We start from the raw sequence: 72,089 nt of genomic DNA, 5'->3' as shown, positions 1-72,089 counted from the left end.
GTTATTTTTTTGAGACGGAGTCTCGCTCTGTCGCCCAGGCTGGAGTGCAGTGGCCGAATCTCGGCTCACTGCAAGCTCCGCCTCACGGGTTCACACCATTCTCCTGCCTCAGCCTCCCGAGTAGGTGGGACTACAGGCGCCCGCCACCTCGCCCGGCTAGTTTTTTTGTATTTTTTAGTAGAGACAGGGTTTCACCGTGTTAGCCAGGATGGTCTCGATCTCCTGACCTCGTGATCCGCCCCTCTCGGCCTCCCAAAGTGCTGGGATTACAGGCTTGAGCCACCGCACCCGGCCAAGACTGATGTTTTCTACCTGTATTTTAGTTACCCTGTAAAATGATGCTGACTGGGTCCTTCTTTTGTCTTAAAACCAGCAAAAGGAAATCATCCATGCTCCCATTCAGTTTCTGGATGCTTTTGGCCACTTCAGGAAAGTGTATGTATGTGTGTAAGTATATATTTATGTATTTGTTGTGGTAAGAGCATGTAACGTGATAATATGAGATGTACTGTCTTAACACATTTTTAAGCATGCAATACAGCATCGTTAACTATGAGCACTGTGTTATACAACAGATATCTAGAAGATGTTAATCTTTTCTAATCGAAACTTTTATATTTGTTGAATAGCAACTCTTCATTTCCATCTACCTCCCACCCAGCCCCTGGAAACCATCATTCTATTTTCTGCTTCTGTGAATTTCGTTATTTTAGATAATTGATATAAGTGTAAACCTACAGTATTTGTCTTGCAGTGACTAGTTTATTTTACTTAGCATAGTGTTATCAAGGTTCATCCATGTTACTGCATATGGCAGGATTTCCTTTTTTTTTTTTTTTGAGATTGAGTCTCACTCTTGTTGTCCAGGCTGGAGTGCAATGGCATGATCTTGGCTCACTGCAACCTTTGCCTCCCAGGTTCAAGTGATTCTCCCACCTCAGCCTCCAGAGTGGCTGGGGTTACAGGCACCTGCCACCACACCTAGCTAATTTTTGTGTTTTTAGTAGAGACAGGGTTTCACCATGTTGGCCAGGTGGATTTCCTTCTTTTTAAAGGCTGAATAGTATTCCATTATATATGTAAAATGGAATATATATATATCTTTATATATATGGAATATCTCTCTCTCTTACTATGTGTATATATATCTATCTATCTCATATGTACACATGTTTTCTTTATCCAGACATCTGTTGCTGGACATTTAGGTTGTTTCCATATTTAGACTATTGTGAACAATGCTGAATAACATTGGCATAAAATATCTTTTGAAGATCCTGATTTCAGGAAGTTTCTTTTTCCCTGTAAAGTAAAAAAAAACATTTTTACCTATATTATTACCTATAATAGTCTAGGTGTTTATTGGGGAAACAAAATTAACAAGATACTATTCTTGTTTTAGGGATATCATCAGTCTAGTGAAGAAATGAATGTATCTTTATATAAATGTCACCCTTCGAAAGTATAGAGGCCAGGTGTGGTGGCTCACACCTGTAATCCCAGCACTTTGGGAGGCGGAGGCAGGCGGATCATGAGGTCAGGAGTTGGAGACCAACATGGTGAAGCCCTATCTCTACTAAAGATACAAAGAATTAGCTGGGCGTGGTCCACATGCCTGTAATTCCAGCTACTTGGGAGGCTGAGGCAGAATTGCCTGAACCCAGGAGGCAGAGGTTGCAGTGAGCTAAGATCATGCCACTGCCCTCCAGCCTGGGGGACAGAACAAGACTCCGCCTCAAAAAAAAAAAAAAAGAAAAGAAAAAGCATATATTCAGTTATTTCAATGAAAGCTTTATGAGTGCAAGGACTTAAAAAACATTCTGTTGAGGTACAATTGACATAACAAAAAGTTACACATATTTAATGTATGCAATTTAATGAGTTTGAAGATAAGCATACACCCAGGAAACCATTACCACGATCTATGCCATAAACAATCCATTGCCTCCAAAAGTTTTCTATTGCACTCTTTATCTACTATTATTCTTATTGCTCTTTGTGAAAAGAACAGTTCCCCGAGGTGAGCAGCAACTGAAATAATCACCTCCAATGAGAAATTAAAAAAATATTTTTCCTAGGGTGTACAGTTGTTATCTGCAGGGGAGTTGGTCCAAATGCTATTATTGGAAAATTCCATTATATATTTTATGTATTTTTCCACATCTATGTTATAAATGAAATAAGCCAAAAAGTTTTATCTGCTTGTACTGTTCTTATCTGAATATGAAATAAAAATAAATGGATCAGGCAGCTTTCTCAATTTTTTTTTTTTTTTTTGCTAAATAACTTGAATAAGATGATGACTGTTCCTTGACAATTTAGTGAACTCATAAGTAAAACTGTCTGGCAGCAGGAACTATTAAGGTTCAATTGAGGTTAATGAAAATAAAGATATCCTTTTTTTTCCCATCCAAGTTACTAGGCCCCTTGAATTCTATTCATAGGCATCCTTTGGGATCAAGAGCCACTGCTCTAGATAATATACCAAGGAGATGATTTTCTGGGTCAGTCTATATACACATTCATCTTTCTTGTAATTTCTGTTTATTTTAAAAACTTTTTTGTTCATTTGTTTCCTTTGTTTGATTTTGGGTTATATATTCATCTTTGCTAAGTTTCCAAATTTGTACCCTAAATAGAAATATATGAGGCTTTGCTTTGCATGATATTCTTGCCAATGCTCAGTACTGACCAACTTTTAAGTTATTACCAATCTAGTCTGGTCAATTTGGAATAGCATCTTTTTAAGACTCATGAGACAATAGGTATTGTTTGAAGAGTGGTGAAAAAATTATATGACGTGGACACAGGAAACACTCTGCCTGAGATATTTCTACTTGGTTGTGTCACGAGGTTAGGTTCATGCAAATCTTCAGAAAGAAGCAGGATGGGTGGAGCCAATGTGGGCCCAACAGTTAGTGAGGGCAGTAACTGCATGTATACTGTATATGTTTGTGAGTTTTTGGTTCATCCTTAAGTAGGTACTTTCAGGACTCCTTTGTAAACGCTGCTGAAGGAATCACAACTTCTGTTATATCCTAAGGCCACTAGATGGCGGCATAGACTAGCTTTTTCTTCCTCATTTCTTTTGCCCCATACTTGTAGTTGGAATTGTGGGATCAACTTGACCTGATCTTATTTGCTCTTCAAAATATTAATTCTTATGTTCACTGGCAATGAATCGAATTTGATTTCTACATATTCTTGTCAATACTTACGATGCTATAATTTAGTATCTGACTATTTTGAAAGTATGTAATGTCTCATATTGTTATGAATGCATGTTGAATCTTATTAAATTTTCTGCATTTAGTAAAATAGACATGCTTTTTTCTCCTTTAATTGATATTCTTATAAATTAAATTAACATATTTTCTAATGTTAACGTTTTCTTGCATCCTTGATATATATTTTACTTGGACATTAGGTATTATTATTTTATGCATTGCTGGATTATGTTTGTTAGTATTTTATTTAAGATTTTTGTATCTATGTAGTAGAGTGGCTTATTTTTTCCCTTTTTTAATTGTCCAGTTTTTGTTTCACATAATGCCTGCTTCAAAAGATTGGTTCCAGAAGGTCTTCCTCTCTTTCTATTTTCTGCAACAAATTAGATAGAGATATTTTATGCCCTTGAAAATTTATTATAATTTTCTAGGGAAACTGTTTGGGCCTGGCAATTTTTTAAACAACTCGTTCAAAATTCCTTGTCTTTGGGCTTTTTCCATTCTTTCTTTCTTTATTTTTTTCTAGAGCTTGAATTGGATGCTAAGTGCATGAACTTTCAACTTTTGTTTAAGCCTATAAACTTTCTTCTAAACAGTTAAACTGAATCAACTGTTTTTGATGGTAATTTTATTGTCCTAAAGTTGTAAATGTTTTATAATTTCCATTATTATTTTTTACTAATCAATGATTTACGTAGGAATGTGTTTCAAAATTTCCAATTATAAAATATATTTTGAGTTTTTAAAATTGATTTCTAATTGTATTTCATTGTGATAAGAAAATGTGGTTGAGTGCTATTAATTGTTCAATATGTATTAAATCTTGCTTTCTGACCCAAGGAGTCAGTTTTATAAGTATATATTCCCTAGTTGTTTGAATATAAAACTTGATAGATACTACATATTATATATTTTATTATCTTCTTCAGATGACTTTTATTCACTGTAGAATTTAAATTTTTTATTTTCACATTTTTAACCCATTAGAGAGTATACATTAAAATCACTCACTTTTATTTTATTTTAAAAATATCATTAAATTTCTTTTTTAATTATGAATTTTTATGAGTACAGTAAGTGTATATATTTATAGGGCACATGAGATATTTGGATGCAAGCATACAATGTGTAGTAATCACATTAGGACAAATGAGGTATCCTTCACCTGAAGTATTTATCTTTTCTTTTGTTGCAAACAGTTCAATTATACCCTTTTAGTTATTTGAAAATGTACAATAAATTACTGTTGATTGTGGTCACCCTGTTGTGCTATCAGATGCTAGATTTTATTTATTCTATCTAACTGTATTTTTGTGCAGATCAACCATCCTTAGTTCTCCCTCACTTTATGCTTCCTACCCTCTGGTAACCATCATTCTACTCTCTACCTCCATGAGTTCAATTGCTTTAATTTTTAGCTCCCACAAATAAGTGAGAACATGTAGTTTGTCTTTCTGTGTCTAACTTATTTCACTTAACATAGTAACCTCCAATTCCATCCATGTTGTGCAAGTGACAGGATCTCATTCTTTTTTATGGCTGAATAGTACTCCTTTGTGCATACGTGCCACATTTTCTTTATCCGTTTATCTTTAGTGAACATTTAGGTTGCTTCAAAATTTTAGCTATTGTGAATAGAGTTGCAATAAACATGGGAGTGCAGATATCTCTTCAATATACTGCTTTCCGTTCTTTTGGGTATACACCTAGCAGTGGGACTGCTAGATCACATGGTAGCTCTATTTTTAGTTTTTTGAGGAACTTCCAAACTGTTCTCTATAGTGGTTGTACTAATTTACATTCCCACCAGTATTGTATGAAGGTTCTTCTTTCTCCGTATCCTCGCTAGCATTTGTTATGGCTTGTTTTAGATATAAGTCATTTTAATTGGGGTAAGGGGATATTGTAGTTTTGATTTGCATTTCTCTGATGATCAGTGAGTCTTCTTTTGAGAAATATCTACTCAGATTTTTTGCTCAATTTTAAATTGGATCACTAGACTTTTTTCTATAGAGTTGTTTGAGCTCCTTGTATATCTGGTTATTAATCCCTTGTCAGATGGGTTGTTTGCAAATATTTTCTCCCATTCTGTGGGTTGTCTCTTTGCGTTGTTGATTGTTTCCTCTGCTGTGCAGAAGCTTTTAAACTTGATGTGATCTCATTTGTTCGTTTTTGCTTTGGTTGTCTGTGGTTGTGGGGTATTACTCAATAAATCTTTGCCAAATGCTACGCCCTAGAGAGTTTCCCCAATGTTTTCTTGTAGTAGTTTCGTAGCATGATATCTTAGATTTAAGTCTTTAATTCATTTTGATACGATTTTTGTGTATGATGAGAGATAGGGTTCTAGGTACATTCTTCTGCGTATGGCTATCCAGTTTTCCTAGCACCATTTATTTAAGAGGCTGTCCTTTCTCCACTGTTGTTCTTGGCACCTTTGTTGGAAATGAGTTATGAGTTCCCTTTAGATGTATAAATTTGTTTCTGGGTTCTCTAGAATGTTCCATTGGTCTATGTGTCTGTTTTTATGCCGGCACTATGCTGTTTTGGTTACTACAGCTCTGTATTATAATTTGAAGTCAGGTAATGTGATTCTTCCAGTTTTTTTCCTTTTTCTCGGGATAGCTTTGGCTATTCTGGGTATTTTGTGGTTCCATATAAATTTTAGGATTACTTTTTCTATTTTTTTTGAAGAATGTCATTAGTATTTTGATAAGGATTGCATTGAATCTGTAGATTGCTTTGGGTAGTATGAACATTTTAGTAGTATTGATTCTTCCAATCTATAAACATGGAATATCTTTCCATTTTTTTGTGTGTATGTCCTCTTTAATTTCTTTTATCAATATTTTATCGTTTTCACATTTTCATTGTAGATATCCTTCACTTCTTTGGTTAAATTTATTCCTAAGTATTTTATTTTATATGTAGCTGTTGTAAATGGGATTACTTTCTCGATTTCTTTTTCAGATTGTTTGCTGCTGGCATATAGAAATGCTACTAATATTTGTGTGTTGATTTTGTATCCTGCAACTTACTGAATTTACTTCTCAGTTTTAATAGTTTTTTTTCTGGAGTCTTTAGGTTTTCCAAATATAAAATCATATCATCTCTAAGGATAATTTGACTTTTCATTTCCAGTTTGAATGCCCTTTATTTCTTCCTGTTGTCTGATTGCTCTAGCTAGGATTTCCAGTACTATGTTAAATAACAGTGGTGAAAGTGGGCATTGTTGTCATGTTCCAGATATAATAGGAAAGGCTTTCAGTTTTTTTCCATTCAGTAAGATACCATCTGTGGGTCTGTTGTATCTGGTTTTTGTTATGTCGAGGTATGTTCCTTCCATACCCAGTTTTTGAGGGTTTGTATCATGAAGAGACGTTGAATTTTATAAAATGCTTTTTTAGCATCAGTTGAAATTATCCTATGGTTTTTGCCCTTCATTTTGTTGATATGATGTATCATATTGATTGATTTGCATATGTTGAACCATCTTTGCATCTCTAGAATAAATCTCACTTGGTCATAATAAATGTTTTAATGTGTTGTTAACTTTAGTTTGCTAGGATTTTGTTGAGGATTTTTGCATCAATGTTTATCAGGGATATTGTCCTGTAGTTTTCTTTTTCTTTTTTTTTTTTCATGTGTCTTTATTTGGTTCTGGTATCATGGTAACACTGGGTTTATAGAATCAGTTTGGAAGCTTTTCTCTTTAATAGTTTGAGTGGGATTGGCATTAGTTCTTCTCTAAATGTTTGGTAAAAGTCAGCAGTGAAGACATTGGATCCTGGGATTTTCGTTGCTGGGAAAGAAAAAATTATTATTATTTTGGCTTCAGTCTCATTACTTGTTAGAGATCTGTTGAAATTTTGGATTTCTTTATGGTTTAATCTTGGTAGGTTGTATATGTCTAGGAATTTATCAATTTCTTCTAGGTTTTTCAATTTATTGGCATATCATTGTTCATAGTAGCTTCTAGTGATTTAATGATCATTACGGGTTCATGAAGGAGCCATGTTATCAAAGATTCAGGGCTATATTTTCTACTCTCTTCCTTGCCTCTTTCAGTGATATGAAGTTACAACCAGGTGTTATGATTGCTAAGCTGTTTTGGTTCTTATGAATGTGCTTATTATTGTGTGGATAGTTGTGCAATTTGGTGTACCTGCAGGGAAGACAATTGGTGGAGGCTTCTAGTTGGCCATATTGCCTGCCTCCTCTCACTTTTATTTTATTTATTTTTTTGAGACAGAGTCTCACCCTGTCACCCTGGCTGGAGTGCAGTGGCATGATCATGGATTACTGTAGCCTTGATCAACTGAATCATTATTATAATTTAGTTACTATTAGTTTAGATAGCCTCTAATTAATAGTGTTGCATAATTTAATCACTGTTCTTTTAATCTCACATCTGTGTAAGGACATGAATAACATAGAGAAAGAAGTAATTATTTCTTTCATCCAGGTTATAATTTAGTTTCTTTGGGTTGAACTTCAGTTGTTTAGTTTTTATTAAAGTTACATATTAAAATAGATCATGAGAGATGTGAATACTAATGTAACTTAGTGGTTTTAAGAAACAGTGATGCTATATGATAATATAGGCTGTTATCATGTAGATGCAGAGAAATAACATTATCAAAGGTATCTTTGTGATGTAATGAATATTGAATGTGAAATTAATTCCTACAGAATAAATGCTGTAGGAATAACTAAGGTTCTTTTGCTAAGGTTTATACAATCTGACATGCCCTGGGGAATCTAGTTCCCTCAGAAGTAACTAAAAACAGACAAACTTTACCTGAAAACATATCATGTGAAAGAAGTTTGTTAATGACTTTCTCCTTATTACTTAGAGTTTAAATTTAGTAAATCTTCTGATACTTTTCTTTCCTTCCCATCCCCCAGGAATAGCAACTGAAATCCAGATAAGCATTCAGTATAGAAAACTAAGTTTCCAAGGGACCATTACATTTTATTTTGCATTGCTCCCTTGTTGGAGTTGTAAGCAACCTATTAAAATGTTTTTGTTTTTAAATAAAACTTTTTTCCTAAAGAAGGTTTAAATTTATAATGACACATTTGTTTTTATCCACTTACTAGTCTTGCCTGCATTAGAGTCTATCTTGCATCATACATTCAACTTGACAAGTTTTCTGTCAATGTAAATATGTACCTATATATTTTAATATTGGAAAGATCTCTTTCAGGGAACCCTGCAAAGACTGCTTTAATAAAGAATAACCTCTTGGTGATGATGTGAAAAAAAATTATTCTCCTTTTGTCATTTTTTAAAAATTTTATAAATTTAGATATTTGAACTTTCTAATCAGTGTCACATAAAATGCTACAATTGGGTGCAGCACACCAACATGGCACAGGTATACATATGTAACAAACCTGCACATTGTGCACATGTACCCTAGAACTTAAAGTATTATAATAATAATAATAAAATAAATAAAAGAGCACATGTACTTTAAATTAAACAAAATGTTACCCAGAAGGAATATTCTGATTATTTAGAACAAATGTACTTGACAAACATCAATTTCTGATTGTCTTATAAGTGCCTGAAATTATTAAAGCACCAGTTTCAAATAATAATATTCATGTTCACAAAACAGTATTGCTGACTTCTCTTGGTGAGTTCTACAGGACATTAGATTTCCTTCTTTTTTAATTAAAAAGAAATATTTTGCTTTGTGTGCTGAAAAAAATTAATTAATTGTTCTCTGCTTGCACTCCTATCAAAAAATAAAAATAAAAAAACCGTTAATGAATTGAAAAGGGATAAAATCCGAAAGAAAATTTCCTCTTAATGGCCTGTGGAGTTAAAGTGGATGGGGTATATTACTGATAGCATCAAAAAATTTCTTTCGTGAATCAGGTTACTGCAAGAGTATCCCTTCCTCTTAGCTGTTAAAGTTGGCAGGATATGTTCTTAAACAGGTACTAAAGATTCTGAGGGTGACTGCATATGCTTTACATAAGACGTCTAGTTGAAAGAATTTGCAGATAGTATGGAGATAGCATATTAGAAAAAAACCTTAAATATATGGCATTTATTCCATTTTATCTCATTGACATGTCTCTTAATCCATAAGTTTATTCCAAGTCTCAATCCAGATGTGTTTTCTCTCTCAAATTTTTCTGAAATTATTTTAAAAGTTTTTATTCATATACCTGGATATATGCTCATTTTCTCAAAAGAAGAAAACACAAACTAGCTTCTTCCTCAATGACATATTTGTCTGTTCTCATTTACATGCCTGTGAGAGTTACCCAATCACCTAATTGTGTTGGTATTTCAAAGTCTAAGTATTGTTTACTTATTTTTTTTATAATTATAAGATATTTAAACTGTTTTTTGTTTGTTTGTTTGTTTGTTTGTCTGTTTGTTTGTTTTGAGACGGAGTCTTGCCCTGTCACCCAGGCTGGAATGCAGTGGTACAATCTCGGCTCACTGCAACCTCTGCCTCCCGGGTTCAGGTGATTCTCCTGTCTCAGCCTCCTGAGTAGCTGCAACTACAGGTGCACACCACCATGCCTGGAAAATTTTTTGTATTTTTAGCAGAGATGGGGTTTTGCCACATTGACCAGGCTGATCTCAAACTCCTGACCTCAAGCAATTTCCCCTCCTCTGCCTCTCAAAGTGCTGGGATTACAGGTGTGAGCCACTGCGCCTGGCCTAAAAGGTTTCTTATATAGAGTTTAACCTTTATAACAATTTTGTCAGAAATAGTTGTAGTTACAAGTCAAGAATTTTTGCCAGTATGTTATATTTAAAGTGTCTTGCTTGAATCCCCTGGGAAAATCTTGCCACTAGACAGTATGGTAAAATGGTTTTAACTTTGTGTTTTGCAAGTATGGTGTGTCATTTCATCAGTTATTACATTAGTAAATAAATGTGCACCTGAATTTTAGAAAGAATGTCAAATGATGTAACACAGAACATAGTATGTCAGTGTGAAGTTAGAAACTGATTTTCAGCTTGTACTCCAATTGAGATGTGACTCTTTCTAGCAGTAAATATTATTACCCTCCCTATCACCAAAAACAGACAAACAAAAAAACCTATGAATTACTGCGAGTGCACTGACAGGAGTCCAAGCATTTAGATTTGAGGGATAAAAAGAGCTTTACTGCAGTGGGGAGAGAGAGAGAGCAAGAGTGAGAGAGCACTGAGTAATAAGTAGCCAGCATTTTGCAAGACATTCTAAACTTACCTTTAAAGTGAAATAAATCAGAGCTGTAAAACCAGGAGTAGCCAAGTCCAGCACATACAAAATGTAACAAGCAGCTCATATAAAAGGAGAAAGATCAGTGCAACCTGGAGGAAAGGTAAGTAGACTAAAAATGCATAAAGAGTAGTCCTTTAATTACTAACTTAGGGTTCCTATCAGTAATCAAATCAGAAAAAAAAAAAACTTAGAAACTTATAGTGAATGCCAAAATATGTGTGTGTGTGTGTGTATATATATATACACACACACACACACATATTTTGCAATGCTTTATTCCAAAGTGTACAGGTTATAGGGCTGTCCTGCAATGTGTGTGTTCAGTCATTCACCAACAAATATTTATAGAGTACATAATATTTGTTTAACATTGCTTAACAATAACTAATAAGAAAAAGTTTGCTGGGCATGGGGGCTCACACCTGAAATCTCAGCACTTTGGGAGGCTGAGGTAAAAAAATCGAGACCATCCTGGCCAACATGGTGAAACCCTGTCTCTACTAAAAATACAAAATTTAGCTGGGCGTGGTGGCACACGCCTGTAGTCCCAGCTACTTGGGAGGCTGAGGCAGGAGAATCACTTGAACCTGGGAGGTGGAGGTTGCAGTGAGCTGAGATCATGCCACTGCACTCCAGCCTGGGCGACAGAGCAAGACTCCGTCTCAAAAAAAAAAAAAAAAAAAAAGAAAAGAAATAGTCCTCACCCTTGTGGAGCTTACATTCCTGTGGAGCGGTCAGAAAATAAACTAATAAAACAATATATAATGCAATTTTGGGAAATATGAGTGCTATGAAGGAAAACAAAGTATGATCAGTTCTTGACCAAGACTTGAGTTAAATGAGAGAGAAACTTGGGGGACCAGGAAAGACTATGCCAGGTAGAGGCAACAGCAAAGGCAAAGGCTTGGGTATGTCTGAGAAACAGCAAGAAGACAACAGATGTGGACTCAAGTAAGCATGGGAAGGAGGTAGGAGATGACACTGGGGAAGTAGGTTGGGTCAGATTATGCAGACTCTTGTAGGCCACAGTAGGGAGTGGATTTTATTCGAAATAGAATGGTAATATTAAGATGGTTTTTAGTAAATGCCTGACATCATATGGTTTACATTTTTAAAATAACATGGCCAGGCATGGTGGCTCACGCCTGTCATCCCAGCACTTTGGGAGGCCGAGGCTGGTGGATCATGAGGTCAGGAGTTCAAGACCAGCCTGGTCATCATAGTGAAACCCAGTCTCTACTAAAAATACAAAAACAATTAGCCAGGCGTGATGGTGGGTGCCTGTAATCCTAGCTACCTGGGAGGCTGAGGCAAGAAGAATCGCTTGAACCTGGGAGGTGGAGGTTGCAGTGAGCCGAGTTTGTACCACTGCACTCCAGCCCGGGCAACAGTGTGAGACTCTGTCTCAAAACAAAACAAAACAAACAAAAACCACCCTAGCTACTGGAGAATGACTTGTAGCAGAACAAGAATGAAAGTGGGGAGATGACTTTGAAAGCCGTTTCAGTAGTGTAGATGTGATAACAATAGCTCGGACTAGAGTGGTAGCAACTGAAGTGTTCAGGTTCAGTATAAAATCTAAGTCAAACTAACAGAATTTTCTGGTGCATTGGATTTGTATAAATGGTTTTAAATTTCCTGAGGTAGGGAAATGAAACCAAATGAAGATAGAATCAACAGTTCTGTATTGAACTCATTATGTTGATACACTTATTAATAATCTAAGTGGAAATGTATAGTAGGAAATTGGATATATGAATCTAGATGTTAGGGAAGTCAGGAAGGGAGATACATATGTAGGAATTCCTGGTTTATAGATTATTTCTTCTTGTTAAATAATGACCTTAAGAAACTAGCTCTGGGATTATTATCTGTGTTTTAATTCAATTAGATAGACTCTGCCTGATCTATTATAGTCATGGTTGTTACACCCAGGTGAGACAAAACAAGGTAAACAACACTGAAACTCTTTTTTTTTTTTTTTTTTTAGATTGACAAGAGTCTCGTTCTGTCACCCAGGCTGGAATGCAGTAGGCAATATTGGCTCACTGCAACCTCCACCTCCTGGGTTCAGCGATTCTTATGCTTCAGCCTGCCTAGTAGCTGGGACTACAGGCACACGCCACCCCGCCCAGCTAATTTTTGTGTGTGTGTTTTTTGTTTGTTTGTTTGTTTGAGACCGAGTTTTGCTCTGTCACCAGGCTGGAGTGCAGTAGCGCGATCTCGGCTCACTGCAACCTCCGACTCCCAGGTTCAAGTGATTCTCCTGCTTCAGCCTCCCAAGTAGCTGGGACTACAGACACCCACCACCATGCCCAGTCAATATTTTTATTTTCAGTAGAGACAGGGTTTCACCATGTTGGCCAGGATGGTCTTGATCTCCTGACCTTCTGATCCACCCGCCTTGGCCTCCCAGAGTGTTAGGACCACAGGCATGAGCCACTGCACCTGGCCTTTTTTGTGTTTTTAGTAGAGATGGGGTTTTACCATGTTGGCCAGGCTGGTCTCAAACTCCTGACATCAAGTGATCAGCCTGCCTCCCAAAGTGCTGGGATTATAGTCGTGAGCTACCACACCTGGCCTGAAACACTATTGAAGAGAATGCTCTCTCAACTGGGCTTATTGCTAGTTGTGTGTGTTCCCTGTAACATCATACAAAACACAACCTTCAAAAGAAAATGCCTGTTTAAAAAATTTGAATACACATCATGAAAAAAGGCAAATTGCACTGATCCAAATTATCAATGTGTTGATTGTGGAGATTACAAAGACCAGTAACTGTTCTTCTAATGACCTTTCAATAAAGCAGGATATACAAACAACATGCAAATAGAAAATAAATCTTCATATAGTAAATATTATGAACGATTGCTAAATAAATGCAATTGAGTTAAAATGATAAGTAGGAGCTTCAAGGCAGAGGAGGCTTTTGAGGAGGGTCTTGGATTTTGACAGATTAGAGAGATTTTGATTTTAGATAGAATGGCATGAACAAAGATGCAGAGGCAACAATGATTGGCTTTTTCCAGTAATGGTAACTAAGCTTGCTTAGCTACAGTGTGTGAAAGCCAATCATGCCTTCTTTCATTCAACAAAGAACTATAATGAACATCTATTTCCTGAGGACTCCACTTTAAGTCTTTAAATTTTATGTTCCTTGTGAACTATAGAGTTGGGATTTTTATCCATCTCTTCTTGATTTCTAAAATGTTTTTTCAACTAAATCCCTCTGAATAAATAGTATACAATATGTAATACAAATGATAAAAGAGGCATAAAAAAAGCATATAGAAACACTGAAGTGGGAGAAGTGATTTTTTTCCTGGAGTGTTTAGTAAAGGCTTCACAGAAGAGGTGACATTTGAGTTTAGTAACAGTGTGACAGAAAAAATAATCCTTGATTTGGGAATATTAATATTCAACTCTTCTCAAAATTCATCTATCAAAAGAGCAGGAACTTCCAGTTATTGATCTTTAGAATCTTCAAAAGAATTAAAAATGTGAGATACAATCAATATACATCCTAGCTCACTAACATGAGCCTCAATACTTAAAGTCTGTTTTTCCCTTCTTTTAAAACTTACCATCCCCTGAACTCCTGGTCCAAGGAAGATAGATTTTATTTTACCGGATAAAAGATATTGACATCAAAAGAATACTTTAATACGTGATGAAAGCAAGAGAGAGGGAGAGAAAAAAGCAAAGTTGGAAAATGGAGAGATGCTCCAAAACAGCTGGGGGATATGATGCCAGTGGATAAAAGAAAAAGTAATTCTTATCAGTGTTACTGTGGTAATAAATATTTGGATTCCTTCCATGGTTTTTAAGAAAGTTAAGTAGAGGTTGAAAATTATTTTGATTGCTGGACTGTTTCCTTTTTGAGAATGAGCCATGTAAATTTCAGCTTTGTAAGCATGTAATAATAACACTAATAATATTGTTAATCATGAAAGACATTTACTGAAGTCTTAGGCAATGCATTGGGTTCTGTATTTGGTGGGTTCTCTGTCTAGTTATTTGTTGAAAATGCTCAAATTATAAGTGCTATAGCATGTTGAATGCTTTAATGGAACACATCTCATATCATGGAAAACAGAGAAAGTACCCCCAAAACTCCTCAGAGTTAATAGAGATATAGTATTTTAATACTACATATTGATTTTGTTTCAAATATCATGTCTTATGTATACCTTTAACCAATATTATATTGCTTGAAGTTGCACCTTCTTCATTCTCCATGTTAAATATTCCATTATTCTACTTGTGATAAACATTTATATTTTTCTAGTGTTTGTATGAGGTGTGAATAGTGCTTTTATGAAGATACTTATATGCATCTTTTGGTGTAAATTTGTATATAATCACTCTATTGAATATATAGTTTAGAAAGAATTCTGAGTTATAGGGCATGCAAATAGTTAGCTTCATACACATCTCCAGTTCTATAAAGTATTGGTACCAATTTAAACTCCCACCAACTGTATGTAAGAATTTAAGTTGCTTTACATCTTTGGAAACACTTGGTATTATCACTGTTTTTCATTTTAGCTGTTGTGGGAGTGGTAGCATATTATTTTATTTTTTTATTTCCCTGAAGTTGAGCATTTTTCAAACATTTATTTCATATATTTATTGTATATTCAAATATCTTATTTGATGAAATGTACATTCAGATTTTTTTGGTCTGTTCTAGGTTGTCTTTTTAAAATGGATTTTAAATGATTTTTCATATCTTATTTATATGAATCCTTTGTTAAAAATGTTTATTTAAAAAAATTTTTCCATTCTGTTGTGTACTTAATGATGACATTTGATGAATAGAAGTTATTAATTTAAATATAATTAGACCAATTCACAATCTTTTCTTTGTGGTTATTCTTCTATGTATTCTTCTAAAAGAATACTTCTACATATTATTCTAAAAGATGTATTGTTCCATTTTTCATATCTAAATCTGCAATCAAACTTGATTTGATTTTTGTGTATATAGTAAAGTAGGGGCCAAGATTAATTTTTTTCTTTTTAGATATTCAGTTGATCCCCTATTGGGTTGTTTAGTTGCACATTGTTATCTTAATAAAATATTCTTAACAGATTAAGAAAATCGAGGCTTAAGTAATGGGCCCAAGATCATGCAGCTTTTATTTGACAGAGGCTTACCATGATCAGATGGATTCTTTGGAAAGATAACACAGACAAAATTGTGGAGGATAGACTGTGGTGCTAGTGATGGCGTTGAAAATGAAGGTAGAAAGGCCAACTGGGAGTACCTTGCAGTAATCAAACGGAGGCATAATGAGGAAATAGTACTAAGAATAGCTGGGGGGTAGTTAACAGATGTGAAAGATGTCTAGAAGTCCAACTGTATAATATTTGATAGTTTAAACATTTGGTGGTGCCATTAATCAGTTAGGAATTGCAAGGGAAGTCAACAATATAACACTTACATTCTGAGTGGTTAAAAATATGCAGGATGTGAACAAGATGGCCGAATAGGAACAGCTCCAGCCTCCAGCTCCCAGTGCAAGTGACACAAGAGAGGTGATTTCTGCATTTTCAAGTGAGGTACCGGGTTCATCTCACTGGGGAGTGCTGGACAATTGGTGCTGGTCAGCTAGTGCAGCCCGACCAGTGAGAGCTGAAGCAGGGCGAGGCATCACCTCACCTGGGAAGTGCAAGGGGGAGGGGAATCCCTTTAGAAACTGACACACACAACACCTGGAAAATCGGGTCACTCACCCTAATACTGCGCTTTACTAAGATCTTAGCAAATGGTACACCAGGAGATTATATCCCACACCTGGCCCAGAGGGTCCCACGCCCACCGAGCCTCCCTCACTGCTAGCACAGCAGTCTGAGATCTAACTGCAAGGCGGCAGCAAGGCTGAGGGTGGGGTGCCCCCCATTGCTGAGACTTAAGTAGGTAAACAAAGCCTCTGGGAAACTCGAACTGGGTGGAGCCCATCGCAGCTCAAGGAGGCCTGCCTGTCTTTGTAGACTCCACCTCTGGGGACAGGGCATAGCAAAAAAAAAAAGCAGCAGAAACCTCTGCAGATGTAAATGTCCCTGTCTGACAGTTTTGAAGAGAGCAGTGGATCTCCCAGCATGGAGGCTGAGATCTGAGAACAGACAGTCTGCCCAAGTGGGTCCCTGACCCCTGAGTAGCCTAACTGGGGGACATCCCCCACTAGGTGCAGACCAACACCTCACACCTCACACAGTGGGGTACACCCCTGAGACAAAGCTTCCAGAGCAAGAATCAGACAGCAGCACTCGCTGTTCAGCAATATTCTATCTTCTGCAGCCTCCGCTGCTGATACCCAGGCAAACAGGGTCTGGAGTGGACCTCAAGCACACTCCAACAGACCTACAGCTAAGGGTCCTGACTGTTAGAAGGAAAACTAACAAACAGAAAGAACACCCACACCAAAACCCCATCAGTATGTCAGCAGCATCAAAGACCAAAGGCAGATAAAACCACAAAGATGGGGAAAAAGCAGGGCAGAAAAGCTGGAAATTCAAAAAATTAAAAAAATCAGAGCACATCTCCCCCTCCAAAGGAACGCAGCTCATCGCCAGCAACAGATCAAAGCTGGATGGAGAATGACTTTGACAAGTTGAGAGAAGGCGGCTTCAGTCGATCAAACTTCTCAGAGCTAAAGGAGGAACTACGTATCCAGCTCAAAGAAACTAAAAATCATGAAAAAAGAATGGAAGAATGGACAACTAGAATAATCAATGCAGAGAAGGCCATAAATGAACTGACAGAGATAAAAACCATGACACGAGAAATACGTGAAAAATGCACAAGCTTCAGTAACTGACTCGATCAACTGGAAGAAAGAGTATCAATGATTGAAGACCAAATGAATGAAATGAAGGGAGAAGAGAAGTCTAGAGAAAAAAAAGGAAAAAGAAGTGAACAAAACCTCCAAGAAATATGGGATTATGTGAAAAGACCAATTCTACATCTCATTGGTGTGCCTGAAAGTGAGGGGGAAAATGGAACCAAGTTGGAAAACACTCTTCAAGATATCATCCAGGAAAACTTCCCCAACCTAGTAAGGCAGGCCAACATTCAATTTCAGGAAATACAAAGAATGCCACAAAGATACTCCTCGAGAAGAGTAACTCCAAGACACATAATTGTCAGATTCACCAAAGTTGAAATGAAGGAAAAACTGTTAAGGGCAGCCAGAGAGAAAAATCAGGTTATCCACAAAGGGAAGCCCATCAGACTAACAGCAGATCTCTCGGCAGAAACTCTACAAGCCCGAAGAGAGTGGGGGCCAAAATTCAACATTCTTAAAGAAAGGAATTTTAAACCCAGAATTTCATATCCAGCCAAACTAAGTTTCATAAGTGAAGGAGAAATCAAATCCTTTACAGACAAGCAAATGCTGAGAGATTTTGTCACCAGCAGGCCTGCCCTACAAGAGATCCTGAAGGAAGCACTAAACATGGAAAGGAACAACTGGTACCAGCCATTGCAAAAACATGCCAAAATGTAAAGACCATCGATGCTAGGATGAAACTGCATCAACTAACGAGCAAAATAACCAGCTAATATCACAATGACAGGATCCAGTTCACACATAACAATATTAACCATAAATATAAATGGACTAAATGGTCCAATTAAAAGACACAGACTGGCAAACTGGATAAAGAGTCAAGATCCATCAGTTTGCTGTATTCAGGAGACCCATCTCACATGCAGAGACACACATAAGCTCAAAATAAGGGGATGGAGGAAGATCTACCAAGCAAATGGAGAACAAAAAAGAAGGGGTTGCAATCCTAGTCTCTGATAAAACAGACTTTAAACCATCAAAGATCAAAAGAGACAAAGAAGGCCATTACATAATGGTAAAGGGATCAATTCAACAGGAAGAGCTAACTATCCTAAATATATATATGCGCCCAATACAGGAGCACCCAGATTCATAAAGCAAGTCCATAGAGACTTACAAAGAGACTTAGACTCCCATACAATAATAATGGGAGACTTCAACACCCCACTGTCAACATTAGATAGATCAACGAGGCAGAAAGTTAACAAGGATATCCAGGAATTGAAGTCAACTCTGCACCAAGCGGACCTAATAGACATCTACAGAACTCTCCAACCCAATCAACAGAATATACATTCTTCTCAGCACCACATTGCACTTCTTAGAAAATTGACCACATAGTTGGAAGTAAAGCACTCCTCAGCAGATGTCAAAGAACAGAAATTATAACAAATTGTCTCTCTGACCACAGTGCAATCAAACTAGAACTCAGGACTAAGAAAAGCAATCAAAACTGCTCAACTACATGGAAACTGAACAACTTGTTCCTGAATGACTACTGGGTACATAACGAAATGAAAGCAGAAATAAAGATGTTCTTTGAAACCAATGAGAACAAAGATACAACATACCAGAATCTCTGGGACACATTTAAAGCGGTGTGTAGTGGGAAATCTACAGCACTAAAAGCCCACAAGAGAAAGCAGGAAAGATCTAAAATTGACACCCTAACATCACAATTAAAAGAACTAGAGAAGCAAGAGCAAACACATTCAAAAGCTAGCAGAAGGCAAGAAATAACTAAGATCAAAGCAGAACTGAAGGAGATAGAGACACAAAAAACCCTCCAAAAAATCAATGAATCCAGGAGCTGATTTTTTGAAAAGATCAACAAAATTGACAGACCGCTAGCAAGACTAATAAAGAAGAAAAGAGAGAAGAATCAAATTGACGCAATTAAAAATGATAAAGGGGATATCACCACCAACCCCACGGGAATACAAACTACCATCAGTGAATACTATAAACACCTCTATGCAAATAAACTAGAAAACCTAGAAGAAATGGATAATTTCCTGTACACTTACAATCTCCCAAGACTAAACCAGGAAGAAGTTGAATCCCTGAATAGACCAATAGCAGGCTCTGAAATTGAGGCAATAATTAATAGCCTACCAACCAAAAAAAGTCCAGGACCAGATGGATTCACAGCTGAATTCTACCGGAGGTACAAGGAGGAGCTGGTACCATTCCTTCTGAAACTATTCCAATCAACAGAAAAAGAAGGAATCCTCCCCAACTCATTTTATGAGGCCAACATCATCCTGATACCAAAGCCTGGCAGAGACACAACAAAAAAAAAGAGAATTTTAGACCAATATCCCTGATGAACATCGATGCAAAAATCCTCAATAAAATACTGGCAAACCGAATCCAGCAGCACATCAAAAAGCTTATCCACCATGATCAAGTGGGCTTCATCCCTGGGATGCAAGGCTGGTTCAGCATATGCAAATCAATAAATTACTCCAGCATATAAACAGAACCAAAGCCAAAAACCACATGATTATCTCCATAGATGCAGAAAAGGCCTTTGACAAAATTCAACAGCCCTTCATGCTAAAAACTCTCAATAAATTTGGTAATGATGGAACGTATCTCAAAATAATAAGAGCTATTTATGACAAACCCACAGCCAATATCATACTGAATGGGCAAAAACTGGAAGCATTCCCTTTGAAAACTGGCAAAAGACAGGGATGCCCTCTCTCACCGCTCCTATTCAACATAGTGTGGGAAGTTCTGGCTAGGGCAGTCAGGCAAGAGAAAGAAATCAAGGGTATTCAGTTAGGAAAAGAAGAAGTCAAATTGTCCCTGTTTGTAGATGACATGATTGTCTATTTAGAAAACCCCATCATCTCAGCCCAAAATCTCCTTAAGCTGATAAGCAACTTCAGCAAAGTCTCAGGATACAAAATCAATGTGCAAAAATCACAAGCATTCTTATACACCAGTAATACACAAACAGAGAGCCAAATCATGAATGAACTTCCATTCACAATTGCTTCAAAGAGAATAAAATACCTAGGAATCCAACTTACAAGGGATGTAAAGGACCTCTTCAAGGAGAACTACAAACCACTGCTTAGTGAAATAAAAGAGGACACAAACAAATGGAAGAACATTCCATGCTCATGGATAGGAAGAATCAATATTGTGAAAATGGTCATACTGCCCAAGGTAATTTATAGATTCAGTGCCATCCCCATTAACAAATGGAAGAACATATCATGCTCATGGATAGGAAGAATCAATATCATGAAAATGGCCATACTGCCCAAGGTAATCTATAGATTCAATGCCATCCCCATTAAGCTACCAATGACTTTCTTCACAGAATTGGAAAAAACTGCTTTAAAGTTCATATGGAACCAAAAAAGAGCCCACATCTCCAAGACAATCCTAAGTCAAAAGAACAAAGCTGGAGGCATCACGCTACCTGACTTCAAACTGTACTACAAGGCTATGGTAACCAAAATAGCATGGTACTGGTACCAAAACAGAGATATAGACCAATGGAACAGAACAGAGCCCTCAGAAATAATACCACACATCTACAGCCATCTGATCTTTGACAAACCTGAGAAAAACAAGAAATGGGGAAAGGATTCCCTATTTAATAAATGGTGCTGGGAAAATTGGCTACCCATAAGTAGAAAGCTGAAACTGGATCCTTTCCTTACTCCTTATAGGAAAATTAATTCAAGATAGATTAGAGACTTAAATGTTAGACCTAAAACCATAAAAATCCTAGAAGAAAATCTAGGAAATACCATTCAGGACATAGCCATGGGCAAGGACTTCATGTCAAAACACCAAAAGCAATGGCAACAAAAGCCATAATTGACAAATGGGATCTCATTAAACTAAAGAGCTTCTGCACAGCAAAAGAAACTACCATCAGAGTGAACAGGCAACCTACAGAATGGGAGAAAATTTTTGCAATCTACTCATATGACAAAGGGCTAATATCCAGAACCTACAAAGAACTCAAACAAATCTATGAGAAAAAAACAACCCCATCAAAAAGTGGGCAAAGGATATGAACAGACATTTCTCAAAAGCAGACATGCATATAGCCAACAGGCACATGAAAAAATGCTCATCATCACTGGCCATCAGAGAAATGCAAATCAAAACCACAATGAGATACCATCTCACGCCAGTTAGAATGGCAATCATTAAAAAGTCAGGAAACAACAGGTGCTGGAGAGGATGTGGAGAAATAGGAACACTTTTACACTGTTGGTGGGACTGTAAACTAGTTCAACCATTGTGGAAAACAGTATGGCAATTCCTCAGGGATCTAGAACTAGAAATACCATATGACCCAGCCATCCCATTACTGGGTATATACCCAAAGGATTATAAATCATGCTGCTATAAAGACACATGCACACATATGTTTATTGCGGCACTATTCACAATAGCAAAGACTGGAATCAACCCAAATGTCCATCAGTGACAGACTGGATTAAGAAAATGTGGCACACATACACCATGGAATACTGTGCAGCCATAAAAAATGATGAGTTCATGTCCTCTGTAGGGACATGGATGCAGCTGGAAACCATCATTCTCAGCAAACTATTGCAAGAACAGAAAACCAAACACCACATGTTCTCACTCATAGGTGGGAACTGAACAATGAGATCACTTGGACTTGTGAAGGGGAACATCACACCCCAGGGCCTATTATGGGAAGGGGGGAGCGGGGAGGAATGGCATTGGGAGTTATACCTGATGTAAATGATGAGTTGATGGGTGCTGACGAGTTGATGGGTGCAGCACACCAACATGGCACAAGTATACATATGTAACAAACCTGCACGTTGTGCACATGTACCCTAGAACTTAAAGTATAATTAAAAAAAAATTTTGGGGGGGTTAAAAAAAATGCCAGGTACTGGACTAAATTCTGGAATCACAGTGATTAACAAGAGAGATATGGTGCTTATTCTTAAGATGCTTGCTGTTTGGTAGGCATAATTAAACACGTGATTGCAATAATGTGTGATAAGTGCTGTATTAAGGGAGATATAGGATGTTATCAGAGCACACAGGAAGACTGCTTAACTCAGACTAGGGGTCAGGAATGACATCTTCAGGAGATTCTGGGAGAAGGATAACAGCAATTAAGCAAGAGAAGTAAGAGTTCCCTACCCTCTGCATATGCTGTGCTATTCTTTGTCCCTCAAAAATTCTCCATTTGCTCTTCCTTTTCTAGAGAGAGAGGAGGGGGGTGATAGGGGAAGATGGTATACTCTAAAAATTAAAAGAAGCTCCATTTTGTTTGAACATAGGATAAAGAACAGTTGGGAGAAGTGAAATTTTGTGAAATATGAGGCTAAAGAGTTTTTTAGGATCTAGATCTTAGACAACTTTGCAGGTTAGTTTAGGCATTTTGGAAATTATCAAAAGAGCGGGGGTAACATTTCTTTTCATAGTGGGAAAGTAGCAGGAAGACAGTGTAGTATAAGTTATCATGGTGCGTGAAAGACATGTGTTTTACTTTCTGCATTTAGATAAAATGCTACCATAACATGCCCCGGAGAGAAATCTGGGATGAGGCCTATAGATTTGGATTCACCAGTTTATTGATGATGCATTGAAACCACAGAGTGAATGGGATTACCCTAGAAGATAATCTGGACTTTTAGGTGATAGTTGTTTTGTGGGGGGACATTAGTATCAGGTCAAAGGGTTCACATCTTAGTTGGAAAGTCAAGGTAAGTTTTTGAATTGTTGGTGATGATGAACACCATGAATTAGGAAGATTAATTTGGAAAAGGTAGCAGACTCTATAGAAATTAAAAAAGTTCAGATACTGTGAAACCAAATAGATTGTAATCTCCAAGTTGAAAAGAATCTGGATAGTACCAGAAAACAAAAAATAAGAGATGGCTTTTAGAATAAAAAAGGTCTGGATTCAGATTCCATCTCAAACACGAATGCTCACGTTGTTTATCATTACCTAGAGGACTGTAGGCTCTTATATATTTGTTGAACGAATGAATGAAATGATCTTTGCTAACTGTAGGTCTACTCTAAAATACAAACTGTAGTTCTAATTTTAGTTCTAAAAATAAACTCAAGTGGTAATTGTTTCAAATAATACAACTAAAAACAAAAAGTGGAAAATATACACACAAAAGAATAGATTTTGGATTCATATAAGCAGTTTTTGACAGTTAAAACTAGATTCCCGCAGAAGAGATGAGCTTCCCATTATTAGAGGTGTGCAAGAAAGATAGATAACAACCTGTTATGGATGTTTTGGAGGATATTTAAGCATCAGGTGGTGAATTAGATGCTTTTAGTTCTGTGAGACTTGATTGTTGGGTTAATCTAGCTTTAAACATTATTTGGTATGTTAGAAACTTCTCTATCTTAGAAAAAAATGGTATTGGCATCCAGTAAATGCATGTGAAATATGACAAACAATTGGAGTCAAAATTATTATTTTTGGAGACAGTATGCTTTGGTTGATAATAGCAAGGCAGTATGCTTTGATTGATAATATGTTATGAAGGTTTGTCTAAAGAGATTTTCTTTCACCACCAAACATTTCATTGGATAGGTAAAGATGTTTCAAGGATCTTTTTCTTATGACATACCTGTTTTTCCTGAAGCGGATAACAAATACATGTGAAAAGGTGCTGAATTCTAGTATTTCTAAATCACTGGCGTGATAGAGGACCCTTGCATTTTTTTTTTTTTTTTTTTTGAGACGGAGTCTCGCTCTGCCGCCCAGGCTGGAGTGCAGTGGCCGGATCTCAGCTCACTGAAAGCTCTGCCTCCCGGGTTCACGCCATTCTCCTGCCTCAGCCTCCCGAGTAGCTGGGACTACAGGCGCCCGCCACCGCGCCCGGCTAGGTTTTTTTTTTTGTATTTTTTAGTAGAGACGGGGTTTCACCGTGTTAGCCAGGATGGTCTCGATCTCCTGACCTCGTGATCCGCCCGTCTCGGCCTCCCAAAGTGCTGGGATTACAGGCTTGAGCCACCGCGCCCGGCCGCATTTTTTTCCTTATAGTTCTAAGAGTAGAAGCTGGCATCCATTTTGAGGGTAGACTCACTCTTCTGGAAAGAACCATACTTTTAAAGAGAAATACTTTGAAGTTATGTACCCATATATTTTTACTGGGTTAAACCCAATGCTTGTAAAAGAAGGAAACAAACAGGACTCAGTAACAAGGTGGCTAGCCAGGAATTGAAGAGGGAAATGGTGTTGAGAGGCCCTTGTGAGGAAGCATGTCTAGTAGATATTAGCAGTAGTGATATTGTGATATTGAATATTAAAGTCTTTTCTTCACTGCATTGCTTTATCTTATTTTCAGGCCAAATAGTGTGTTAAAAACGACCATCCCTGCCTGGGATGTATGTAAATTTTCTTTTTTTGGGATGGAGTTTCGTTCTTGTTGCCCAGGCTGGAGTGCAATGGCACAATCTCACTGCAAACTCTGTCTCCCGGGTTCAACCGATTCTCCTGCCTCAGCCTCCTGAGTAGCTGGGATTACAGGCGCCCGCCACCATACCCAGCTAATTTTTTGTATTTTTTAGTAGAGAGGCGGTTTCACCATGTTGGCCAGGCTGCTCTTGAACTCCTGACCTCAGGTGATCCTCCCACCTCGGCCTGCCGAAGTGCTGGGATTGCTGGCGTGAGCCACTGTGCCTGGTTCGTAAATGTTTTTAAAGGTACTTGTATATACTCTTTGTGCAGCAAAATGGACTATTAAGAACTTATTAATAAATAGGATGAGAAAGTAATTATAAGATTTTCAGAGAAAAACGATGGAGAAGCACGGAGTATCAATCAGGCTGGAGAAAAAAATAACCAACAACTAGGAAAATGTAAAAAGTCCTAAGCAATATTTTGCAGGGAGTATAAGCTATGTGCATTCATGAAAAATAAAGGCTAGATTATCACAATTGGGCTACTAAATGAAGGTGTAACACCTGAATACAGGACACTTTGAGACCACTTGTGGTACTTTTTAAAAAAAAAAAAAAAATAAAAGTTTATTTCATATTAGTTGTTTTTTATAGCTCCTGAATGTCTTATTATTTTTTATGTTATTTTTATTTTTCTCTTTAAAATATTACCAATTCAGGGGTACATGTGCAGGTGTATTATGTGGGTATATTGTGTATTGTTTGGGGTTTGGGCTTCTAGTGAACCCATCACCCACATAGTGAACATAGTACCCAATAGGTAGTTTTTAAACTCTCAGCCCTTCCCATCCTCCTCCCTTTTGGAGTCCCCAGTGTCTGTTTTTTCCATCTTTATGTCCATATATACCCATTGTTTAGCTCCCACTTATAGGTGAGAACATGTGGTATTTGATTTTCTGCTTCTGAGTCATTTCACTTAGTTCAATGTTCTTCAGTTCCATCAATGTTTCTGTGAAGGACATGCTTTTATTCTTTTTTATGGCTTTCATTCTTTTCCATTGTGTATATGTAGCACATTTTCTTTATCCAATTGACTGTTAACAAACACTTGATTCCACGAATTTGCTATTGTAAATACTGCAGTGATAAACATATGAGTGCAAGTGTCTTTTTGATACAGCTGCATTGCTGAGTTGAATGGTAGCTCCATTTTTAGTTCGTTGAAAAATCTCCATCTCTTTTCTATCGGGGTTGAACTAATTTATGTTCCCTTTTCTCTGCATCCTCACCAACATCTCTTATATTTTGACCTTTTAATTATAGCCATTCTGACTGATGTGAGATCAATCTTATTGTTGTTTTAATAAGTATTTTTCTGATGATTAGTGATGTTGATTACTTTTTATTTATTTATTTAATTTTATTGTACTTTATGTTCTAGGGTACATGTGTACAACGTGCAGGTTTGTTACATATGTATACATGTGCCATGTTGGTGTGTTGTACCCATTAACTCGTCATTTACATTAGGTATTTAGCCAGAACTTCCAACACTATGTTGAATAGGAGTGGTGAGAGAGGGCATCCCTGTCTTGTGCCAGTTTTCAAAGGGAATGCTTCCAGTTTTTGCCCATTCAGTATGATATTGGCTGTGGGTTTATCATAAATAGCTCTTATTATTTTGAGATACGTTCCATCAATAGCTAGTTTATTGAGAGTTTTTAGCATGAAGGGCTGTTGAATTTTGTCAAAGGCCTTTTCTGCATCTATTGAGATAATCATGTGGTTTTTGTCTTTTGAATGTGTTTGCTCTTGCTTCTCTAGTTCTTTTAATTGTGATGTTAGCGTGTCAATTTTAGATATTTCCAGCTTTCTCTTGTGGGCATTTAGTGCTATAAATTTCCCTCTACACACTGCTTTAAATGTGTCCCAGAGATTCTGGTGTGTTGCATCTTTGTTCTTATTGGTTTCAAAGAACATCTTTATTTCTGCCTTCATTTTGTTAGGTACCCAGTAGTCATTCAGGAGCAAGTTGTTCAGTTTTCATGTAGTTGAGCGGTTTTGATTGGGTTTCTTAGTCCTAAGTTCTAGTTTGATTGCACTGTGGTCTGAGAGACAGTTTGTTATAATTTCTGTTCTTTGACATCTGCTGAGGAGTGCTTTACTTCCAACTATGTGGTCAATTTTGGAATAAGTGTGATGTGGTGCTGAGAAAAACATATATTCTGTTGATTTGGGATGGAGAGTTCTGTAGATGTCTATTAGGTCCGCTTGGTGCAGAGATGAATTCAATTCCTGGATATCCTTGTTAACTTTCTGTCTCGCTGATCTGTCTAATGTTGACAGTGGGGTGTTAAAGTCTCCCATTATTATTATGTGGGAGTCTAAGTCTCTCTGTAAGTCTCTATGGACTTGCTTTACGAATCTGGGTGCTCCTGTATTGGGTGCATATATATTTAGGATAGTTAGCTCTTCTTGTTGAATTGATCCCTTTACCATTATGTAATGGCCTTCTTTGTCTCTTTTGATCTTTGTTGGTTTAAAGTCTGTTTTATCACAGACTAGGATTGCAACCCCTGCCTTTTTTTGTTTTCCATTTGCTTGGTAGATCTTCCTCCATCCCTTTATTTTGAGTCTATGTGTGTCTCCCCATGTGAGATGGGTCTCCTGAATGCAGCAAACTGATGGGTCTTGACTCTCCGATTTGCCAGTCTGTCTTTTAATTGGACCATTTTTAATTTAGTCCATTTATATTTAAGGTTAATATTGTTATGTGTGAATTCGATCCTGTCATTATGATGTTAGCTGGTTATTTTGCTCGTTAGTTGATGCAGTTTCTTCCTAGCATCGATGGTCTTTACATTTTGGCATGTTTTTGCAATGACTAGTACCAGTTGTTCTTTCCAAGTTTAGTGCTTTCTTCAGGACCTCTTGTAGGGCAGGCCTGGTGGTGACAAAATCTCTCAGCATTTGCTTGTCTGTAAAGGATTTGATTTCTCCTTCACTTATGAAACTTAGTTTGGCTGGATATGAAATTCTGGGTTGAAAATTCTTTTCTTTAAGAATGTTGAATATTGGCCCCCACTCTCTTCTGGCTTGTAGAGTTTCTGCCGAGAGATCTGCTGTTAGTCTGATGGGCTTCCCTTTGTGGGTAACCCGACCTTTCTCTCTGGCTGCCCTTAAGATTTTTTTCTTCATTTCAACTTTGGTGAATCTGCCAATTATGTGTCTTGGAGTTGCTCTTCTTGAGGAGTATCTTTGTGGTGTTCTCTGTGTTTCTTGAATTTGAATTTGGCCTGTTTTTCTATGTTTGGGAAGTTCTCCTGGATATTATCCTGAAGAGTGTTTTCCAACTTGGTTCCATTCTCCCCGTCACTTTCAGGTACACCAATCAGACGTAGATTTGGTCTTTTCACATAATCCCATATTTCTTGGAGGCTTTGTTCATTTCTTTTTACTCTTTTTTCTCTAAACTTCTCTTCTTGCTTCATTTCATTCATTTGAGTTTCAATCATTGATACTCTTTCTTCCAGTTGATCGAGTTGGTTACTGAAGCTTATGCATTTGTCATGTAGTTCTTGTGTTATGGTTTTCATCTCTATCAGGTCGTTTACGGACTTCTCTGCATTGGTTATTCTAGTTATCCATTCATCAAATCTTTTTTCATTTCAAAGTTTTTAATTTCTTTGTGCTGGGTTTGTCATTCCTCCTTTAGCTCTGAGAAATTTCATTGACTGAACCTTCTCTCAACTCGTCAAAGTCATTCTCCGTCTAGCTTTGTTCTGTTGCTGGTGAGGAGCTGCATTCCTTTAGAGGGGGAGATGCACTCTGATTTTTTGAATTTTGAGTTTTTCTGCCCTGCTTTTCCCCCATCTTTGTGATTTTATCTACCTTTTGTCTTTGATGATGGTGACGTACAGATGGGGTTTTGGTGTGGATGTCCTTTCTGTTTGTTAGTTTTCCTTCTAACAGTCAGGACCCTCAGCTGCAGGTCTGTTGGAGTTTGCTTGAGGTCCACTCCAGTTAGGCTACTGCCAGTTAGGCTGTCCCAGTTAGGCTACTCGGGAGTCAGGGACCCACTTGAGCAGGCAGTCTGTCCGTTCTCAGATCACAACCTCCATGCTGGGAGAATCACTACTCTTTTCAAAGCTGTCAGACAGGGACATTTACATCTGCAGAGGTTTCTGCGGCTTTTTTTCTTTAGCTATGCCCTGTCCCCAGAGGTGGAGTCTACAGAGGCAGGCAGGCCTCCTTGAGCTGCTGTGGGCTCCACCCAGTTCAAGCTTCCAGGCACTTTGTTTACCTACTTAAGCCTCAGCAATGGTGGGTGCCCCTCCCTCAGCCTCACTGCCGCCTTGCAGTTAGATATCAGACTGCTGTGCTAGCAATGAGGGAGGCTCTGTGGGCGTGGGACCCTCCGAGCCAGGCATGGGATATAATCTCCTGGTGTGCTGTTTGCTAAGACCCTTGGTAAAGCACAGTATTAGGGTGGGAGTGACCTGATTTTCCAGGTGTTGTGTGTCAAGGTTTCCCTTGGCTAGGAAAGGAATTCCCTTCCCCCTTGTGCTTCCCAGGTGAGGCGATGCCTCACCCTGCTTTGGCTCTTGCTCATTGGGCTACACCCACTGTCCTGCACTGACTGACTGACACACCCCAGTGAGATGAACCCGGTACCTCAGTTGGAAATGCAGAAATCACCCATCTTCTGTGTCGCTCATGCTGGGAGCTGGAGGCTGGAGCTGTTCCTATTCAGCTATCTTGGTGCCACCCCCATTGATTACTTTTTCATGTGTTTGTTGGCCATTGTATATCTTCTTTTGAGAAATGTCTGTTCATGTTCTTTGCTCATTAAAAAAATTTTTTCTTATTGATTTGCTTAAGTTCCTTATAGATTGTAGATATTAGTTCTTTATCAAATGCATACTTTGCAAATATCTCCCATTCTGTAGGTTTTCTGTTTACTCTGTTGATTGTTTCTTTGACTGTGAAGAAGTTATTTAGTTTAATTATGCCCTATTTGTCTATTTATGTTTTTGTTGCATTTACTTTGGAGGTGCTAATCATAAATTCTTTGCCTAGGCAAATGTCCAAGAGAGTTTTTCCTAGGTTTTCTTCTAGAATTTACACAGTTTTCAGTAGTACATTTAAATTTTTAATTGATCTTGAGTTAATTTTTGTATATAGTGAGAGGTTGGGATCCAGTTTCATTCTTCGGCATATGACTAGCTAGTTTTCCCAGCACCATTTATCGAATAGGGTGTGCTTTCTCTTTTGTTTATTATTGTCAGTGTTATTGAAGATCAGTTGGTTGTAGGTGTATGACTTTATTTATGAGTTCTTTATTCTGTTCCATTGGTCTGTGTGTCTATTTTAGTATCAATACCATACTGTTTTGATTATTATAGCCTTATAGTATAGTTTAAAGTTGAATAATGTGATGTCTCCAGGTTTTCTTTTTGCTCCAGATTTTTAAGGATTGCTTTGGCTATTTGGGCTCTTTTTAGGTTCTATATGAGTTTTAGAATTGTTTTGTCTAATTCTGTGAAAAATGAGATTGGTAATTTGATAGAAATTGCATTGAATCTGTATATTGCTTTGGGCAATAGTTAATTAATGATATAGATTCTTCCTATCCATGAACATGGGATATTTTTCCATCTGTTTGTGTCATCTACAATTTCTTTCACCAGTGTTTTGTAGCTCTCCTTGTAGAGGTCTTTCACTCCTTGGTTAAATGTATTACTAGGTATTTAATTTTTTTGTGGCAATTATAAATAAAATTGAGTTTTTGATTTTGTTCTCAGCTTGAGTGTTGTTAGTGTATAAAAAGGCAATCAATTTTTTTGTGCATGGATTTTCTATCCTGAAACATTGCTGAAATTGTTTTTCATGTCTAGGAGTCTTTGGGAGGAATCTTTAGGGTTTTCTAGGTACAGTGTCATTTCATCAGTGAACGGATATCATTTGAACTTCTTCCTTCCTATTTGGATATATTTTCTTTCTTTCTTTTTTTTTTTCTTCCTCTGGATACATTTTCTTTCTTTCTCTTGCCTGATTTCTCTGGCTAGGACTTCCAGTACTATATTGAATAGGAGTGGTGAGAGTGGGCATCCTTTTTTTGTTCTAGTTCTTAGGGGCAGTCCTCACCAGAGAAATGATGTTGGCTGTGGGTTTGTCATATACGGCTCTTATTATTTTGAGGTATATTCCTTTGATGCCTAGTTTGTTGAGGGTGTTTATCATGAAGCGCTATTGAATTTTATTGAATGCTTTTTCTGCATCTATTGAGATGATTATGTGGCTTTTGTGTTTAATTCTGTTTAAATGGTGAATCACATTTATTGATTTGTGTAGGTTGCACCATCCTTGCATCTCTGAAATGAAACCCATTTGATAATGGTGAATTATCTTATTGAGGTGCTTCTGGATTCGGTTTGCTAGTATTTTGTTGAGGATTTTTGCATCTATGTTCATCAGAGATATTGGCCTATAGTTTGTTGTTGTTGTTCTGTCCTTTGCACATTTTCATATCAGGATGATACTGGATTCATGGAATGAGTCAGGGAGGTATCCGTCTCATTTTTTTTGAAAAGTTTTAGTAAAATTGGAACCAGCTCATCTTTGTACATCTGGCAGAATTTGGCTGAGAATCCATCTGGTGCTGGGCTAATTTTGGTTTGGTAGATTTTTTATTACTGATTCAGTTTCATAACTTCTTATTGGTCTGTTCAGGATTTCAGTTTCTTCCTGTTTCAATCTTTGGAGGTTGTATGTTTCCAGGAATGTATCCATTTCCTCTAAGTTTTCTAGTTTGCACACATAAAGATGTTCGTAGTAGTTTCCGAGGATCTTTTGTAATTCTGTGGTATTCATTGTAATGTCAGCTTTCTCATTTTTTATTATGCTTATTTGAATTTTGTCTCTTTTTTCTTCGGTTAACTTAGCTAGTGGCCTATCAACTTTGTTTATCCTTTCAAAGAACAAAATTTTAATTTTGTTGACCTTCTGTATGGTACTCTCAGTCACAATTTCATTTAGCTCTGCTCTGATTTTAGTGATTTCTTTTCTTCGGCTACCTTTAGGATTAGTTTGTTCTTGTTTTTCTAGTTCTTTTAGGTGCAGAGTTAGGCTGTTAATTTGAAAACTTTCCTTTTAACTCTGTTTATGCTGTATCCCAGATATTTTGGTATGTGGTGTCTCTATTTTCATTTGTTTCAAAATTTTTTTTGATTTCTGCCTTAATTAATGTTGTTGTTTACCTGAAAGTAATTCAGAAGGAAGTTGCTCAGTTTCCATATACTTGTGCAGTGTTTTTTTTTTGTTTTTTTGTTTTTTTGAGGCGGAGTTTCGTCTTTTTGCCCAGTCTAGAGCACAGTGACGTGATCTCAGCTCACTGTAGCCTCCGTCTCCCAGGTTCAGGCACTTCTCCTGCCCCAACAGTAGCTGGGATTACAGGTGCCTGCCATCATGCCCGGCTAATTTTGTATTTTTTTAGTAGAGATGGGGTTTCACCATGTTGGCCAGTCTGGTCTTGAACTCCTGACCTCAGGTGATCCGCCTACCTTGGCCTCCCAAAGTGCTGGGATTATAGGCACTAGCCACCATGCCCTGCCATACTTATGCAGTTTTGAGAGTTCCTCTTGATATTGATTTCTAATTTCATTCCACAATGGTCCAAGAAGATGCTTGATATGATTTTATTATTTCTAATAATTAATGCTTTATTTTAAAAATAATATATTTCTAGTTTATAGAGAGCAAACTAGCAAAAGATTTATTTATTGAATGATTAATTAGATTGAAAAGTTATTAAGAAAGAAACAGAACTTACACTGAAACTTGTCTTTCAGGTGAGTTAAGTTACATTGTCCATTGTTATCTTTCCCATTCCTCTGTCTCTGGTTAGCTCAACAATATTTATTAATCTATAGTTCTGTGTTTTTCTAATCACAGTCCTGGTCTTTCCACTATGTGGTTTGGGAATAAGCCACCTGAATTCTAGTTAACCGATTCCAATTTTATGTCCATGTTCTGTTTCTTATATCATGGACTAATTGGTATTTACTTGCTGCCTTTTACTATCCCTCCAATCTGGAAAAAACCCACCTATTAGGAAACAGACAGGATACAAGCAAGAAAGAGAATGATAAGGAGGCTGTGACAGAGACTCTCTTGATTGACAGAGTAAATATACTGATCATGATGTAGCTGCATTATAGCTAATATTGACTATTTTGATAAACTTTAGCTTGAGGAGATAGAGGAAGTTCTGTGCTCATTCGTTAAAAATGTAAGAAAACATTACCACTGGGCACAGTGGCTCATGCTTGTAATCTCAGCACTTCAGGAGGCCAAGTCAACACGGCAAAACCACATCTCTACAAAAAATACAAAAAATTAGCTGGGCATGGTGGCACACATCTGTAGTCCCAGCTACTTGGGAGGCTGAGGTGGGAGGATCACTTGAGTCTGGGAGGTGTAGGTTGCAGGGAGCTGAGTTTGAGCCACTCCACTCCAGCCTCTGTGACAGAGCGAGATCCTGTCTCAAACACAACAAAACAAGCAAACAAAAAGCCCAGAAAACAAACCAAAACATTACCCTTATCTAACTTCAAGGTTTTGAGACAAAATTTTCTAAGCATAACATGAAATAAAATTTTTATTCACAATTTAGATGAAATATAGCCATAGTTTAGTGAAGTAAACTATTTTAGGGAAAAGAAGAGGCTTGTACCAGGTACTTAATTATTCATATATCATTAGTTTGTCTTTAGACAAAATGAAATGGACAGGTATACCAGCTTCCTGAGGGACAAGAAGAAGGCATTTGAATACCATATACCTAAGAGTTTGAGAGGAAATTCAAGCAGCCTGCACCAGCCACTTAAAGAAAAAGCATGGATTGATGTGTGAGTACAGCGTAAGGCAGAGCAATGTGAAGAAAGAATTCAGGGAGAGTTCTGCTTGGAGTATAGACAGGTGGCATTTGGGGAGTTGACCCAAGATAGTGAGACCCTAGACACTGGCTTGCCATTCTTATAATAGGCTATAGTATCTGGCAGGGGATTAGCTGTAATTCATGAGATCTAAGGCCGAAGCAGGCACATAGTTCCTGGACCAAGGGAGGCTTCAGTTAATGTTTACTGAATTGAATAAAATTGGAGAGAACATGAGATGATAGACTAGGGCTTGGAAATATTGAAGAGTACTTGATCATGAGAACCTATAAGTTCATCTTAATTGTTTTTTCTTACTATTATGGAGAGGGATGGAGGGTTGCAGCTGTAGGTGATATTTATGTGGTGGCTAGGTACATTTGAGACAACAAATGATGTTATAATCTTGTATCCACTAGAATGGCTTAGCAAAATACACTGTGCAATTACTGAATGTTTATGTCCCCCATCCCATTCATATGTTGAATTCCTAATCCCCAGGTGATGGTACTAGGAAGTGAAGCCTTTGGAAGGGGATTAGGTCATGAGGGTATGGCCTTCATGAATGGGAATACTGCCTTTAGAACGGACATCCCAGAAAATTCCTCACCCCTTCCTTCATGTGAGTCTCCATTGGAAACAGATGTCTATGAGGAATGGGCCCTATTCAGATACTGCATCTGCTGGTACCTTCATCTTGGGCTTCTCAGCCTCCAGAACCGTGAGATGTGAAAAATAAATTTCTGTTGTTTACAAAACACTCAGTCTTTGGTGTTTTGTTATAGCAGCCCAAACAGGCAAAGACTGAATATTCTCTGTTTCTCATTTGAAAGTTCTGAAAATAGTACTGTCTTACAGTATGATTATGAGTAGTAATGCCCAGAGATCTGGGTCTCATACTCTCTCCAATGCTTGCGAGTGGTGGAACTGACAGTGATGCTGGATGGAGGAGTCAGGCTTGGACTGAATGCCATGTGAGTCTTGGTCACAGAAAGTTAGGGTTACCAGATTAGCAAATAAAAATACATGACACCGTTAAATTTGAATTACTTCTAATTTCCTTGCATATGTATGCTGAGATAAAATAAAAATATTGCATGGATAATACTTATATTTAAAATGTGTTTGTTGTTTGTAATAAATTATAAGCATCTGGTCAGGTGTGGTGGCTCACACTTATAATCCCAGCACTTTGGGAGACTAAGGCGAGAGAATCACTAGAGCCCAGGAGTTCGAGATGAACCTGAGAAACATAGTGAAACCCCAAATCTACAAAAAATACAAAAATTAATTGGATATGGTGGCACATGTCTGTAGTCCCAACTACTCGGGAGGAAGAGAGGTGGGAAGAGCACTTGAGCCTGGGAGGTCAAGGCTGCAGTAAGCTGTGATTGTGCCATTGCACTCCAGCTTGCGCGACAGCATGAGACCCTGTCTCAAAATAAATAAATAAATAAATAAATAAATAAATAAATATAAACATCTATATTACATACCTTGTAAATTATATTTCTAGAATGATTTGGCTCTCCTTGACATTTTTTTGTTTTGCAGAGTTTGCTTATAAGTTGTTTTGCAGTTACAGTCTATCCTCCATTTACATTATAGTATCGCTTCTACAGTGTCACATTTGACCTGTTTAATTCTTTTGTCCCTTGAGTGTTGATTAGTGAGAAAACATGCCCAACATCTGCCTTATGAACCAGTATACTGAACATGTCCTTGTATAAAGTTAACAACTCAGAATTTTTTATTTCAAATTTGATTTGTTGAAGCATGTAATACCATTTTTTCATGGTATAAGTAGTTTACCCATTCTTCAGGATTATGTTACGTCTCTTGCTCAATAACTTTTTAAAAATATTGTCCACTGACAGAAAAAGGCACTCTTGTCCAAGTTTATTCCCTTCTTTTTAACAGTACACATGGTGATCCCACTTGTTTATATGCTGAAAGATTATTTTGTCATATCTGTGTAAAATAACTGAATTCTTTAAGGGTTGATATTCATTTCAAAAGATAGTCATGATAAGTGTTATAAAGAATTACTTCAAGTCAGAATTTCTTTTCCTGTTAAAAAGTAAAGTAAGGCTTGCTCACTCATGGAAGTTGTTGTGTGATTGGACTCATGTTATGCCATGCTAGTGTGGACGTAACTAAATAACAGGTTGAATGAGGTTGGGATATTGCATATATATTTGAACAGAGGGTATGAGTGAACAAATTTAAAATGACCATGCATGTGATTATGGCTGTTTGGAGGGGCCAGTGAGACCGGTATGAAGCTTATGGATTCTGAGACTCCAGGATTAATGGTCAAAATAAATGTGATTAACAGTTCATTTATTAAGAACAAAGCATCATTTTGAATTAAGCATCACAGATTACTGCTACATCTCTCCATCAGATATAGTGAATTCTAATTTCCATGTCTTGGATGTTTTACCTGGGTAGCATTCCTCAACTTGCTCTTCCCAGAGAATGTAAAGCTAGAATAATTGTTACTGTTTTATGAGTTACACTTAAATTAAATTGTATTAACAACTTTGTTTTAATTGCTTCTGAGGGACTTCATCCCAAAAGAATTAGAAAGTTTAAAAATTCTGTCCAATCCACATTGTGAGGTTTAAATTACTTTTGGGATTAGAAGCATCCTCAAAGCAGCAAACACTTTGAGTTGCTTTGGTGCTTCTTTGGCTGGTCTTTTAAAGGATCCTCTGCTAGTGAAAAGACTGCCAAGAGCCCCAGTTTTCATCATTACTAGAACTAGTTTCTACTTTGCCAGCGATTAATTGGCTTTTACAGAGGCAATGGCAGCTACTTGATTTTAATGAGAACTGAGAAGCAGATAGTTCTTTTAGTTATCTTTGTGAAGTTATTGAGATGGAACGTATGAGGCTAGCAGGCTAGCAATCTCATTAAAAAAAGTAGGACTTCTGTTTTTGGCATTTAAATATAGAAATACTCCATATTACATCAAATAAGGATACAAATAATTATAGCAAGTTGCTATGTTTGAGAGCTTTTTGAGTGACCTACCCCTCATTATCATGGGTATTTCCAAATATGCAGTGAGAGGGAGATCAGCAGAACAGCTGTTAGAGCAGAGGAAGCTGACTTTTATGTGGGAAGAAGGCAATATGATTTTCTCATATTTAGAGGTAAAAGAGCAAATCCCTTGTTCCTGAAATTCTTTAATTTATACATTTATTTATGGTTTGATTACAGATTGAGAAATGTACACTAGAGTTTTTCTGAGGTCAACTTTTTATTCATTGTGTATATCAGGCAGAACAATAGGGTGACCTAGAAAGATTTCCTAATCTGTACTGAAGAAGACAAACAAGAATAATTTTATCTCAATTTTTTCCTTTATTCTTTTATAAGTAATACTTCTTCTCTAGTCAATATTCTTAGGAGGATATTTCAGGTATTCATATTTCTCCTAAATTAGGAATGACCAAAAGTCCTTTTCTCTAAAAATATCTCTTCTATTTATTCTTTTTTTTTTTTTTTTTTTTTTTTTTTTTTTTGAGCAACATGGCTGTTTATTTCACCTGGGTGCAGGCGGGCCGAGTCCGAAAAGAGAGTCAGCGAAGGGAGGTAAGGGTGGGGCCGTTTTATAGGATTTGGGTAGGTAAAGGAAAATTACAGTCAAAGGGGGGTTGTTCTCTGGCAGGCAGGAGTGGGGGTTACAAGGTCTCAGTGGGGGAGCTTTCTGAGCCAGGATGAGCCAGGAAAAGGAATTTCACAAGATACTATAGGGTGGGGGAGCTTTTTGAGCCAGGATGAGCCAGGAAAAGGAATTTCACAAGATACTATAGGGTAGGGGAGCAGAGACTGAGGAAAAATTGGGACCTAGTTCGGCCTGGTGAGGAGGGGAAAGGTCAGATGGGTCTGTAGAAAGGAAGATTAGAAAGACTCAGGGACGCTTGGGGTCGGGACTGAGGGGACAGGCGGGAGGGAAAAAAGGAAGATTTGGGACGAGTTGCATTGGGAACAGAGACTAGGGAGGGACCGATGTGTAAAAGAATGCCTGATGGCCAGTGATGATGAACATTTTTTCATGTGTCTGTTGGCTGTATGAATGTCCTCTTTTGAGAAATGTCTGTTCATATCCTTTGCCCACTTTTTGATGGGGTTGTTTGTTTTTTTCTCATAAATTTGAGTTCTTTGTAGGTTCTGGATATTAGCCCTTTGTCAGATGAGTAGATTGCAAAATTTTTCTCCCATTCTGTAGGTTGCCTGTTCACTCTGATGGTAGTTTCTTTTGCTGTGCAGAAGCTCTTTAGTTTAATGAGATCCCATTTGTCAATTTTGGCTTTTGCTGCCGTTGCTTTTGGTGTTTTAGACATGAAGTCTTTGCCCATGCCTATGTCCTGAATGGTACTACCTAGGTTTTCCTCTAGGGTTTTTATGGTATTAGGTCTAACATTTAAGTCTCTAATCCATCTTGAATTAATTTTTGTATAAGGAGTAAGGAAAGGATCCAGTTTCAGCTTTCTACTTATGGGTAGCCAATTTTCCCAGCACCATTTATTAAATAGGGAATCCTTTCCTCATTTCTTGTTTCTCTCAGGTTTGTCAAAGATCAGATGGCTGTAGATGTGTGGTATTATTTCTGAGGGCTCTGTTCTGTTCCATTGGTCTAGATCTCTGTTTTGGTACCAGTACCATGCTGTTTTGGTTACTGTAGCCTTGTAGTATAGTTTGAAGTCAGGTAGCGTGATGCCTCCAGCTTTGTTCTTTTGACTTAATCAAAACCACAATGAGATACCATCTCACACCAGTTAAAATGGCAATCATTAAAAAGTCAGGAAACAACAGGTGCTGGAGAGGATGTGGAGAAATAGGAACACTTTTACACTGTTGGTGGGATTGTAAACTAGTTCAATCATTATGGAAAACAGTATGGCGATTCCTCAAGGATCTAGAACTAGATGTACCATATGACCCAGCCATCCCATTACTGGGTATATACCCAAAGGATTATAAATCATGCTGCTATAAAGACACATGCACACGTATGTTTATTGCGGCACTATTCACAATAGCAAAGACTTGGAATCAACCCAAATGTCCATCAGTGACAGACTGGATTAAGAAAATGTGGCACATATACACCATGGAATACTATGCAGCCATAAAAAAGGATGAGTTTGTGTCCTTTGTAGGGACATGGATGCAGCTGGAAACCATCATTCTCAGCAAACTATCACAAGAACAGAAAACCAAACACCACATGTTCTCACTCATAGGTGGGAACTGAACAATGAGATCACTTGGACTTGGGAAGGGGAACATCACACACCGGGGCCTATCATGGGGAGGGGGGAGGGGGGAGGGATTGCATTGGGAGTTATACCTGATGTAAATGATGAGTTGATGGGTGCTGACGAGTTGATGGGTTCAGCACACCAACATGGTACAAGTATACATATGTAACAAACCTGCAGGTTATGCACATGTACCCTAAAACTTAAAGTATAATAATAATAAAAAAAAAAAAAAAAAAAAAAAAGAATGCCTGGACGTCAGGCACCTCAGACCATTTGCCCATTTTACGACAAGAATTATTTAGATCTTGTAGGATGGAAAAATCGAAAGTGCCGTTTTCTGGCTATTTGGAGCTACTGTCGAGTTTGTATTGGGGTCAAGCGGCACTGTAGAAGAAAATATGGCATTTAGGTTTTAGGTCAGGTGTGAGTTGAAGAGGTTTTAAGTTCTTGAGAACACAGGCTATGGAGAAAAAGGAAGAATGAAGGGTGGAAGTTTGCCCATGGTGAAGGAGGGAAGCCCAGAGAAAAGAGAGAGTGGAGACACAGAGAGAAGGAGTTTGGGGGTTCTTGCCGTCCAGAAAAGCAGGAAGGGGGTCGGGGAAAGGAGAAAGAGGTTAAGAGATAGTGAGAGAGGTTGAAGAAGAGAGTAAAAAAGGGGCCGCTTACCCGATTTAAAATTGGTGAGATATTCCTTGGGCTGTTGGGTCTGAGGACCAGAGGTCATAGGTGGATCCTTCTCAGGGAGCAAAGAGCAGGAGGACAGAGGATTGATCTCCCAAGGGAGGTCCCCTGATCCGAGTTAGGGCACCAAAATGTCATGCGCATCCGTGTGAAGAGACCACCAAACAGGCTTTGTGTGAGCAACATGGCTGTTTATTTCACCTGGGTGCAGGGGGGCTGAGTTTGAAAAGAGAGTCAGCCTCTTCTATTTATTCTTTTAGCCCACAGGACTCTTCTGAAGTTAAGATTAAATTACCATTGAAACAGAACTTTCACATGCAACTTTGTTTTAGTAACTGAAGAACATCAATTTTGTTAGGTATAACATAGCATGAAGAAAAATATTCAGTTACAGATAATAATGTTCGTTAAAATGGTCAGATATCTGTTCTTTAGTAATATTTCAAACATTTTCTATTTGTTCTGGATTATTTGGTCAAAATATGGTAACATTGTATTAAAATAATTTAAATTTATAATGCAAATGAGATACATAATTCTAACTCAGTTGCATGTGTTTTTAATCTATTCTCTAACAAGAATATTCTTTTTGAGAGCTGGGGCCTCCTTCATGAAGTCTGAAAGTGTAACTGATCTTAACTTAGAGGGCCGTAACATATTCTTCTGCTATTTGTGTATCCAATTACAGGTCTTTATTACCCATAAGGGAAGCCATTCAAGAATGCAAATGATTCTAACAGACACTGCTGTGAAAGATCCACACACATTCCAGCCACTATAGAATTCCTATTGGTGAAAGAAAATATTAGCATGGGAAAGTCCAATCAGTCTTTTGTGACATAATTTGTCCTGCTGGGGCTTTCTGGCTACCCAGAGCTAGAGGCCATTTACTTTGTGCTGGTCCTATGTATGTATTTGGTGATCCTGTTGGGAAACAGAGTCATCATCATTGTGAGTGTTTATGACACCCACTTGCACACCCCCATGTACTTTTTCCTCAGTAACTTATCATTCTTGGACATCTGCTACATTAGTTCATCTATTCCACTATTTCTCAGCAGCTTTTTAACTTCAAAGAAAACTATTTCCTTCTCTGGGTATGGAGTGCAAATGTTTCTCTCTTTTGCTATGGGAGCAACAGAGTGTGTCCTTCTAAGTATGATGGCGTTTGACCGCTATGTGGCCATCTGTAACCCTCTACAATACCCTATCATCATGAGCAAGGCTTCATACGTGTCCATGGCTGCTGGGTCCTGGATTGGAGGAGGCTCCAATTCTGTGTTGCAAACCTCCCTTGCAATGCGGCTTCCTTTCTGTGGAGATAACGTCATTACTCATATTACTTGTGAAATCTTGGCTGTCTTAAAATTGGCCTGTGCTAATATCTCCATAAATATTATTAGCATGGTTGTTGCTAATATGATTTTTCTTGTAGGACCAGTACTTTTTATTTTTGTTAGGTATGTTTTTATTCTGTCCACCATCCTGAGAATTCCTTCTGCAGAAGGAAGGCGCAAAGCCTTCTCCACCTGCTCTGCCCACCTAATAGTGGTGATTATATTCTACGGAACCATCCTTTTCATGTATGCAAAGCCCAAGGCTAAAGACTCTTCTGGAGCAGACAAAGAACAAGTCACAGACAAAATCATCTCCCTCTTCTACGGAGTGGTGACACCTATGCTTAATCCTCTCATCTATAGTTTGAACAAAGATGTGAAGGCAGCTGTGAAGAGTATACTGTGTCAAAAATGCCTCTCGGAAGGAATGTAAATGCTTCTTTATTTATTTTAAAAATTATTTTACTCTGAATGTAGGGCTAGCTCTCACCCGGAGGTTCCAAAATAAATATGAGGGTTGATGATTCCACTAATTCCCAAAATTCTCATTTTTCTCTTCATAATATTTAAAAGAAAGAGGGAAATCCAGGACTGAGTTACCTTTTCTCTTCTTGACAGAGTTAAGGAAAAGGACAGAAACTTATGGGTAAAAGGATTCTCATCCAAACACCTTCCTTCTCATGGCTAACAGAGTTTAGTTTATTCCTTGAATGGTAAATTCTATAATCTAAGAGAAAGTACCATTTTACCAACTTAATCTTTTATCCTCTATCTACACTATTCTTAGGAAGATCAAGCAGAAAGTATCATGCTAAAATTCAGAATGCTATATGATTTCAACAGTTAGTAATTCAGAATGAAGTAGATTTGATCATGTAGAAGTAAAGGGGGAACACTGTAAGGTATTAGGTACCTAGCCTGTATATATGTAGTAGAGGGAGAAGAAGTAGAAAAATGAAGCTATTTTTCCCAGGGATGATTTCCTTTTGGCTGCAAACTGGCAAGCCATCTTTTTTGCAGAGGTGTTTCTAAGGCAATGTGCAGACAACCCAGATGTTGGGGAAATAAGGCCTGCCTTGTGTTTCAATAGATGAGCAATGATGTCTTTGAGTGAAAAACATTACTGTTAAATGATTCAAAAAATTTACTTTATTTCTAAATAACTTGATAGCATAGTTCTCTGAGAACACAGTGATAATGGGTTTACTATTGTAAGAAGTTAGGTATTTTTGCAATTACATGAATTTCCTGTGGAATATGAGCATTCCACTCATTCACTCAGTCATTTATTACTCATTTGCTTATTCAATCAACCAGTATTTACTGAATACCTATTTTTGTCTCAGGCATTGTGCTAAGTATTGGTGATATAAAAATATAAGACAACCTGGAAATTAAAATGAAGACATGGTTAGGGAGCACAGTCTTGTGGAATACAGATTGACACATACACTGGGGACAAAAATATTAAAGAATACTTATTTATGGCTTTTCCTTCTCTCCTCCCTTCTAAACTGGACTCTTTGTTGGGTCTTTGTTGGGCTGAGCAGAATAATGGTTGGATTTGTAATAATTTAAATAAGCTGATTGTCATATGAAAGGGCTTGAACCATCTCTAGAAAAGAAATAACATAGTGAGAAAGAACCCAGTGCATACTGGAGATTTTGAAGATAGAAGGGAATATATTTACATTGATACAGCAAAAATAGGATTAGAGGAAAAGGAAAAATTAGCTACATGGAATATTGGGAAAGTTTTGATGCTGGTTTTATGTGACCCTACCTCAGTGGGTCTTGATAATCTCAATAAAGATGTGCAACATTCTTTAAGACATTTGGTTATGGATTCAGTTTCTTTTGCAGTATCACCATGCTGATACTGGCCATAGAATGAGGGTAACTTAAGTGTGTCACAGACTTAGATAGGTCACAATTACAATGCAGTATGTTAAATGCTTTTATAGCAGAATATGCGTAAATCCCTTGAAGGGGAAGTCCCAGGAAGGGAAAGGCACTTCTGCTTGGAAAAACTAGGAAAGGCAATTCTCCTGCTGGTCTTGTAAGCAAGAATTTTCTAGACAGATGAAACAGTGCCAAGATGTGGAATACTACTAAGAGTTTGGAATGGTTGGAACTTGGGTTTTACTGTTGGGGCAGTGACAGAGAAGACTGGAAAGGTAGTTTGGAGCCAAATTGTCAAGGCTTCAGATGCTGATCTAAGTCAATACCTCTATAGGTTTGAGGTGATGACCCTTTGTTCTCTTGAGTCCAGGAGGCTGAATCAGGGCTACCACATTCATGAGCAAATTCTGAGAAGTCAGATCTATGATACCCCCAACCTCCTACCTGTCCCTACTTTTGTCTGTTTTATGTCCTGAGGTTCCACATAATATTTTATTTGGAAAATGAGTATTCTGTTGTAAGGAAAAGGTTTTAAACCACTGCAGTGAACAACAGAATCTACTAACAGTTATAAGAAAGAAACTGATGTTTTGGGGTTGGTGTTTTAGAAAGCTCACTTTGGCACTGAAGATGATAAAGTTATAAATCTCTTGCTGATAAATCCTCAGTCAGGCCTGTTTTACATTCCTTCATCATCCTCTAGCACTTACCTTGTCTTATTTCTTATAGGCTTCAGGGTACTGAGTACCTATCAAATTTCTTGGAGTTTCCATTCTATTCTTGACTGTTTGTAAACAGACTTGAATTTCTCAAATAACTTTCCTGACCCTTTGGTTTAAAATTTTTACTTTAATTGAGGAAACAGTGAAGAAACAGCAAACATGAATGAGAGCATTACACAGATTTAAGATCCACATATATTCCTGCCCTTATTAGAGAAAAAACATCATATCCTAGACGTGTGAATGTCATATTGAAACCATCCTAATAAAATTGATAAAACTAAATTGCTAGGTTTAACAAAAGCATAAGCTTTAAGTAGAAACATAGCAAAACATTAACCAGACTGCCCTATGGCCCACTTCTGTACAGCTGATCACTACTTAAAAGTCACATAGCTCCTGCCATAAGGTCCTAACTTCTACAGATAACATCTTTAATGTTAAGAAATGTCAAGTTTTCCATTTTTAGATATTTTCTAGATCCTGCATTCCAATGGGTCCACCGATGCCAGCCAGTCTGAAGACCCTCTCTGAGGAACTAACTCAGCCCCCAAATCTAGTTTTTGCATCTTTATTAAAGATTGCATTCCACACACCCTAAGCAATTAGCTCCTCAGCCCCCTATTTGCCAAAATTCCCTTAAAAATTCCAGGCCAGAACTCCTTGGTGAGGTGGATTTAAGGTTCCTTTCCACTTTCTCATTTGACTACCATATAATCATTCTACTCTTTCTCTGCTGCAACTCCCACTGTTTCGGTGTGTTGGTCTGTTACCCATATGACAGGCAAACTGGTTGTCCTAGAACAATATTGTGGAGGCTCTGAATACCATTACATTCCTCTGAATGGTTTTGATGTTTTTGCTTTAGGAGTAATCAGGTTGGACTCAAACTACAAACTTGATCTTTTTGTTAGCAATACACATCTCAGTTCAAGATCTCTATCTATATATCTGTATTTATGTTTTTACAGTCAGCCCTCCATGCTTATGGGTTTCAAATAACTTGGATTCAACAAATTTGGATCAAAAATATTCAGGCAAAAGCCAATAGAAATGACAATATAATATGAATTAAAAATGCAATTTAACAGGTATTTACATAGCATTTACATAGTAGTAGGTATTATAAGTAACCTAGAGATGATTCAAAGTATATGAGAAAATGAGTGTAGATTCTGTGCAAATACTCTGCCATTTTATATAAGGGACTTGAACATCCGTGGATTTGGGTATCCATGGGAGCCCTGGAAGCCATCCCTCATAGATACCTAGGGATCCCTGTATATATACTTATTGGTATTTAGCTGGATTGTATTTGTATGGTGCAGGGGTCAATCAGAAAACTGGGGCAAATTTTTACACAGAATTTGATGTTTCCTCTGCTGGGACTCTGCTTTCTGGAATTCCTCCCTTTCTTTATGGTGGCTGTTTCTCCAGAATTCTGCTGGTTTGTCCATAAAGAGCCATTTTATTATCAGAATTTCCACCAACCTATGCTGTGCCTAGTCAGCCTATACCCATAAAAATGTGAAACTCATACCAAAATGTTACTTCTTCTAAGTGATACTCTTAAAGAATTTTTGCAGAGAGTTTATAGTTGTCATTTCTGAGGTGCTTGAGTCTGATAGGAACTTATTCAGCCAAAGTGACACTAACAGAATCAGAATTCCTCCCCTTTACATTTTATGACTAGAGTGTACTTCTCTCTGTGTTGGCTTCCAGGCTGCTCCTACCTATATGATTTCCTAATACACCTCAAAATCAAAGTAAACTGATATTTCCAATGGAGAATATGCGACAATGAATAAAAAATTTGAAATCCCCCTGAGGCCAGAGGTGAGCATATCATAAGTGTTAAATAGCATGGAATAATTCAGTAGATTTGAGTGTTTTATTAGCCCATTAAAGGTTAAATGAGGCATTATGTGAAAGCAGATGGCTCATGGGAGGGTCTCATTATATTTTATTTTCATCCTTTAAATACAAAGCTAGCCATTTAGTCTCTTCCAACTCTTAGTTCACCTGTAGCCCATTCCTTCCTTGAGCAGGCAAAGTGAAAACTGATCCTCAGAGTTCATCTCCTTTAGCAGTCCTCTTTGATCACTTCCTGCGAATGCTCCCTCTTCTCTGTACCTTATTCAAACCACCCAGGAATTTATGATTAACTACTTTATTTCCAGAACTCAGAGGACAAATGAGAAAGATAAGGGGGGAGATGAGCAGTCATATTTAAATAATGTGTAATATTACCATAAAACATATTAGGTAACTAGGTCATTTACATGTTATCTTTTAAGTTCTTGTTCATTAATTAATGCTGGTGGCAAGTGTAATACATGATTGTCTCTCATTGCCTCATTCAGATATAGACACCAGAATCCTTGCTTAATGTCCTTAATTTCGAGAATCAGAGAGCAAATGAGAAACAATGGATGTGTTAGGTAATATTACTTAACTAATGCATTATATATACCATGAGCTGTACTAGCTGTCATATGTAAATTGTCTTTTAAAAACTGTTTTCATTAATTAATGCCTATAAATAATGTAATATATGTGTTGCCTTCATTTTTATGTGGATTATTGCTATATTCAGCACTGTGTATGTGCATGTTAGGGGCTGGAGATTCAATGCTGGATATGATATTTTCTCTGCATTCTGGGATTAGCTCCAGATGGCTCTATAAGGTGGATAAGAAAATTTAGGCTTATATAAAAGTCACACAGGTTATAAATGGCAGCCAGTGTTTAAGTCTGTTGTTGGTCTGTATTTTCTATATTAATTTCAGAGTCAGTTTGAGGAATAAATTAAATACAAGGAAGTATTTCAGGAGGACAAGAGGAACTGTGAGACATTCTTAAAAAAGTATTATAAAAAGGTTATTTTGCCTATTAATGATGCTGATATTTCTCTGAAGGAGAATTGCAATTTTGATTCTGAATTTTAGAGACAGGGTCTTGCTCTGTCTCTTAGGCTGGAATGCAGTTGTGTGACCATAGCTCACTGCAGCCTCGAATTACTGGGCTTAAGCAACATCCCCCTCGAACTCTCAATTTGGCCTTCTGAGTAGCGAGTACCACAGGTACATGTCACCATGCCCAGGTTAATTTTCAATTTTTTTCAATTTTTTTTTTTTTTTTTTTTTTTTTTTTGTAAAGATGAGGTCTTGCTATGTTCCGCAGGCTGTTAGCCAACTCTTGAGCTCAAGCCATTCTCCTGCCTTGGCCTCCCAAAGTGCTGGGTGATTCTGAAGTTGGATTTTGAATCAGTCTTTTCATGTGTGCTACAAACTGAATTTTCTCTGTGGCAAAACTAAAAATAAACAAAAAGCAATTTTTATTTTCCAAGGCGTGTTGACTGTGTTCTAGAAATTACCACCATATATATAAAATTAATTAAAAATTTACTCTTACAATCTTGGGATAAGAATATAAAATTAGAGGGGCGATGATATCTTAAGAAACATCACTATATTTTACAACTCAAAAGTCATTCCAAGCAGAAATTTTTATGAAAGAAAAACATTCTGAATAAAATCATATATTGCTTTTGAAACAGAGACAATCACCAATATTCTCCAAGTAGACTTTAGTCAACTAATATATTTTCTCTTTAACTGAGTATTAGAGATAAATATTGATGTGAACATTTGCTTTACTCAGACCTAATGACCTCTTTAGTGTATTTTATTAAGTTCTTTTACTTCCTTTTCCCTTTTTTAGGCCTAAAGATTAGCTGCTTTTCACCTTCTCCGCCAAAGAATTTGACATTTTTGTCTGGGAACTAAAAAATCTAAATAAATCTTACTCTTTTTTTTAAATAATTTTTTTGGGGTTTGAGGTTTACAACATGATGTTTTGGGATATATATAGATGGTAAATGGTTATATAGTGAAGCTGATTAATAAACCATCTTGCACAGTTACTATTATGTGTGACAAGAACAGCTACAATCTACTTATTTAAACAAAAAACCCCAATACAATGAATTTTATTAACTTTAGTACTCTTATGTTATATCTCTAGATGTGCTTATCTTACATATCTGCTATTTTGTATCCTTTGATCTTCATCTCCCCAATTCTTTTCCATCCCATTTCCTCCCACCTGTGGTTACCAATGTTCCATTCTCCATCTCTGTGCGTATGACCTTTCTTTCAAAAAAAATGCCACAAATGAATAAGATCCTGCAATACTTTTCTAAGTCTGGCTTACTGTAATGTCCTTCAGGTACATCCATGTTGTGGCAAATGACAAAACTCCCTCTCTTTCTTTATCTCTCGCTCTTTTTAAAAGGCTGAATAATATTTCATTGTGTATAGACACCACATTTTCTTTCCCCATCAGTGGGTATTTAGGCTGTTTCTGTATCTTGACTATTGTGAATAATGCTGCAATGAACACGGTAGTACAGATATCTACCAGGCAGCGATTTTATTTCCTTTGGGCATGGACCCAGAAGAGGGATTGCAGGGTCATATGGTAGTTGTATTTTTAATTTATTTAGAACCTCCACACTGTTTTCCATAATGGCTATACCAGTCTGCATTCCTACCAACAGTGAACTAGGGTTCCCTTTTGTCCACACCTTTGCCAACATTTGTTATATCTTATCTTTTGATAATAGCCAATCACACAGATATGAGGTGATATCTCATGGTGTTTTAATTTGCATTTCCTTTATAATTAGTAGTGTTGAACACATTTTCATGTACCCATTGGCCATTTTTATGTCCTCTTTAAAGAAATGTCTAAGTTCCTTCCCCATTTTAAAATCAGGTTATTCATTTTTCTGCCATTGAGTTGCAACAGTTCCTTATAAATTTTGGATGTTAACCCCTTATCAATTGCAATTATTTTTGCCAGTCAGTAGGTTGTCTTTCATTTTGCTGATTGTTTCCTTTTCTATACAAACATGTTTTTTTGTTAGATTTAATATCACTTATTTATTTTTATTTTTGTAGTCAGAACTTTTGGTATGATATACAAAAACTCATTGCCAAGACCAATGTTGAGGAGTTTTCCCTATGCTCTTTTCTAGGTATTTTATGATTTCAGGTCTTACATTTAGGTATTTTATTCATTTTGAGTTGAATTTTGTGTATGGTGTAAGATAAGAGTCTAATTTCATTCTTTTGCCTGTAGAAATCCAGTTTTCTCAGCACCATTTGTTGAAAAACTACCCATTCCTTGTTGTGTCCTCTTGGTAACCTTGTTAAAAGTTAGTTCACATAAGTGTTTGGATTTAGTTCTGGGCATTTTGTTTTATTCAATTGATCTTTATTTCTGTTTGTATGCAAGTACCACATGGTTTTGATTACTATAGCTTTGTAATATAATTTTAAATCAGGAAGTGTGATGCATCTAACTTGCTTTATCCCCCTCAGTATTGCTTTGGCTCTGTGTGTGTGTGTGTGTGTGCGTGTGTGCGTGTGTGCGTGTGTGTGTGCTTGTGTGTGTGGTTCCATATTATTACAGGAGTTAAAACAATTGTTTTTGAAGAATGCCATTGGAATTTTGATTGAAATTGTGTTAAATCTGTATATTGCTTTGGGTAGTATGGACATTTTAATAATATTAATCTGTCCTATCTATGACCATGGGGTATCTTTCCATTTACTTGTGTCTTCTTCAATTACTTTCATCAGCATTTTATAGTTTTTAGTATAAAATTATTTCACCTCCTTTGTTAAATTTATTTCTCAATTTTTGTATACTGTCATAAATAATATGATTTTCTTGATTTTTTTTTCAGTTAGGTTGTTATTTGTGTATAGAAATGCTACTGATTTTTTATGTTATTTTTGTACTTTTTAACTTTGTTGAATTCATTTATTAGTTCTAACAGTTTTTGTGGTAGAATCTTTGGGGTTCTAGTTTGTTCTAGCTAGATTAATTTCTGACATATAGTATCAGGTCATCTGCAAATAGAGATAATTTTACTTCTTTCTTTTTATTTGGATACCTTTTATTTTTTTTACTTGCTAGTACTAATGGTGCTATAATGAATAGAAATGGTGAAAGTGAGTATCTCTGCCTTTTACCAGACCTTAATGGTAAAGCTTTCAGTTGTGCCCTATTGATTATGATGTTAGATGTGGGTTTGTTTTTTTAATAAATGATTTTTATTATGTTGAAGATCTTTTCTTCTGTACTAAACTGTCAAGGATTTTTATCAAGAAAAGATGATGAATATTGTCAAATGTTTTTCCATGCCAGTTGAGATGATCATATGGTTTTTATCTTTTATTCTGTTAATGTGATATATCACTTTGATTGATTTGCATATGTTAAACCAGACTTGAATGCCAACGAAAAGTCCTACTTGGTCATGATGCATAATCTTTCGTATGTGTTGTTGAATTTCGTTTGCTAATATTTTATGGAGGATTTTTGCATTGATGTTCATCAGATATATTGGCCTGTAGTTGTCTTTTCTTGCAGTATCTTTGTGTGGCTTATATATCAGAGTGATGCTGGCCTTGTAAAATATCTTTGGAAGTATTCCCTCTAGCTCTATTTAATGAAGGTTTAAGAAGTATTGGTAGTAATTATTTCAATATGTGGTGGAATTCAACCATGAAATCTTCCTGCTTTTCTTCATTGGGAGGATTTAAATTATTTTCAATTCCTTTATTTGTTATTTGTCTGTTCAAGCTTTCTTCCTGACTCAGTATTGGAATGTTATATTTTTCTAGAAACGTATCAATTTCCTTTAGTTTGTTAAATTTGTTGGTATATAATTGTTTATAATAGTTTCTTATGATTCTTTTTATTTTGGAGGCATCTGTTATAATGTTTTCAGTCATGTTCTCATGTTTCATTTCATTTAAATCTTCCCTCTTTATTTCTTAGTCTAGCTAGAGGTTTGTCAATTTTGTTTAATTTTTCAAATAATCAAATTTTTGTTTTATTGACTTTTTTATGTTTTTCTCTTTTCCATTTGATTTGTTTCTGTTCCAACTTTTATTATTTCCTTCCTTCTGTTAATTTTGGGTTTACTTCGTTGTTCTTTTTCTAGCTCCTTGAGATGTAATGCTAGGCTATTTATTTGGGGTCTTTCTTCATTTTTAATGTAGGCATTCATGGCTGTAAACATTCCTTTTAGAACTGCTTTTACTCCATCCCATAGATTTGGTATGTTGTGTTTCTACTGTCATATGTCTAGGATATATTTTATATATCTCTATATCTATCTATCATCTCTATATCTATCTGAGACAAATGATAATGGAAATACAACATACCAATTATATTTATATGTATATATGCATGTGTTTATACATACACACATACATATGTACATATAGATATATGTACACACATATGTACATATGTATACACACATGCAAACATGTACATATATGTGTATATCTACACATATATATGTATAGGTATGTGTATATATGTGAATATGTGTGTGTATATATATACACACACACATATACATACACATATTTGAAAGAGGATCTTGCTCTGTCACCCAGGCTGTAGTGCTGTGATCACAGCTCACTGTAGCCTTGACCTCCCAGGCTCAAGTGACCTTCCCACTTAAGCCTCCCAAGTAGTTGGGGCTATAGGCATGTGCCACCACATCTGGCTAATGTTTTTTAATCTTTTGTAGAGATGGGTCTTCCTATGTTGTTTAGACTGTAAGATATTTTTTAAATTTTCTTTTTGATTTCTTCTTTGATCCAGTAACTGTTCCAGAACATGTTGTTTAATTTACACATATTAGTAAAAATTTTAAGATTCATCCTATTATTTATTTCTAGTTTTATACTATTGTGATCAGGAAAAAATTCTAGATATGATTTTAATCTTTCTGAATTTGTTAAGAATTGTTTTGTGGCCTAACACGATATATTCTGGAGAATGTTCCATACACACTAGAAAAAAAGGTATATTCTGGTGCTGTTGGATGAAAAGTTCTATATATGTTTATTAGGTCCATTTGGTCTAAAGTGCAGCTCAAGTCCAGTATTTCCTTGTTAACTTTCTGTTTGGTTAGTCTGTTTATTGTTGAAAGAAGAGTATTGAAGTCTCTTGCTATTATTTTGCTATCTATTTCTTTCTTCTTGTTCATTAATATTCGTTTATAAATCTAGGTACTTCAATGTTGGGTGCATGTCTATTTATAATTGTTATGCATTCTTACAGAATTGACCTCTTTATTATTAAATAATGGTCATATTTATGTCTTACAGTGTTTATTAGAATTGAAGTCCATTTTATAAGTATACTACATAAGTAGAGCCACCCTTGCTCTCTTTTGGTTACTATTTCCACAAAATATCTTCTTCCATCCCTTTACTTTTCAGTCTATATATGCCCTTAAAGCTAAAATCGGTCTCTTAAAAGCAGCATATAGTTGGATCTTTTTAAAAACCCATTCAGCCACCTGTCTTTTGATTGGAGAATTTAATCTATTTATATTCAAGGTTGTTATTGATAGGTAAGAACTTACTCCTGCCATTTTGTTCATCATTTTCTGATCATTTTATAGATTTTTTGTTTCTTTTTCCCTCTCTTGTTGCTTATGTTTGTGCTTTGGTAATTTTCAGGAGTGCTAAGCTTTGATTTTTTTCTCTTTCTTATTGTATATCTGGTATTATTTTTTGCTTCTTGGTTACCATGAGGCTTACATTTTAAAATCTTATTGTTATAAGAGACTATTGTAAGTTGATAACAACTGAACTTTGGTCACATACAAATATTCTAGACTTTTGCCCTCTTCCAATAATTTATATTTTCATTGCTGCAATTTACATCTTTTTACATTTTCTATTCTTCTTCTTCTTCTTCTTTTCTTTCCAAGATGGAGCCTTGCTCTGTTGCCCAGGCTGGAGTGCAGTGGCATGATCTCAGCTCACTGCAACCTCTGCCTCCCAGGTTCAAGCAATTCTCCTGCCTCAGTCTCCCAAGTAGCAGGGATTACAGTTGTCTTTCACCACACCCAGCTAATTTTTGTATTTTTAGTAGAGAGGGGTTTCACAATGTTGGCCAGGCTGGTCTCAAAGTCTTGACCTCGTGATCCTCCTGTCTCGGCCTCCCAAAGTGCTGGGATCACAGGTGAAAGCCTAATTTTCTATTTTATTTTTCTATTCTTTAACACTCTATTGTTGCTATAGTTATTTTAGACCATACTGACTTTTAACTTTCATACTAGATATTTGAAAGATTTATACATCACCATTACAACAATGCAGTATTCTGAATTTGATTATGAATTTACCTCTACCAGTGAGTTTTATACTTTCATATGTTTTCATGATAGTGATTATTGTCCTTTCACTTCCAGTTGTAGCACTTTCTTAAGCATTTCTTGTAAGGCTGGCATAGTGGTGAAAAATGCCTTTAATTTTGGCATGTTGGAGAAATAGTTTTTCATTTTCTAAAAATTAATTTTATTTCTTCGTTTTTATGGATACAGGATAATTGTACATACTTATGGGGTTTATATAATCTCTTGGTACAAATGCACAGTATAGATCAAATCTGAGTAACTGGGATACTCATAACCTCAAATATTCATTAAATCTTTGTATTGGGAATATTGGAAATCTATTCTTCTAGTTATTGTGTGATATATACAATAAATTATTGTTAATTATCGTTGCCATATTGTGCTACCAAGCGCTAGATTTTATTCCTTCTATCATAATGTATTTTTTTTTTTTGAGACTGAGTCTTCCTCTGTCACCAGGCTGGATTGCAGTGGCATGACCTTGGCTCACTGCAACCTCCGACTCCCTGGATCAAGTGATTCTCCTGCCTCAGCCTGCCAAATAGCTGAGATTACAGGCATGCACCACTATGCCCAGCTAATTTTTTGTAGAGACGGGGTTTCACCATGTTGGCCAGGATGGTCTCGATCTCACGACCTCGTGATCTGCCTGCCTCAGCCTCTCAAAGTGCTGGGATTACAGGTGTGAACCACCACATCTGGACCCATACTATATTTTTATACAGTTATTAAGCAAATTTGTTTTATTTCCCCTCCCCAGTCTCTGGTAACTACCATTCTATTCATACAACATATTTCTTTCTGTGTCGTATTTTACTTAACATAAGGTCCTCCAATTCTATCCATTTTGCTGCAAGTGACATAATTTCATTTATAGCAGAGTAATATTTCATCATGTATATATACCACATTTTCTTTTTTTTAAACTTTTATTTTAATTTCAGAGGTACATGTACAAGTTTGTTATATAGGTAAACTTGTGTCATGGGAGTTTGTTGTGCAGATTATTAGATCACCCAGGCATTAAGCCTAGTACCCATAGTTATTTTTCCTGATCCTCTCCATGTACCCCTACACTCCACCCTCCAATAGGCTCCAGTGTATGTTGTTTCTCTCTATATGTCCATGTGTTCTCATCATTTAGCTTCCACTTATGAAGAACATGTGGCATTCAGTTTTCTATTCCAGCATTAGTTTGCTAAGGATAATGGCCTCCAGCTCCGTCCATGTTCCTGCAAAGAACATGACCTCATTCTTTTTGATGGCGGCATAATATTCCATGGTGTATATATAACACATTTTCATTATCCAGTCTATAAGTCATGAGCATTTAGGTTGATTCCATGTCTTTGCTATTGTGAACAGTGCTGCAATGAATATACATGTGCAAGTGTTTTTGTAATAGAACAATTTATATTCCTTCAAATATATACCCAGTAATGGGTTGCTGGGTCGAATGGTATTTCTGCCTTTACATCTTGGAGGAATCACCACACTATCTTCCACAATGGTTGAACTAATTTACACTCCAACCAACAGTATATAAGCATTCCTTTTTCTCTACAACCTCACCAGCATGTTATTTTTTGACTTTTTATTAGTAGTCATTCTGACTGGTGTGAGATGGTACCTCATTGTGGTTTTGATTTGTATTTCTCCAATGATCAGTGATGTTGAGCATCTTTTTCATATGATTGTTGGTCACATATATATATTCTTTTGAAAACTGTCTATTCATGTCCTTTGTCCACTTTTTAATGGGATTGTTTCTTTTTTCTTGCAAATTTGTTTAAGTTCCTTATGGATACTAGACATTAGACTTTTGTCAGTTGCAAAATTTTCTCCCATTCTGCAGACTGTCTGTTTGCTCTGCTTATATGTAATATATATAAAATTTATATATAATTTTATTATATATAATAAATATATATTAAATATATAAAATATATATCAAATAATATATATATTAAAATTTATATATAATTTTATTGGTGCATTTTTGCAGAGTGCTGATTTGTGCGTTTACAAACCTTTAGCTAGACACAAAAGTTCTCCAAGTCCCCACCTAACCCAGAAGTCCAGCCAGCTTCACCTGTCAGTTTGACTTCCTCTTTTCCTATTTGGATGCCCTTTATTTTGTTTGTTCCTTCCGATTTTATTATATAAATTTTATATAATATGTTTATATATAATTTATATAATATGTTTATATATATATATATTTTTGCTGTGCAGTAGCTCTTTAGTTTAATTAGATCCCATTTGTCAATTTTTCCTTGTGTTGCAATTGCTTTTGGCATCTTTGTAATGAAATCTTTACCTGTGCCTGTGTCCTGCATAGTATGGCCTAGGTTGTCTTCCAGAGTTTTTATAATTTTGTGCTTTACATTTAAGTCTCTAATCCTTCCTGAGTTAATTTTTGTATATGATATAAGAAAGGGGTCCAGTTTCAGTCTTCCACATATGGCTTGCCAGTTATCCCAACACCATTTATTGAATAGTGAATTTTTTCCTCATTGCTTATATTTGTCAGGTTTGTTGAAGATCAGATAGCTGTAGGTGTGCAGCCTCATTTCTGGGTTCTCTATTCTGTTCCATTGGTCTATAGGTCTGTTTTTGTACCCTTACCATGCTGTTTTGGTTGCTGTAGTCCTGTAGTATAGTCTGAAGTCAGGTAGCACAATGCCTTCAGCTTTGTTCTTTTTGCTTAGGATTGCCTTCGTTATTTGGGCTCTTTTATGCTTCCATATGAATTTTAGTTTTTTTTTTTTTTAGTTCTGTGAAGAATCTCAATGGTAGTTTAACAGGAATACCATTGAATCTATAAATTACTTTGGGCAATATGGCCATTTTATGATATTGATTCTTCCTATTCATGAACATGGAATGTTTTCTGATTTGTTTGTGTCTTCTCTGATTTCTTTGAGCAGCGTTTTGTAATTCTTCTTGTAGAGATCTTTAACCTTCCTGGTTAGATGTATTCTTAGGTATTTTATTCTTTTTGTGGCAATTTTGAATGGGATTGAGTCCTGATTTGGCTTTGGCTTGACTGGAATTGATGTGTACAAATGTTAGTGATATTTGCACATTGATTTTGTATCTTGAGACTTTGCTGAAGTTGTTTATCAGCTTAAGAATCTTTTGGGTTGAGACTATGGGGTTTTCTAGATATAGAATCATGTTGTCTCCAAACAGGGATAGTTTTGTGTCCAGAATTGGTTACTTCCAGTGGGTTCTCGGTCTTGCTGACTTCAAGAATGAAGTTGCGGACCCTCGTGGTAAGTTACAGTTCTTAAAGATGGTGTATCTGGAGTTCGTTCCTTCCGATGTTCACGTGTCCAGAGTTTCTTCCTTCTGGACCCTCGTGGTGAGTGTTACAATTCTTAAAGATGGTGTGTCCGGAGTTTGTTCCTTCCGATGTTCAGATGTGTCCGGAGTTTCTTCCTTCTGGACCCTTGTGAATGTTACAGTTCTTAAAGATGGTGTATTCGGAGTTTGTTCCTTCTGATGTTCAGGTATGTCCGAAGTTTCTTCCTTCTGGTGGGTTCATGGTCTTGCTGACTTCAGGAGTGAAGCCACAGACCTTTGCATGAGTGTTATAGCTTATAAAGATAGTGCAGACCCAAAGAGTGAGCAGCAGCAAGATTTACTGTGAAGAGTGAAAGAACAATGCTTCCACATGGAAGGGGACCTGAGCAGGTTGATGCTGATGGCTTGGGTGGCCAGCTTTTATTCCCTTATTTGGCCCCGCCCACATCCTGCTGATTGGTCCATTTTACAGAGCACTGATTGGTTCATTTTACAGAGTGCTGATTGGTCTGTTTTACAGAGTGCTGATTGGTGCATTTATAAACCTTTAGCTAGACACAGAGCGCTGATTGGTGCGTTTTTACAGAGTGCTGATTGGTGCATTTACAAACTTTTAGCTAGACACAAAAATTCTCCAAGTCCCCACCTAACCCAGAAGCCCAGCCAGCTTCACCTCTCAGTTTGACTTCCTCTTTTCCTATTTGGATGCCCTTTATGCCTAACTGCCCTGGCCAGGACTTCCAGTACTATGTTGAATAGGAGTGGTGAGAGAGGGCATACTTGTATTGTGCTGGTTTTCAAGGGGAATGCTTCCAGCTTTTGTTCATTCAGTATAATGTTGGGTTTGTCATAGACAGCTCTTATTATTTTGAGGTATGTTCCTTCAATACCTAGTTTATTGAGAGTTTTTAATGTGAAGGGGTGTTGAATTCATTTATGTGGTGAATCACATTTATTTATTTGCACGTGTTGAATCAACCTTGCTTCCTAGGGATAAAGCCTACTTGATCGTGGTGGATAAACTTTTTGATGTGCTGCTGGATTTGATATGCAAGTACTTTCTTGATGATGTTTACACCGATGTTCATCAAGGTTATTGACCTGAAGTTTTCTTTTTTTGTTGTGTCTCTGCCAGATTTTGCTATCAGGATGATGCTGGCCTCTTAGAATGAGTTATGGAGGTGTCCATCCTCCTCAATTTTTTGGAATGGTTTCAGCAGGAACGGTACCAGCTATTCTTTGTACATCTTGTAGAATTTGGCTCTAAGTCTGTTTGGTCCTGGGCTGTTTTTTATGGTTGGTAGGCTATTTCTGACTCAATTTCAGAGCTTATTATTGGTCTGTTCAGGGATTCAATTTCTTCCTGGTTCAGTCTTCAGAGGGTGTATGTGTCTAGGAATGTATCCATTTCTTCTAGATTTTCTAGTTTGTGTGCAGAAAGTGTTCATAATATTCTGTGATGGTTGTTTATATTTCTGTGGGGCCAGTGTATACCACAGTTTCTTATCCATTCATTTATCAATGAACACGTAGGTTGAGTCCATATCTTGGCTATTGTGATTGGTACTGCAATAAACATGGGAGTGCAGATTTTTTTTCATTATGTTTATTTCCTTTGTTTTGGATATATACCTGAATATATATCCAGGTATGGAATTGCTAAATCATATAGAAGCTCTATTTTAGCTCTATTTTTATTTGTTTGAGGAGACTTCAGACTGTTTTCCATAATGGCTGTACTACTTTACATTCCCAAACAGCATACAAGAGATCGTCATTCTCTGCATCCTTGACAGCATGTATTGTTTTTGTCTTTTGATGATAGCCATTTTAACTGGAATAATTTTTTATTGTGTCTTTAATTTGCATTTCCCTGATGATTAGTGAAGTTGAGCATTTTTTCATACACCTGTTGGCCATATGTGTATCTTTTGAGAAATGTCTATTCAGATAAAATGAGTCGACTGTAAATGTGTGATTTATGGGTTCTCTATTCTGTTCCATTGGTCTACATGTCTGTTTTTATGCCAGTACCATGCTGTTTTGATTACTATAACTTTGTAAGATAATTTGAAATCAGGTAGAGTGATGCCTCTGACTTTTTTCTTTTGCTCAGGGTTGCTTTGATTATTCTAGTTCTTTTGCAGTTCCATGTGACTCTTAGGATTGTTTCTTCTATTTCTTTGAAGAATGACATTGGTATTTTGATAGGAATTGCACCTGTAGATGATTTTATATAATATGAAGATTTTAACAATATTGATTCTTCCAATCCATGAACATGAAATATTTTTCTATTTTTTTGTGTCTTCTTCAATTTCTTTTATCAATGTTTTATAGTTTTCATTATAGAGCTATTTTACTTATTTGATTAAGTTTATCCTTATATATTTTATATATTTTGCAGCTATTGTAAATAGTATTGCTTTCTTAATTTATTTTTTCAGATTTTTCACTGCTAGCATATGGAAATTTTACTAATTTTTTATGTTAATTTTGTATTCTGAAACTTTACTGAATTTGTTTATCAGTTGTAAGAATTTCTTGATAACATCTTTAGATTTTTCTAAATATAAGATTATATCATCTGCTAAGAAAGAAACTTTGACTTATTCCTTTCCTATTTTGTTGCTCTTTATTTGTTTCCCATGTCTCATTGCTCTGGATAGGACTTCTAGTACCATGTTAAATGAAATTGGTGAAAGTGGGCATCTTTATCTTGTTTCAGACCTTACGGGGAAAGCTTTCAGTTTATCCTCATTTGGTATAATACTAGCTGTGGATCTGTTGTATATGACTCTTTTGAGAGATTTTATCATTAAGGAATGTAGAATTTTATCGAAAGATTTTTTGGCATCAATTAACATAATCCCAGTTTTTTGTCCTTCATTCTGTTCATATGAGGTATCACATTTATTGAATTGCATACATGTATTACAGATCTGAATGTGTATATCTCTACCAAGACTCAGTTTTCAGCAATTATTTTGTTAAATAACCTTTCTGTGCCTTTCTAAATTTCTTCTCACAATGAAATATTTGTTTGCTTAATGGTGCTCCATAGTCCCATAAATAGGATTTTTTCATGTTTTTTCATTCTCCCTGCCCTTCCCCAACTAGATTATTTCAAAAGACCTGTCTTCAGGTTCAGAAATTATTTCTTCAGCTTCATCTAGTCTGCTGTTGAAACTCTAAATTAAATTTTTTATTTTATTCATTGACTTCTTCGGCTTCTGGATTTCTGTTTGGTTCTTCTTTTTTTTTTTTTTTTTAAACGATATCTTTGTTGAATTTCTCACTTAGATCACAAATTGTTTTCCTGATTGACTTGTCTTCCATGTTCTCTTGATCTTACTGAGTTTCCTTAAGAAAATTGTTTTAAATTTCTTTTTAGGCAGCTTATAAATTTCCATTTCTTTTGAGGTCAGCCACTGGAGAAATATTGTTTTCCTTTGGTGGTGTCATGTTTCCTTCTTTTTTTTTTTTCATGTTTCTTGTCCCCCTGTATTGATCTCTGTGTATCTGATGAAACAGTTGCCTTTTAATTTTATACAGTAGCTTTCATAGGAAAAGACTTTCCCTTGAAGATGGTTCTCACTCTGTCAATTGGATAGAATGTGTTAACTGTCATTTGGGTAGAGTGTGGGTCTGGGTGGGCACAGTACTTTAGTCTCCATGAGGTTTTTTCAGCTATAATCAATGACAGTGATGACTGTAGGTACCTCAGTGGCCTAGGCTGCAGGAAACTGGCAGCAGTGGTGGCAAGGTAGAATGTCAGGGTTCTTGGTGGCAAAGTCTTTACAGATCTTCGTGTTTTCATTTTCTTCACAGTGGGGAGACTTAACTTAGGGGATCTCTCTTGGTGTGTTATCTGACATTGGCCACTGGAAGCCACAACAAGGCTCACAGGCGGTTGCAGTGGCTGTGAATTGGGCTGTGGATTGTGTCTTGTTGAACTACTGTGGAACCTGTGACATGGGTGCAGGTTTACTCTCTTAGGCATGGGTGGCTGCAGCTTTCCCATCATGGCAAGGACTGTGACTATGAGATGCTTCCCAGTAGTTTGGTTTCATGGGGCAGGGATATAGATGTGACTCTGATTCTGGGGATCAGAATGTAGGGCTGGCATGGTTCCAGGGATGAAGGTGTGTTCCAGAGGCTCACATTCTGGGGGGCAGGGCACATCTGTAACTTGAATTCTGGAGACAAGAGGCCACAGTGGCAACTTGGACACCGAGAGAGGGTACTGCATAGTACCCTCTGTGGATTCTGTAATGGTGTGACACAGCAGGGGTCAGGCTCTGTGGGGCTGAATACAGTAGCAACAAGAGCCCATTTATTGGCAGCAAGGAGTTGTGTGGCTTCAGCTTCATGGATGAGGAGCAGCGCAATGTTGTCTTTATTCTCCAGGGAGATGGTGCACCTCAGCAGCATAGACTTTAGAGGGCTGGTCCAGACCCATTGAGGTGGGGCACTGCGTTTGTTCAGCCCTAAGGTGGGAGTGATACAGATCAGCCAAAGTTATGTTTCTTTGTGGGGCTGGGCTCATGCACCAAGTTTACAGCTGTTTCTCTGGGCTAAAGCTCCATTCCCCTGAGGCTGAGGCATTGGGCTGATTCAGGGTGCTGAAGAGGCATGACTGCTCTGCTGGCTCGGGTGTGGTTTCTTAGCCATGCTGGAGTGCCTGGTCCCTAAGGAGCAGGGTGCCGCATGGGCTCAGGTAGAGGGTTAAAGTTGCTTCCCTGAGCCAAAGATCCAGTCCTCTCGGGTCGAGGTACCAGGCTGGTGCAGGTGCTGAGGAGGCATGACTGCTCTGCTGGTTTGAGTGTAGCTTCCGTACTAGGCTGGGAAGCCTGGTCCCCAAGGGGCAGGTTACTGTGTGGGCTGGGGTACTGCATTTGCAGCTGCTTTCCTGGGTCATAGCTCTAGTTTTCTGGGCCTGAGGTGCCAGGTAGGCTTGGGCACCAAGGCTGCAGAGCTGCTTCACCACGTTGGATGTGGCTTCCCCAGCAGAGGAGCAGGTTTACATGCTGGGGAGTCATGGCAACTCTGCTGGCTCAGGCACTGCTTTCCTGGGGATGGAATGCCAAGGCTCTAAGTAGTCAGGAGTGGAGTGCAGTAGCCACTGGAATGGGGAAGATGGAGTGTCTCCTAGGCAGCCTGTTTCCAGGGGTTGGTGAGCCCAACTGATGAATGGTGTACTACCATGTGTGAGCATGGTGCAGTGATGGTGGAGACTCAGAAATGGAGAGGTGCAGCGGCTACTGACCCTCAGAGGCAATGGCTTCCATTTCAAGATGGCAAGTGCAGTGGCCACTTTGGAAACGAGGGTGGGTGGGCTGGGGCACAACATGGGCTTCTTTGCTGGAGTAGAATTGAATTCCAGGCAGCTCCCTTAAACTGGGTTCAGGCTGCATGAGGACTGCAGGATTCTCTCATGGCAAAGACTGCAGTGGTGGTAATGGGAGTTGCTGGAGGCTTCCTGCTTACCTTTTCTCGGCAGAGAAGTCCCTCCTGGTTTCTAGCTGATCCCATATGGGCAGATGAGGTGGCAGAGGCAGGGTGTTTTGTTCCCTTTTCTATGCAGTCAGCCTGAGTTTCTGTGTTTGATAAAGTTTCTACCACTTCCTCGATGTACTCCGGCACACAGTTTTAATCATTCTTGTTGAAATGTAGTTGTTTATTCATTGTCTTGGTCGTTTTCTGTGGTAGGAATGATAATTAGGCACTTCTAGTTGGCCATCCTGCTGATGTTACTCTCCCATTCTCTTTTATTCCATGTGTTAAATGTGTTTCTTGGACTGAATTTTTATTATCCTTTTAATTTTTTCTTCCATATGTTCATTTATTAACTTCCTAGTATTTTTATTTTATTGGGCATTGGGAATCGCTCTGTCTCTCTTTAAAACACAGAGCCATGTTTCCTGCCATTGGGAAATTTTGAGAAGGTCTCAAATGATTACAGTGTAATAGCTAAGCGCTATAGTATGGGAAAGTGGCAAGGACAGCAGAGAGGAAGGCTTCAATTACTTTGGGGCAGTTTTGGAAGACTCCCTAGAGGGTGAGACATTTCATTAGAGAAGATGAAATGTGACAATGCAGGGAGTGTAACATATGCCATGGTTCCAAAGTGTGGAAAAGCCTTAAATAACAGACAGTTTGATTAGTGATTGCCAATCCGGCTTCTAATTAGAATCAGCTGACAAACTAAAAAATCTACTGATTTTGAAGTCTAATCTCCAGAGATTCTTATTTAACTACTTTTAAATTGGGACCAGACATTTCTTTTTCAGCACCATTTAAAGGAATACAAAGCATATGCAAGGTATCCTACATATGCTATTTAAATTTTTTAAAAAATTAATTAATGATGATGGACAGTGTAACATATGTTTGTTTTCATTTTGTTGATTAAATTTTTGTCTTATTTATTCAGCATCGGGAATGTGCCTGTCCTTCTGCTAGTGCTGGAAACCAAATGCTGGATAGGATACAGTCCCTACCCTCAAGCATTAGTTTGAGAGAACTCTGTAACAGACGTTACTGCCATTTTACTAATGAGGAGTTGTAGGCTTAGAGTGATAGTGACAGAGGACAGACAAATTCTTGCGCAGACAGGGATGAGTCTCCGGTGAAAACCGACCTTCAAGCCAAATACAGCCTGAAGCCTGAAGACGGATATGTTGGCTGGAAAGAGTCCATGACCGGTGTGAGAACTTCCTCAATGCCTTTTAACCAATTGAATGGTGCTTTTTCCAAGACGATGCATGGACCCTATCAGCACCCACTCCCCCATTCTGAGCCCATAAAAACCAGCTAGACTCAGCTAGACAGATGGCGACCCACTCTCGAGTCCGCTCTTTGCTGAGAGCTTTTTTTGTTTGTTTGTTTCTTTCTTTCTTTCTTTTTTTTTTTTTTGAGACGAGATTCCCTCTCGTCGCCCGGACTGGAGTGCACTGGCGCGATCTCGGCTCACTGCAACCTCCGCCTCCCGGGTTCAAGTCATTCTCCTGCCTCAGCCTCCGGAGTAGCTGGGATTACAGGCACACACCACCACACCCAGCTAATTTTTGTATTTTTGGTAGAGACAGGGTTTCACCATGTTGACCAGGATGGTCTTGATCTCTTTACCTCGTGATCTGCCTCCCTCGGCCTCCCAAAGTGCTGGGATTACAGGTGTGAGCTACTGCACCTGGCCTGTTTTTGCTGTTTTAATGACAGTATTGGAAGGCTTTGCAGAGGATATGACACTTTGCCCATGTCTTCTGAGATTTTTACCAGAGAAGAAGGAGAAATGTGATCATACAGAGGAAGTAGCATGTACTGTTGCACTTAGGTGTGAAAGAGCTTGAAATAATTGTGTAAATACATAGAGAATGGAAGACAGTATGTGGAAGGGGGGATGGAGGCAATATGGGCATGGACAGAAAAGGGTGAAGTATGTAGCTAGAAATGTAGGTGAGGGCCAGATAACGTCCCTGGGTAAAAAAACAAGCATAAACAAATAAATATATAAAAGGTATTCCAAAGTGGGCTGACAAATATGTTTTATTTGTTAAGGATTTATGTTGTCTTTTCTTGGAAAGGCTTAATTACAAATATTTTTGTCTTATTCCCATAACTTTACATGTACTTCTTAGATTACTTGTCTCTATATTTTTATGAGGTCACAGTCATTTTCTTAAAGAGAAATATTAGATTATTAATGTTGAAACTTCTTTCTAATGCTGAAATTTTGTTTCTAGACATAATTGTCATTTCTTTTGTTCTATTTATATTTAAACTGCTTGCCTCAAAATATGTGAGCTTATTTTGTACGTGAACTCAAAGATGTCAGGTTCTCATCATTTTTCCAGCACTAGGGTCTACTCATACCGATCAATTTTTTCATAGCCCCAAGCACCTCCATATTCCCCAGGCTATAGATGATAAGAATGAGCATGAGCATTACTACCCCACAGAACAGGTCAACCAGTTTCTCTGAAGTAGTGCCATTAGGTGTTGCCTTTATGTACACGAAGAGGATTGTTCCATGAAACACAATCACTACTGTTATGTGGGCTGAACAGGTGGAAGAGATCTTTTTCCTTCCTTCAGCTGAATTGATTTCAATACAGCATAGATAGTGAAAAATATAAAAAACTGAATATAAAGAACTGAAATGGTAGTAATAAAGTAAATAAAAAGTTTACTTTGGCCAATATTATTATATTCTCATTCAAGGAAATATCTATGCAGGCCAGATGCATCAACTGTAATATTTTATGAAAATGATTAATGACATGTTTTCCACAAAAATACATTCATATGTAACTGTTAATACATTTTGTGCCAGTCTGTTGAGAAATCCTAATTCATAAGAGATAGCAGCCATGAAAACACAATGCACCTTGTTTAGTTTATTTTATATTGTTTTTGAGACTGAGTTTCGCTCTTGTTGCCCAGACTGGAGTGCAGTGGCACGATCTTGGCTCACTGCAACCTTGGCCTCCCGGGTTCAAGTGATTTTCCTGCCTCAGCCTCCTGAGTAGCTGGGATTACAGGTCCCTGCCACCGCACCCAGCTAATTTTTTGTATTTTTAGTAGAGACGGGGTTTTATCATGTTGGCCAAGCTGGTCACCCTGACCTCCGGTGATCCACCAGCCTCGGTCGCCCAGAGTGCTGGGATTACAGGCATGAGCCACTGAGCCTGGACAAAGCACCTTATCTATATTGAGGGGGTATCTCAGGAATTTGCTGATGACCACACAGTTATCATGTGCCATCACTGCTAGGAGCACACACTCTGTGGACCCCATGGAATAGAAGATAGACATTTGCATAATACAATCTGTGAAAGGGAGTTTTTTTTTTTTTCCTCTTATAGGAAGTTTATCAGGATTGAGGGAGTAGAAAAGGATGTAAGCCAGATATCCAGGAAGGAGGGATTGCCATGGAATAAATATAGGTTGGAAACAAGGAGTGTTGGGATGATCTAGATTCTGTTCCCCAAGAGGGTCACTGGATACACCACTAAGCATGTGACAAAAAGGAGTTTTTGTCAACTTATGAGTACTCAGATAGACTTATGGGAATCAACTCAACTCAGTTGCTCAATTAGTCCTTTCCATGTACTTTTTCATACTGGAGTATGAATAATCCAGAAGAGGACATAGCATGTGAGTTAAACGAGTGGTCCCATATTATGTAAAGTAAGAGGTCATAGAAGTTGGAGGTCCAACAGCTATGCTAGTACTAGCTGGAGTAGTGGTAACAGGAATGAAATTAGCTTATGGGATTCCTCTTTTAGCTCTTAAAGCAATTCAGCTACATTAGTAGGTCATTAAATATGCAAACTTCTGTATCCCACTTCCTGAGATTGAGGCATGAGGTCCGAGGAAGGGAAGAGCTATTTGCATTTTAAACGAGTGTCGGTTATTACTGATACAGTTGATCCCAAAACTCCACTTTGAAAAATTAGCATCAGAGAGAGCATACTTTAATCTGATCAACAGACTTATTTATTTGGGTTTATACCATACAAATCATTAACAATACCATTGGTTTAGGATTTTATAGTTTACAAATATGATCACACACATTACTCATTTTATCATCACTATAATTCTCTGAGGGAAATGAAATCTTGAAAGACGAAATTTATATAAAATTATAGTGTGAGTGGGCTGCTATTTAAATCTGAGTTTTCTGATTTGAAATCCCATGGTTTTTTTTTAACTGTACTTCATTGGGTGAGAATCAGACATCTTTTAAATAATGCTCTCCAGGTTATTCTAATGTGCAACTGAAGAAGAACGTAACTGATTTAGTCATTGTGCTTCTCAAACTTTAATATTCCTAGGAGTCACCTGGGGAATCTTTGTAAAAGATTCTGATTCAGTGGGTCTGACATGGGTTCTGAGATCTGCATTTATTAACATGTTCCCAGGTGATGTTGATGCTGCTTATATACAGAACACTTTGAGTAGCAAGGTATCTCTGACTATCTCTCTTTAATACCTTAGAGAGGTCCATTGGTGCTTTAATTGTGTGTAGGACAGTAATTAGATAGCTGATGTGAAACAGCACTCTGGTAAGACTTGGAGATAAGACTTCTGTATAGCTTATTGCAAACAATTTTGAGTTCTTGATATTTTAGAATTAAAAGCAACCAAATTGCACACAGGAGAGCCTGCCTTTTATTTCTGTACATATGAAAGTCATTTTCTTCTACTTGTTTAATTTATTGTTAGTACCAATATTTTCCTAAAGAAGGAATTTTGAATCAGCTCAAGAATCTGACTTGTGAACCAAAGAGCATAAAGAAAATGACTTTAACTTAAAAAAATTAATGGATAACTATTAGTGGGTGACCTTCTTGTTTGTAATAAATGCATCACAGAATATCATTTTTAAAACAACTCTGCATCTTCATGGTGTTCTACCTCAGCTGCAAAATATATCCCTAGACAAATAAATTAATTGACTCAATAGATGAGTATACTTGGTATTAATACTTAGTATTTTCAAACAATGGTTTTGGTTATGGTATAGGATTTGCCTTATAATAGTCATTTGCCAATAGGGTATGCTGCTCCTTAATTAAACAATGTTCAACATAGAAGAGAGTTTCTAATCCTGTTGACTTTGGAAAGGAGGATTGTCATCCAATTCAAGATTCCCTAAACTATGCATGCCTCCAAATAGAGCAGGAAAATGTGGATAGGACAAGATATACTCCTGTTTGGTACTATTTATGATTAGAATTTGATTGACCATAGGAGTGTAATCTCAGTTGGACAGCAAAATTCTAATAGAGGCTCTGAACAAACATCAGTAGTCTGGGGTTCATATTAAACCTGTTTTAGGGAAAGTATGAATTAAATGGAAAGCCATTCCTTCTCTTTTCTCCAAAATGTTTATTCCTAGTTTAAAGTTGCTTTAAGAAAATATTTCTTTTATGCTGAGAATGAGGTAGTACATTTGGTACTCGAACATCCTCAAGACAGTTATTCCCAAAGAATTTTACTTACAAACATCCGTATGGAATCCACCCAACCCTTTTGATCCGTTTTTTTAAAAAAGATAATAGCATAGAGGCCATTATTTGTATTTCTCTTGTAATGCTAATGTAACTTCTTTTTCTTTTCTTTTCTTTTTTTTTTTTTTCAAGATGGAGTCTTTCTCTGTCTCCCAGGCTGGAGTGTAGTGGCGCTATCTCAGCTCACTGCAAACTCCACCTCCTGGGTTCACACCATTCCCCTGCCTCAGCCTCCCGAGTAGCTGGGACTACAGGCGCCCACCACCACGCCGGGCTAATTTTTTGAAGTTTTTAGTAGAGACAGAGTTTCACCATGTTAGCCAGGATGGTCTCGATCTCCTGACCTCGTGATCCACCCGCCTTAGCCTCCCAAAGTGCTGGGATTACAGGCATGAGCCACCGCGCCTGGCCAACTAGTGTAACTTCTTTAAACATCAGTTGATAGATTCCAAATGTTTGATCATTGAAAAAGCACTGTGTTTTAATACTTCATGCTAGAGACTTCTGGCACTTATTTTTTTTTCTCTAAGGTGAAGTCTTATATTCTATTTGGGTAAAGATATTGAAAATTTCAGACTATCAAGAGTCCCTAATAAATTATTTTTGTAGGACTTGCAGGATTGGATAATTTTGTTATCATTTTTATACTTATCTATTGTGATGAAGGGAAAATATAAAATCATCATAGTACATTTATTTAATGGAATATTCGCAACTATTAAATAACATTTTTGAAGAATTTATATTAATATAAAAATACTTATGTTAATATAGTTAAAAGAAAAACAAAACAGTATTTAGCATTGTTTGTAAAACCAAAACCTAAAGCAAGAAAACTTATTCAGAATAAAGACTGAAAAGAAATATCCAAAAGGCCAGGCACAGTGGCTCCCAGCTGTTGGGAACAGGCCCCCCAAAATCTGGCCATAAACTGGCCCCAAAACTGGCCATAGACAAAATCTCTGCAGCACTGTGACATGTTCATGATGGCCATGACGCCCACACTGGAAGGTTATGGGTTTACTGGAATGAGGGTAAGGAACACCTGGCCCACCCAGGGTGGAAAACTGCTTAAAGGCATTCTTAAACCACAAACAATAGCATAAGCGATCTGTGCCTTAAGGACAAGCTCCTGCTGCAGATAACCAGCCAAACCCATCCCTTTATTTCATCCCATCCTTTTATTTCCCACAAGGAATACTTTTAATCTATAATCTATAGAAACAATGCTTATCACTGGTTTGCTGTCAATAAATAATGTGGGTAAATCTCTGAGGCTCTCAGCTCTGAAGGCTGTGAGACCCCTGATCTCCCAATCCACACCTCTATATTTCTGCATGTGTGTCTTTAATTCCTCTAGTGCCGCTGGCTTAGGGTCTCCCCGACCGAGCTGGTCTCGGTACTAGCACTTTGGGAGGCTGATGCGGGCAGATCATGAACTCAGGAGTTCGAGACCAGCCTGGCCAACATGGTGAAATCCTGTCTCTACTAAAAATACAAAAATTAGCCAGGCGTGGTGGCGGGCACCTGTAATCCCAGCTACTTAGGAGGCTGAGGCAGGAGAATCACTTGAAACTGGAAGGCAGAGGTTGCAGTGAGCTGAGATCGTACCACTGCACTCCAGCCTGGGCAACAGGAGTGAAAGTCGGTCTCAAAAAAAAAAAAAAAAAAAAAGAAAGAAAAAGAAAAAAAAAGAAAAAAGGAATATCGAAAAAATTTATCTTGGTATCTTTTCTGAAATTTCTAAGTTTTTAAAATAAATATGAATACATATGGATAAAAGAAAAATATAACTCAAAAAAATGGAAGCAGGGGCATAATTATATAAGAAAGATGACTCAGTAAAAACTGTCAAATCTTAATTTAAATAGGCAATTTCTTTAGGTATCTGGAGATCACACATAAAGGCTGAGTTGCGCTGCATGCCCGTTAGGATGTTTTTCACATCCAAAGTTATATCAGAAGAAATAACTGTACTTTTAAAATTTTTCTGATAGAGGAATACTTTAATGGACCCTTTAATTTTATATAAATATGACCTATGTCCCAGGTTTAATGAAATAGGTTAAAAAAACAGTAACTAAAACTTCGCCAAATAATGTAAGTGAACAATCTCATTAGCTTGAACCTCTGTTCTGACATAACTGATTTGGAGGCTTTACTTAAATAATGCTGGATATAGGATTTAGGGGTCCCTTGTAACTTGGCAAGAAAGAGGAGGGAAAAATGAGTGAAGAGCTTACCTTTTTATTTCTTAAAAAAAAGTACCTAGTTACGAAACAAAACACAGAAGTCCAAAACCACTTTCTTCTTAGGAGGGAAGGTGTATTAGTCTATTTTCCTGTTGCTGATAAAGACATACCTGAGACTGTGAAGAAAAAGAGGTTTAATTGGACTAACAGTTCTGCATGGCTGGGGAGGCCTCCAAATCATGGTGGGAGGCAAAAGGCACTTCTTACATGGTGGCAGCAAGAGAAAACGAGGAAGAAACAAAAAAGAAACCTCTGATAAATCTATCAGATCTCATGCGACTTACTATCATGAGAATAGCACGGGAAAGACTGGCCCCCATGATTCAATTACCTCCCCTACATCACTCCCACAACACATGGGAATACTGGGAGATAGAATTCAAGCTGAGATTTGGGTGGGAACACAGCCAAATCATATAATTCCACTACTGGCCCCTCCAAATCTCATGTCCTCACATTTCAAAACCAATCATGCCTTCCCAACGGTCCCCCAAAGTCTTAACTCATTCCAGCATTAATCCAAAAGTCCACAGTCCAAAGTCTCATCTGAGACAAGGCAAGTCCCTTTCACTCATGAGCCTGTAAAATCAAAAACAAGCTAGTTACTTCCTAGATACAATGAGGGTACAGACATTGGGTAAATGCAACCGTTCCAAATTGGAGAAACTGGCCAAAACAAAGGGGTTATAGAGCCCATGCAAGTCTGAAATCCAGCAGGGCAGTTAAATCTTAAAGCTCCAAAATGATCTCCTTTGACTCCGGGTCTCACATCTAGGTCACGCTGATGCAAGAGGTGCATTCCCATGGTCTTGGGCAGCTCCCACCCTGTGGCTTTGCAGGCTACAGCCTCCTTCCCAGCTACTTTCACAGGCTAGTACTGAGTGTTTGTGGCTTTTCCAGGTGAATGGTGAAAGCTGTTGGTGGATCTACCATTCTGGGGTCTGGAGGACTGTGGCCTCACTAGGCAGTGCCCCAGTAGAGACTCTGTGTGGGGGCTCCAACACCACTTTTCCCTTCTGCACTGCCCTAGCAGAGGTTCTCCATGAGTATCCCATCCCTGCAGCAAATTTCTGCCTGGGCATCCAGGTGTTTCCATACATCTTCTGAAATCTAGGCGGAGGTTTCCAACCCCCAATTCTTGACTTCTACACTTGCAGGCTCAACACCATGTGGAAGCTGCCAAGGCTTGGGGCTTACCCCCTCTGAAGCAACGACCTGAGCTCTTCATTGGCCCTTTTTAGCCACATCTGGGGCAGCTGGGACGCAGGGCACCAAGTCCCTAGGCTGCACCAAGCAGGGGGTCCCTGGGCCTGTGAAACTATTTTCTCCTAGGCCTCCAGCCTGTGATGGGAGGAACTGCAATGAAGACCTCTGACATGCCTTGGAGACAATTTCCCCATTGTCTTAGGGATTAACTTTCACTTCTGGTTGCTTATGCAAATTTCTGTAGCAGGCTTGAGTTTCTCCTCAGAAAATGGGCTTTTCTTTTCTATCACATTGTCAGGTTGCAAATTTTCCAAACTTTTCTGCTCTGCTTCCCTGATAAAACTGAATGCCTTTAATAGCACCCAAGTTACCTATTGAATACTTTGCTGCTTAGAAATTTCTTCCGCCAAATATCCTAAATCATCTTTCTCAAGTTCAAAGTTCCAAAAATCTCTAGGGCAGGGGCAAATTGCCACCAGTCTCTTTGCTAAAACATGACAAGAGTCACCTTTGCTCCAGCTCCCAACAACTTTTTGTCTCCATCTGAGACCACCACGGCCTGAACCTTATTGTCCATATCGCTACCAACAGTTTGGGTAAAGCCATTCAACAAGTCTGTAGGAAGTTCCAAACTTTCCCACATTTTCCTGTCTTCTTCTGAGCCCTCCAAACTGTTCCACCCTCTGCCTGTTACCCAGTTCCAAAGTGGCTTCCACAATTTCGGGGATCTTTTCAGCAACCCCCCACTCTATTGGCACCAATTTACTGTATTAGTCCATTTTCCTGCTGCTGATAAAGACATACCTGATACTGGGAAGAAAAAGAGTTTTAATTGGACTTACAGTTCCACATGGCTGGGGAGGCCTCAGAATCATGGTGGGAGGCGAAAGGCACTTCTCACTTGGTGGCAGCAAGAGAAAACAAGGAAGAAGCAAAAGTGGAAACCCCTGATAAACCCGTCAGATCTCATGGGACCTATTCACTATTGCGAGAATAGCCGGGAAAGACTGGCCTCCATGATTCAATTACCTCCCACTGGGTCCTTCCCACTACACGCAGGAATTCTAGGAGATACAATTCAAGTTGAGATTTGGGTGGGGACACGGCTAAACCATATCAGAAGCTTAGCCACGTGGTGACAGATCTGAACTTAAGATGGCCAGGAAGCAATTCCTTGTGATCTGGGATGGTTTTCGCATCGCCTCCTCCCATTGTAAATTAGATAAGATTTTTATGCCAATAAATCTAGGGAATAGAGGTATATCTGTTTAGGTGAATTTTTTGGAAATGCTTACAGTGTGGAGTGGGATGAAGTTACAAATTAGCTTCTGGAGTTACAATAAAAAAGCTGAATAGCTTCTACATTTCTATTGTATGATTTAAACATTTCTGAATTTGTTGTGAATTTCAAAATGCCACGCACATTTACAATAACATCTAAATTCCAATTTCAGAGCAAAATAGTTATTTCTAGATTAGTTGT

General features: G+C 37.5%; 1 pseudogene; it reads left to right on the top strand.

The window, feature by feature from the left end:
* The first annotated feature begins 40,420 nt into the window (after positions 1-40,420).
* LOC103219082 (olfactory receptor 13C7-like) lies at positions 40,421-41,380 on the top strand (annotated as a pseudogene).
* Positions 41,381-72,089: the final 30,709 nt, after the last annotated feature.

This window comes from Chlorocebus sabaeus, chromosome 12, assembly GCF_047675955.1.
Source record: "Chlorocebus sabaeus isolate Y175 chromosome 12, mChlSab1.0.hap1, whole genome shotgun sequence".
Taxonomy (NCBI): domain Eukaryota; kingdom Metazoa; phylum Chordata; class Mammalia; order Primates; family Cercopithecidae; genus Chlorocebus; species Chlorocebus sabaeus.
The sequence above is the reverse complement of the archived record's forward strand: the minus strand, read 5'-3'. Positions and strand labels throughout refer to the sequence as shown.